General features: G+C 42.9%; 1 long non-coding RNA gene across 1 annotated transcript; it reads left to right on the forward strand.

The window, feature by feature from the left end:
• Nucleotides 1-22,991: 22,991 nt before the first annotated feature.
• LOC122562460 (uncharacterized) lies at nucleotides 22,992-31,126 on the forward strand. Its single transcript, XR_006315311.2, has 3 exons — nucleotides 22,992-23,115; nucleotides 28,755-28,821; nucleotides 30,366-31,126. It is a non-coding gene; the product is annotated as an uncharacterized LOC122562460 (long non-coding RNA).
• The last annotated feature ends 40,963 nt before the right edge of the window (nucleotides 31,127-72,089 follow it).

The raw sequence follows: 72,089 nt of genomic DNA on the forward strand, positions 1-72,089 counted from the left end.
TGTGCTTTTCCAGCACCACTCTAATCTTGAGCATAGTTTCTCATGGAGCAACTGAAAGCTTGTGTTTTTACTTGGGGTGGGTGGGCTGATCTACACCTCTCTCTGCTTGCTAGAAGCTGGGTGTAATGGGTGTCACAATCAAGCACCCCTCTGTTTCCTGGGTGAATGACCACTCTCAGGTTTAATCCCACATTGTGGCTGAGGTTTCTGCTGAGTTCAACACGGACCCTCATTGGCATATGCCAACTGGGTTTCTACAATGTGCATAAATGGCATATCAACGGATGCTCTATCTGGCACTGGTAGTATGCTCAGTCAAAACTGTCTTCAGAGAGATTTAAACTCTCACGCATTTGAAAGAGAGATGCCACCCCTACTCCCACCCATCCCAAATTCCAAACAGACACAAAGAAAGGGCTGGCTGAGACTTTGTTGCCCCAGTCCTTCAGTCCCATGCCTGTTCTACCGACAAAACCACACAGGACCACCACACTGTGTTGGACCTGAATGCTCCCAGTCCCAGCATTTAGTAGAAGAGCCTGTCTATTACTGAATGAGAAGGGACGACACTCTGAGGGATCAAGCCGTGGAGAGGGGCAGAATTAGTTTGAGGACAAAGCAGCGAAACAAGTCAAGATGCCAATGAGTGAAGATGAGCCGAATGGCCTCATTCCGTATCATATTCCTGATCCAATGACTGTGGAAAAATGGATTGATTATTGATAACACTGGAATGGTCTTCACTGGAATGCCCCTTCACTGTGCCATCTCCTGTCACTCACTGCCTGAGGGGGAGCGAAGAGACTGTGCCCAGTGGCCTGGGAGAACACACCAGATGGCCTCCTTCTTTAGAGACCACAATTTCCCTTCCCACGTGGTTAAAGATGCCCTCCAACGCATCTCGTCCACATCCCGCATGTCCGCCCTCAGACCCCACCCCTCCAACTGTAACCAGGACAGAACGCCCTGGTGCTCACCTTCCACCCTACCAATCTTCGCATAAACCAAATCATCCGCCACCTCCAAAAAGACCCCACCACCAGGGATATATTTCCCTCCCCACTCCTTTCCGCCTTCCGCAAAGACCGTTCCCTCTGTGACTATCTGGTCAGGTCCACGCTCCCTCCCATCCTGGCACCTTCCCTTGCCATGGCAGGAATTGCAAAATCTGCGCCCACACCTCCTCCATCCAAGGCCCTAAAGGAGCCTTCCACATCCATCAAAGTTTTACCTGCACATCTACCAATATCATTTATTGTCTCCGTTGCTCCCAATGTGGTCTCCTCTACATTGGGGAGACTGAACGCCTCCTAGCAGAGCGCTTTAGGGAACATCTCCGGCACACCAATCAACCACATTGTCCTGTGGCCCAACATTTCAACTCCCCCCTCCCACTCTGCCGAGGACATGGAGGTCCTGGGCCTCTTTTACCACCGCTCCCTCACCACCAGATGCCTGGAGGAAGAACACCTCATCTTCCGCCTCGGAACACTTCAACCCCAGGGCACCAATGTGAACTTCAACAGTTTCCTCATTTCCCCTTCCCCCACCTCACCCTAGTTCCAAACTTCCAGCTCAGCACTGTCCCCATGACTTGTCCGACCTGCCTATCTTCTTTTCCATCTATCCACTCCACCCTCCTCCCCCGACCTATCACCTTCATCCCCTCCCACACTCACCTATTGCACTCTATGCTACTTTCTCCCCACCCCCACCCTCCTCTAGCTTATCTCTCCACCCTCCAGGCTCTCTACCTTTATTCCTGATCAAGGGCTTTAGCCCGAAACGTCAATTTTACTGCTCCTCGGATGCTGCCTGAACTGCTGTGCTCTTCCAGCATCACTAATCCAGAATCTGGTTTCCAGCATCTGCAGTCATTGTTTTACCTGCTACTGGACCTGTTTACCCCTCACCCCAAGCTGCTGCTTTCCTTGCTTGGGTTCCAGGTGATCCGTGGAGAGCCATTGGAACAGTGCTACTGCTCAGGCTTCACTGCTGTGAGTGGCCTTCTAAAGCCTCTCGATCTGACACCTATCACTCTCATACTCAGTGTGGGATGTGATTCAGGCTGAGACCTGGACTGCACAGAGCAGTGCCATCTTTGGGACAGGCTTCCGGCCCCTTCACAATCACTTCCTCAGGCCTGCACACACTTTGGCATTTGAAACATCCATGGTTCTGAAATAAATGACCTTCATTAAAGTAGTGCACAAACAGCATCACTAACATATTCTATCTGTTCATTCAATGCCATGTCTTAGATATGCATTTGGTAAAATCATTGTCCACCATATGGCAGGTTTGTACTATAATAAAATGTAACAAGGCATCCACTTTTACAAAGTATCAACCTTTTGTGTCTTTGGTGCCTGTCCATTCCCAGAAGGTTAGCATGTGATAATTTGTGCATATCACAAGATATCGGTGTGTGTGTGATAGCCATGAGCATTTTTACACTGTGTAACTTTAACAGGCCCCTCAGAATATCCCGTGTGCCTCTCTGTCCAACTGTAACAGCTCATTACCCCAGAAACTCATGGCACTCCCTGCATCAGTTTCTTGTGTAACTGGTTCAATCAGTAAAATGTGGTTCGAGTACATAGTCCAATCAGTACTTCTATATCAGCTTTCTGAATGGTCAGTGGAAGGCTAAGCAGGACACACACACACACACACACACACACACACACACACACACACACACACACACACACACACACACACACACACACACACACACACACACACACACACACACACACACACACACACACACACACACACACACACACACACACACACAGACCCCACCTGAGGTTATAAATTCACCATACTGCAGCAGCCACAATGTCACATGCAACATTGATTGTCTGTTATATTACATTTATTAAGAAGTGATAACTTGTAATAATTGGATGTTAAATTAAAGAACTCTTTCCTAGTTATTGCCGTCTCAATTCTAATTGTCATTTGCTGGCAGTTATGATGATTTATGAGTGCTGTATTTTATGCAGTAGACCATGACCTGGTGAGTAATATTCCCAGAGCAATAGGGCAGTGATGCGCTGCTAGCTGTTAATGCAATGGCTTGGTTGCTGATTGGAATATTAAGTGTGAGAGAGGCAAGATACAAGGGGACAGAAACCCACTACATCAGCAGGCTGCAGCAGAGACCCCGCAGGCTATTTATTCCTTGCTGGTGTATGTCCAAGTCGTTTAGATTGTGTTTTATGTTCAGGGGAAGTGGGATTATGTAGCTCTTTTCCCTGCAGTGTTTAACTCTTTCATCCACTTAGCCATGTGGTTATGGTTGAAGGAAAGGTTTCTTAAGCCTGTTCTTAAGAAAGAGTTATGTAAATTACTTTGCATAATTGCTTCATGGAGATGGAAGCTGAATAGTGTAAAAAAAAGTCATGTTATTTTTCGTTCCAATGCCTGAGAATGAAAAGGAGTAGGGAAGATTTATAAGAGACTTAACCGCCACAATGACACAAAAGCATGCATTGCATGGCTTAATAGAATATCTACATTTTTTTCTGGAAGAAAACATTTGTTCAGTCATCTTGCCTGCTGTCCTGAAGACCATGACCCTCAGGCATACAGGTAGCTGAAGTCTTTGCTACTTCATCCAGGAGAACATCACTATTAAATCGATCTATCATTGTCCAGTATCCATCACTACGGGAGTTAGATTGCATAGACAAGGAACATCACAATGTAAGCCAAACAATTTGTGAAAAAATGCTAGAAGTCAGCACCTATGATTAGTTTGAATCATACCTCCTTCTGTTTTTGATGATCAGGGCTTCGAGAAATATGCTCGCAGGAATTTCCTAAATATTTGCTGTTAGCTCTACAGACTTTAAACTGAGGACCAGTTGACATGCGTGTGGGAGATCCAGCGATCTGGGAGGAGAAGCTGAACTTTCCAATGCACAAATAGAGAACAGGCCGCAGGATGTGCTGGAATGTGACACGTACCCTGACTGTGAGCCCAGCCTCATATCTTGCCGCTGACGTGCTCTGTTTTGCCTTGTTCTGCAGGATTGCTTTCATGTCACTTCCTTTTGTTTTTATCATTTATTTTAATGCAAGGGGTTGGCGTAGCTAGGAAATAGCAAGAACTGAAAATTGGTTCCCTATGAGCTTGAGGGCTCAGATTTCAGGATTTGGAGATGCCGGTGTTGGACTGGGGTGTACAAAGTTAAAAATCACACACCACCAGATTATAGTCCAACAGGTTTAATTGGAAGCACTAACTTTTTGGACCGCTGCTTCTTCATCAGGTGGTTGTGGAGTATAAGATAATAAAACACAGAATCTATAGCAAAAGTTTACTGTGTGATGTTGCTGAAGTTATATATTGAAAAACTTGGATTGTTTGTTAGTCTCTCATCTTTCAGAATGAACATGTTGGCTTCAGTTCTTTCATATGTAAATCGCAGAACAGTTAAAAGTTACATTCTCAAGTGAACTTTAACAATTGGTGTCATGTCGGCCCAGATAATGCATTGAAAGTGTGAGGTGCCCTGTGTGGGACTGTCTGTGCCATAATGGTCAGACTGATTCTAGTCTAAAAAAATGGATTTACAGAATCTTATATGGATTCATGTAGTTTTTGAGCAAAGTAAAATGCAATTCTGCAAGTACAAATTCACCCCACAAACTTAATGTGTATGTGTGCATGTGGGTGTGTGGGCGGGGGTTATGAGTGTCTGCGAGAGAGTGTGTGTATGTGTGTGAGCGTGAATGTAAAGAGGTATAGGTCTGTGAGTGGGAGTGTATGTGTGGGTATATGAGAGAAGGTGTGCGTGAGTATATGGGTCTATAGGAAAGAAAGTAAGAGAGAGAGAGAGAGAGAGAGAGAGTCTACCTGTGCGTGCGTGTGTCTGTCTGTGTGTGTATAGTGCTCATGTCTGAAACGTCGATTCTCTTGCTCCTTGGATGCTGCTTGACCTGCTACGCTTTTCCAGCAACACATTTTCAGCTCTGATCTCCAGTATCTGCAGTCCTCACTTTCTCCTGTGTGTGTATAGTGCAATGAGGTCAGCTGTAGTGTGACATGAACCCAAGGTCCCAGTTGAGGCCATCCCCATGGGTGGTACCGAACTTGGCTATCAGCCTCAGCTTGGTCACTTTGCTTTGTTGCCTGTCCCGATGTCTGCCTTGGAGGATGGTCCCCAAAGGCCCGAGGTTGAATGTCCTGAACCGCTGAAGTGTTCTCAGACTGGGAGGGAACTCTCCTGTCTGTTGATTGTTGTGCGGTGTCCATTCATCCATTGCTGTAGCCTCTGCTTGGTGTCGCCAATGTACCATGCCTCAGAGCATCTTTGCCTGCAGCGTATGAGATAGACAACATTGGCTGAGTCGTATGAGTACCTACCATGGTGGGAGGTGTCCCCACGTGTAATGGTGGTATCCATGATGACACTCTGACACATCTTGCAGAGTCCACCATGACAAGGTTGTATGGTGTTGTCCTAAAAACTGGGCAGCTTGCTATGGACAATGATCTGTTTGAGGTTTGGTGGTTGTTTAAAGGCAAGAAGTGGAGGTGTGGGGCAGGTCTTGGTGAGGTGCTCATCCTCATTGATAATGTGTTGCAGGCTGCGAAGACCATGGCGTAGTTTCTCGGCCCCTGGGAAGTACTGGGCAATGAAGGGAACCCAGTCGGTTGCAGCTTGTGTCTGTCTCCTGAGAAGATCATTACAGTTTCTCACTGTGGCACATCAGCACTGGCAGTCGATGAGTTGAGCATCGTACCCCATTGTTATGAGGGCATCCTTGAGTACTTCCAGGTGCCCGTCACATTCCTCCTCATCTGAACAGATCCTGTGTATAAGTAGGGCTTGTCCATAGGGGATAATTGTTTTAATATGTTTCGGGTGGCATTGTGAGGTTATCCGTGGGTTTGCGGTAGTGTGAGGTGCTGAGGTCCCCATCCTTGGTGAAGATGCATGTGTCCAAGAATGAGACAGATAGTCGAGAGTAGTCCACGGTGAATTTGATGGTGGGATGAAACTCGTTGATAACACTGTGTCGTTGTTTCAGTGACTCCTCACCATGTGTCCAGAGGAAGAAAATGTTGTCAATATACCTGGTGTATAGTATTGGTTGGAGGTCCTGCGTAAAGAAGAAGTCTTGTTTGAACCTGTGTATCAATATGTTGGCATACTGGGGTGCAGATTTGGTCTCCATGGCTTTTCTGTGTGTCTGGATGAAAAACTTGTTGTTAAAGGTGAAAATGTTGTGGTCGAGGATAAAGCGGATGAGTTGTAGGAAGGTGCTCAGAGATTGGCAGTTGTTGGTGTTGAGTACTGAGGCTGTTGCCGCGATGCCATCATTGTGGGGGATGCTGGTGTAGAGTGCTGAAACATCCATTGTGTCAAGGAATGTCCCCAGTTTGACCGGTCCTTGGGTGTTGAGTTTCTGTAAGAAATCTTTAGTGTTATGATAGAAGCTGGGGGTCCCCTGTACAATGGGTTTCAAGATGTCTTTGACATAGCCAGAGAGGTTCTCACACAGGGTCCCATTGCCTGATACGATGTGATGTCCTGATGTATTGGCTTTGTGTATCTTCGGAAGGCAGTAGAAGTCGCCCACGCGAGAAATACGTGGGGTAAGGGCCCGTTCAGAACTCTGAAGGACTGGGTCCAAAGTCCTGATCAATGTGTTTACTTCATGAGTGTGCTCTTTGGTCGGATCGGCTGGTAGTTGCCTGTAGTGCTCCTGGTTGTTCAGTTGTCGGTACACTTCCTTGCAGTAATCTGTTCTATTTTTAATGATGATGGCTCCTCCTTTATCTGCTGGTTTGATGACAATGTTGTGATTGGTTTTGAGAGCCTGGATGGCATCGCGTTGTGATCGGATGATGTTCTGCTCTACCATGTGGGTACAGCTCATGAAACTGGCGTCTATATATTTCCTGACAGTTTGAGGATACATGTCAAGCCCAGGGCAGCAGGCCTCCCGTGGCCCTCAGATATCAGGAAATTTTCATTTTAAAAGCAGATTCTAATTTGGACAGAAGGGTGGTCAGGTGGTATACAGGCAGTCTTATGACCAGTATGTGATAAAACTGCGACAATGGATAATGGGGAATAGCACAAGGTATCTGCCAATTGTGGTTTACGAAGTAACGTACAAACAGTTTCCAAATCATTTGTGAAAGAAAAAGGGAAAGCAAGGACTTTGTCTATTAGTGTCTTTCCCAGCCTTAGGATGTTTTGTGAGTGTTTTACAGCCAATTATGTATTTTTGAAGTGTAGCCACTTTAGTATTTAGAATTTAGAAACTTAATATTATATTAATGCTGGCTACTATCTTCTGTTTCCAATTGTCAGACTATATCATCCCATTAGTTAAAAGTCTCATATGTAGAATTTGATCAAATGCTGACTGGTAAATCTAAGTTAACAATATTGGGTGGCACAGTGATTAGCACTGCTACCTCACAGTACCAGGGAGCCAGGTTCGATTCCAGCTGTGGGTGACTGCGTGGAGATTGTATGCTCTCCTTGTGTCTGTGTGGGTTTCCTCCTAATGCTCCGGTTTCCTCCCACATTCCAAATATGGGCAGGTTAGGTGAATTAGCCATGGGGGTTGCAGGGACAGGGTAGGGGTGAGTCTGGGTGGGATGCTCTTCAGAGAGTTGATGTGGATTTGTTGGGCTGAATGGCCTGTTTGCATAATGTAGGGATTCTATGAATATTAGTTAATTACCACATTAGTTAACTCCAGCAAACTGGGGCAGGTGTACCTCTATCCTCTGGGTCATTGGCAAAAATAATACACACTATTACTAGTAAAGCAACTGTGAAATTGTTTCTGTCCTGTTTCTTTCCAACCCCTTTTAATTATTTTATGCTCTTTATTTCTTCAAAATATGCATTACTAGCATCTATTTATGTTTAGAAATTCATGCATGGGTCAGTGCTTGAGTCACTTTTTTTGCTGTAAATCACTTGAATTTTGGAACATGGAGTAAAGTTTCAAAATTTGCCTATTATACTAATCTCAGAGGAATGGCGAACTATGAAGATGATGCTAAATGCCTGCAACAGGACACAGGTAGGTGAGAAAAATGGATCTCTATCCAAGTAGGGTGAGGTTAACAGGAGGGGTCTTCTTCAGGCAGGCCCAAACAACAGGGAGAAAGTGCAGACTGCAGATGCTGGAGATCAGCGTCGAAGTGTGTTGCACTGGAAAAGCACAGAAGATCAGGCAGCATCCGAGGAGCAGGACAATCGACGTTTCAGGCATAATTCCTGATGAAGGGCTTATGCCTGAAACATCAATTCGCTTTTTCCTCGGATGTTGCCTGACTGGCTGTGCTTTTCAGGCAGCGCACTCTTTGACTCAAGTCCGAACAACAGCCATATTGAATAGTTTAAGGAAATATCACTCAAATGCACTCCAGCTAAAAATAATGACAAGTTTGAATGAGATAGACAAGGAAAAACTCTTTCCATTAGCTAATGGTACAAGGACTAAGGACACAGATTTAAGATTTTGCATAAGAAGTGAAGGATTATTGTAAGGAAATGTTGTTTAGGCAGCAAGTGATTATGATGAGTGGCCCGCAGCCCATCAGGAGCTGAAAGCAGAAATGATCAATGATTTTAAAGCATATTGGATAACTACCTGAATGAAATAAACTTAGAGCTTAAGCAGTGGAGTGGGACTGACAGGATTACTCTATGGGGGAGCCAGCATTGATTCAATGGGCCAAATGGCTTCCTCTGTGCAGTAAATGACTACATGATCTTTAGGTTAGGTGGAACTGGGAAGAATTATCCTTGAACACTTGAGGCGATAGTAATCACTGTGTTGGAAATGATGTGTCCTGTCACATAAAATGGTCACATAGGACATTCTGATGATGCCAGATTCTTCAAAAAGCCATTTCCCCAAGTGTAGATAAAAGTCATTCTTGACCCAGCAGTTCATTTAAAAAGTGTCAGCACCTGATGAACTAGCCCAAAAACTAACAGGTGTCTCGGATGATAGGAGCAAAATAAAGAGTTAGTCTCTGGTTTACTGTGATGCCTTTCTATGTTTGAATCACATCTGTGTTAGTCCCCTGTCCTAGCCTCAGTTACTGTGGTAACCTGTCCATAGGCTGCAGGATATGGAGGTCTGACCACTGTCACAAGATGCTGTGGCTTCTAGGAGAATCATTCCACAAGATTTAGCTCCATTGGGAAATGACAGTAATTGAATTAGACACTCAGAATGGTGACAAAATTAGTTCGCTTGAAATTTAGATAAATTCCTTGCAAAGTTGCAGCCCATTCAGGTGGGGGCCTCGATTCTAAAGGATTCTTAGGATGCTTGTTAGTTGCTAAATATACATTTGCAAGCCTGTTGATTGAATGTGTTTCTTTCCCTTTCGGTAGCTGGGGGTCATTCGTAGTGATGCTGAGAAGCAATATAAGCCAGGCCCAGCAAAATGATTTTAATGTAATCTTTCATATACATTCCTTTTTGTGTGCTTTCCTGTGTGTATCTTTGACTTTCAATCTTGTTGCATTTGTGTGGATAATATGTCAGCACATGTCTGTATCTCTGTACATGTGTAAGTGTTTTAATACATTTATTTATGTTGACCCATTTGAGTTTGTGTACATACAAATATAATGTTTTATATGTGTGTATCCATGAACATTTCACAGGAACTGCCTTTACTTCTGTGTCTATGAGCATCCATGTTTTGTGTTTCTTGGTCAATCTACTTCAAGAATATGAACTCATTCCTCTCTATCTGCCGATTTGCTACCAGTGGATTTGTATATACAGTACATGAAGTAGCCCCAGAACCATTTTTCTCCCACTAACTGGCAAGTCACACCATATCACATGGTCCTTCATTGCAGAAAGGAAGTTTCCATTATAGTATTATTCGCATTTTTTGTTTTTTCTGTGGGTGGTCTGTTCCTCTATCCCCATGGATAACAATGATTTGGTGTATGTGCATTTCTATGCATCTATATGTCAATATGCCTCTGTGTTAGTGTGAATGGATGTATTTAAGTATTTGTGTGTGGGACACTACAAACACTGACTCAGTCACTTTCCCTGACAAACTGCCTGAAACAGAATCAGTTCACAAATTTGTCCAATTTGACTCTGCAATGAACCTCTGAACATGTATGATCATTACGATTTCACTATTTTCACACTTCTGTAATATCGGTCCCATTTCGTCGCTGTCTCAGCCCATCTAGGCCTTCATTACCAAGCTTCATTTTCCCAACATCTTCTTGGTTGATCTCATAGTTCATCCCCAGTGAACTTGCAACCAATCAAAACTCTGATTCCGGTGTCCAAAAATACAACAAGCTCTATTTGCCCATCAGTTCCGGGTTCTTAGATTAATTCTGGTTAGTTACAGAAATATATTAGGTTGGATCTTACCATTTTTTGTCTTTGGTGCGAGTGGCTTTGAGTTTTTGTGCATATCACTTAAGTATTCAGCTCTGTTTTCAGCTGCTAAACTGTGAACTATCCTCCTTAACTTTATCTGCCCTCTACCTACTGCCTTGAACAAACTAATGAAAACCTACAACTTTGACCAACCCTTTGGTCATTTGCTGTACAGAGCCTTTTATGGTTCTGTGTCAAACTTTGATAATGCTCCTGTCGAAGGCTTTAGAGTATTTTACAAAGTTAAAGGTGTTTTTTACTGGGGTAGTTATTTATGTCTCTATCTCTGTGTACAATAGGTAAGGGTACTTGTGCCGTCACATTACATAATTTTGATAAATATACCATCTATCAAAGGTCCTGTATATTCAGATGAGCCCTTTTAATATTGATTAGTCCCTTGTTAGAAGAAAAGTAATTAAAATTTTGCCAATAATCATTTATGATTTTGGGCATAAAGAGGATTCAATGGCTAGGCTACTTTATTGTCTTTCTAGATGAAGCAGTGATTTACCTGCATTTCACTCAATCTAATCTACTGCTCACAATGTGGTCTCCTCTACACTGGGAAAACAAAGGGCAGATTGGGTGACTGCTTTGCAGAACATCTACGTTCTGTCTGCAAAACAGACCCTGAACTTCCAGTTGCTTTCCACTTCAACTCACCATCCTGGCCAACATCTCTGTCTCACCTTTTGCTGCAGTTCTCCAGTGAAGCTCAGTACAAGCTGGAAGAATAACACCTCATTTTCCACTTGGGAACCCTGAAGCTTTCTGAACTTAATATCGAGCTCAATAATTCTAAGGTTTTAGCACCTTTTCCCAATGCTTTGCCACACCCCCACACACCAGGCCTTGTTACCACGTGTCGATAAGTGCAGCGCTGGAAAAGCACAGCAGGTCAGGCAGCATCCAAGGAGCAGGAGAGTCGACGTTTCAGACATAAGCCCTATATCAGGAGTGTGACATGATCCTGATAAAGGGCTTATGCCCGAAATGTCAACTGTCCAGCTCCTCAGATGCTGCCTGACCGATTGTACTTTTCCAGCGCCTCACTTCTCGACTCTGACAGCCAGCATCCGCTGTCCTCACTTTCTCCTCGTCATCACATGGGCTGCTACCACACACTATCCATTGTCAGCAACTGAGGGGCATGGATAGGATAAATAGACAAAGTGTTTTCTCTGGGGTGGGGGACTCCAGAACTAGAGGGCATAGGTTTAAAGTGAGAGGGGAAAGATATAAAAGAGACCTAAGGGGCAACTTTTTCATGCAGAGGGTGGTACGTGTATGGAATGAGCTGCCAGAGGAAGTGGTGGAGGCTGGTACAATTGCAACATTTAAAAGGCATTTGGATGGGTATTTGAATAGGATGGGTTTAGAGGGATATGGGCCGGGTGCTGACAGATGGGACAAGATTGGGTTAGGATATTTGGTTGGCATGGATGAGTTGGACTGAAAGGTCTGTTTCTGTGCTGTACATCCCTATGACTCTATCACTCTATTAGCAGCTTTCAATCCCCCAGACTAATCCTAACCCATTCATTTGTCTGTCCAACTGTGTTTTGTTTTTCCTTTGGGCTCTATCTCCACTTAATGTTTATTGCAACCTCCCCGCTCCCATCTTCTGTATAAAAACCTTCTGAGGAAGGGTCACTGGACCCGAAATGTTAATGCTGATTTCTCTGCACAGATATTGACAGACCTGCTGACTTTTTCCTGTAATTTCTGTTTCAGATTTCCAACATCCTGAGTTCTTTTGGGGGTTTTTTTTTGGTCTAGTATTAAAGTGCATATTAGCTTCCTCTGGCTGAGGTGGAAAACTCTCTTCTCCCATTCGGTATTATTTGTGTGGAATTTAATTTGTTGCTTGTTCAGCGACGGCTCATGTACCAAGTATTTTATGCCGGGGTGGGGGGGGGGGGGGGGGGGGGGTGGTGGGGGTGACATTCCCCACTGTTCAGCTGGTGTCAGGTTTCGGAGTTTTGTACTTGTGCTGACGAGTGGTCTGTCTGTTGCCAGTGCCCCTGATCTTTTTCACATACCATGAGAGCTTCTGAGAAATAATTTCTTTTTTTGTTTGAAGTGACTGTTTCAATCTCCTGCTAAGTGAAATCAGCAATGATGGAAAAGCTCCTTGGGGAGGACCAGAGTTGAAAAGATGCAGGTTCGAAAGGAAGCATGCAGGATCTGAGAGGAAAAGCCAAGGCCTAAATGTACTGATGCTTCTGATGCTGTCATTTTTCGAACATTTCTGTTGTTGTCAGAAGTAGTTAAGGCCACATAGCAATTGACTTCAAATTGTGAGAGTGAGGCGATCAAAGTTCTGGGCTGTTTCTCTTTTGACCCTATTTCTGTGTTGTCCTCACACGTACTTATGAACTTGAGACAGGGGGAGAATTCCGTGTAGACAGCAAATTGCCTGAATCTTCAATCATTGTTTAAAATCCCACTCACTCTAAAAGGAAAATTTCACTATTCACTGGGTGTGACAGCATCAGGAATGTGTTCAGTCATTTTTCCTCTGCTCAAATGTACTCAAAAAGGACTGACAACTGAAGGAAACGTCAGTAAATATGTAGTGATGCACTGCAGTCACCGAAATTGGGAATTAGAATAGAATTTGGAATTAGGTTTTATCGCCATGTGTACTCAAATACAGGAGGACGCTGGAAAATGAAAAATTTGTCACTCCCAACACCACCACTGGTACAAGGTACAAAATCTAAGGTACAAATCGAAAAATACCAAAATAATTTAAAAGTACAACATTCCATTTCTTCTCAGTACAAAATAGTAAACAAAGAAATAAAGGTAAGTTCAACATCACAATCCTTTAGCCTGCAGTCACTCCATGCTGGGCTTTTCCCATGCGGTCCCCACGCACCCCATGAGGGTGAGATCTCTCACCCATGGCGACCACTATCTGGACTCACCAGACCTCAACCCTGCCTGACCCCACCCACCCACCAGCAGACTACTAGAGTCTGGCTCTGGTACCACGTTGGCGCCCAGCTGCTTCCATGCTCCGGGTCTCAAGGAAACAGTGATGCCACCAACCACCAGAGTTCTGCCCGGTCATGGCAGCTGCGATGTGACCAACCTGCTGCCATGGTCATCAATGTCTCCACAACTGTGCTCCGTCCAGAAGTTGAGAAAAGAAAATCTAAAAAAAAATTTTAAATAAAGGAAAGCAAGAAACGGAGAAAGTGAAGCAGTCACCATCTTGAAAAATTCTAACCCCTCTTCCCAAATGTGGGATTAGAATGGCCGAAGTTTCCTTGTAAATTTAGTGTGCACATTGTGTAGCCCTTCTGCATTTTTTGCACGACTGTGCACATGCTTATCGAGAGCTGGTCTTGTGTGTGGCATTTTGCCAGCTATGTGATCATACACCCGTACGGTTTAGCTAGAGCATTAGCAGTAGGTCAGAATGTAGGATTGGTGCCAGTGAAGTGGGTTATATGGGAATAAGCTGATATTGAGTTTGTCAATATCTCTCCCTCCTGGTAAGTCCCCAGCCTGCACTGCCCTGCTTCCACTATTTGGTGTTACGAGTCGGACAATGCCAGACTAGCTTGCATTTTTAAAGATGTGTGGGGAGAAGACCTCAGGGCTATTTGAGGTCCCGATAACATTAAAACATTTATTAAAAGGAAACAGATTTATTTTGGTATAATTAGAGTTTTAGGAATCATTTTGGAATTGACGTTTACAGGTATACTGAATTTCTGTGCTCCTCATGAGATGTTAGATAACTAGTTCTAGTTTTAACCTTTATAGACAATAGGTGCAGGAGTAGGCCATTCAGCCCTTTGAGCCAGCATCACCATTCATTATGATCATGGCTGATCATCCACAATCAGTATCCTGTTCCTGCCTTATCCCCATAACCCTTGATCCACTATCTTTAAGAGCTCTATCCATCTCTTTCTTGAAAGTATCCAGAGACTTGACCTCCACTGCCTTCTGGGGCAGAGCATTCTATATATCCACTACTCTCTGGGTGAAGAAGTTTCTCCTCAACTCTGTTCTAAGTGGCCTACCCCTTATTTTTAAACTGTGTCCTCTGGTTCTGGACTCACCCATCAGCAGAAACATGCTTCCTCCCTCCAGAGTGTCCAATCTTTAAATAATCTTATACGTTTCAATCAGATCCCCTCTCATCCTTCTAATCTCAAGTGTAAACAAGCCCAATCACTCCAATATTTCAACATATGATAGTCCTACCATTCCGAAAATTTACCTCATGAACCTACGCTGCACTCCCTCAATATCTAGAATGTCCTTCCTCAAATTTGGAGACCAAAACTGCACACAATACTCCAAGTGTGGTCTCACCAGGGCCCTATACAGCTGCAGAAGGACCTCTTTGCTCCTATACTCAATTCCTCTTGTTATGAAGGCCAGCATGCCATTACCTTTCTTCACTGCCTGCTGTACCTGCATGCTTGCTTTTATTGACTGCTGTACAAGGACACCTAGAACTCATTGTACTGCCCCTTTACCAAACTTGACTCCATTTAGATCATAATTTGCCTTCCTGTTCTTGCCACCAAAGTGGATAACCATACATTTATCCACATTAAACTGCATCTGCCATGCATCCGTCCACTAACCTAGCCTGTCCAAGTCATCCTGTATTCTCATAACATCCTCCTCACATTTCACCCTACTGCCCAGCTAGTCAGTATTTTGCCCCTAATACCATGTGCCCTAATTTTGCTCACTAATCTCCTATGTGGGACTTTATCAAAGACTTTCTGAAAGTCCAGGCACACTACATCCATTGGCTCTCCCTTGTCCATCTTTATAGTTACATCCTCAAAAAATTCCAGAAGATTAGTCAAGCACGATTTCCCCTTCGTAAATCCATGCTGACTCTGACCTATCCTGTTACTGCTATCCAGATGTGTCGTAATTTCATCTTTTATAATTGACTCCAGCATCTTTCCCACTACTGACGTCAGGCTAACTGGTCGATAATTCCCTGTTTTCTCTCTCCCTCCTTTCTTGAAAAGTGGGACAACATTAGCCACCCTCCAATCCACAGGAACTGATCCTGAATCTATAGAACATTGGAAAATAATCACCAACGCATCCATGATTTCTAGAGTCACCTCCTTCAGTACCCTGGGATGTAGACCATCAGGCCCCTGGGACTTATCAACCTTCAGACCTAACAGTCTCTCCAACACCATTTCCTGACTAATATAAATTCCCTTCAGTTCACCCATTACCCTAGGTTCTTCAGCCACTGTTACATCTGGGAGATTGTTTGTGTCTTCCCCAGTGAAGACAGATCCAAAGTACCTATTCAACTCTTCTGCCATTTCCTTGTTCCCCATAATAAGAAGGGTGAGAGGCTGGATGGTATTGGAGATGCTTGGAGTGGGTATTTTCCATTGCAATCAGATACGCATGAGTAATAGCCAGAGTGAACATTGTGCTGATGCTGCCAAAAATGTACTCGAGGTAAGCAAGGACATTTCCAGTCCTCCCAATTTCATTTCTTCAACACACAGCCATGAGATCCCTAAAAGCACTGGTGCTATGTAGAACACACTGAGAATATTATTCTTATCTTGTGCACCTGATGATAGATCAATAAGTCAGTACACTGAATTCTGTTTCTCCTGTGTATAACAGGTGCCTCACCTCATATATTGTGCACTCTAGAAACTATCTACAGTGCAGAATAAACTAAATGCTGTTTCCCCATTTATTACCTCAAGCATAAGACGTATGAGGGTATTGCATCTTTATTTCATGCCAATGTGAGCTTTATCTTGTAAAGTTGAAGTTGCTATAGTCTTCCCAAACCATAGAGCGTCTCTCTCTCATTTGAGAGAGAGAGCGAGAGAGAGAGAGAGCGAGAGCGAGAGAGAGCGAGAGAGAGAGAGACAACTGGTAGTGGTTTAACCTGAGGGATACCACATGTCAGGCAAGGAGATAAATTGAGAAAGAGAGTCCTTCACTGTAACCTCAGCTGGTGTGGGATTAAATCCGGATTATTGGTACCACAAGCCAATTGTCCAGCCAACTGAGCTAACTGGTCCCAATATTTAATACACACAAAGTGCTGTATTCTTGCACAGCTTGCACCAGGTGCAACATCTTGTGTGTAAAATGCATTTGCTGGGATTATCCCAGAGGAGGGATCATTTTCATCATCGCTCCTCCCCATCCCTTTCCTTCTAGTTGCTTTATCTTTCTGTTACCACCCCCAATAAAGATTCCATTATCCCTGTGAACCGCTGCTCAATATAAAAGATTCATTTTGATCTTAACCACCAATGGGCCACATTAACAGTAATCAATTAGTTAGACAAGGAAGAACGTTATCGGGGTCTGAACAATGCAGATTTTGGTGAGAAATGGGCTGAACCATACAAGAAGTGCAGTGAAGTCAATCTCAACACTGGGGACAATTTGTCACATCTTGAAAATACATTCTGGGCATTAAGGTGAGGTTTGCGCTTGGAAGCAATAAGGTGCCTATTAAGGGGGATTATCGCTTGTTAATGACCTTATTAATTACATATGTTACCTCATTAAAATGCTGCCTCCCACCCTACCACACACTGCGAGCTAACCAGACACCAGCATTCTCGACATGGGAATCTGACTTCAGCTCACTGGTGGCTCTAAAGAGCCTCCATGTTGTTCTTCCAACATGATCCATGGGAACCAGCCACATCTACCACTCATTCATTGTCATCTGCATATTGTAAACCTATCAAGATCCCATTGTCACCTGTCTGATTCACTTGCAGGATGCTTAGAAAGCATAGGCTTACATTGCAGGGTACATTGGTAACTAGCGTGGACAGACTGCTAAAAGGACACTCTGAACCCAAGGACATGCATCCAACTCCCAGACCAGTCCATCATTGCTCTCTTAGTACTCACTCACCTAGTGCTAAACTGGATGCTTCCTGCATTCCTGCCTTGCCTTGGTTAGACATTGGCACTTCAGCCAGAGCTTAAAGTCTACCAGTACTGCCATATTGATGTGCTCTTTTGGCAGATATACAGACAGGCAGTGTGTCAGTAAGGATCTGTGTAGTGGTGTGCGAGGAGCACTGGCAGCTGGCACATCTGCAGCATGTGCCAGCTGCCAGTGCAACAAACAAACTGTGCATTTCTCCAACCAAATAGCATGTCAGAAAGTGAATAAAGGGCTGATCCTCAATCTGGTCAAAGTGGGAGGCCCACTGTTGGTCAGCTTCATTTGGTTAGATGCTAACTGAGGGACAAAGCCCAGGATGGATGGAGTCAGGTTCAATTTGTTGGGCAAAAGTGCAGGATCCATGTCTACTAGAGACTAGAACATTGAAGGAAGAAATGAATGAACACTATGGGCAATTTAGCATGGCCAATTAACCTAACCTGGTGTTGTGTGATTCTTAACTTGGAATGTACTTCAGGTTCAAATGCTGGCCAAAAGTAATTTGAACCATGCCTGCAACTTGAACGTTGGCATCTCAATAATGCAGAGTTTAATGGCAATGACTTAAAAAGTGCTGGCCAAAAGTGTCCCATCACTTGTGAAACTTACAAGGATGTTGTGGGAAAAAAGGAGCACTGCCTGATCATTTGCCAATTAAGTATGATGATGGATTCTGCTGAATTCAATGAAAATGAGGATGATGGGTGCAGGACTGGGATGTGAAGAGGGTCGGAGCAACTTGCACTTCCTTTTGGATAGCATGTGTTAGTCACTCAGCTGGTGTGGCACCTTCACCAAGCTGGTGGACACGCTGCAATCAGGCGAGGTGAAATAGGTGACAGGGCTCCTAAAGTTGTGATTCTGCTACTTGGACCAGTCTGAGAGGCTCTCCAGTCCAGTCCAAAGAGAGTGTGCCACACCATCATGACATGCTGTACTCTGCCCAATTGGTGCAGGCAGTGATAGATGCTGAGGAACTGGGAAAACCTTGGAGGAGGAGATAGGGACATGAGGGTGGAGGATATCCTCCTTGTCAAAGCTCAGCTGCTTTGGGCACTGCAACAAAGAGAGGACCTGAGTGACTCCCAGTTCCAGTAGATGTGAGCTGAGTACAGCAGACCATTATAGAATATAAAGTAGTCATTGGGCATCAGGCCAGCACTTGATTTGCACTTTGGAAATGAGCTATTGGTTTTGATTGTGTTCACTCTTGTTGGCTGTAAATAAAAGTTCATGTTTAGAATTGTCTAATTGCTTACTTGCATGCGATGTTCCCTGACTGGACAATGGCAAGATGTAGGTGCTCTATGTGCTGTAGGGACTAAATCGCAGTGACTATTGGAAGTTGTTTAGGCAGGATGCAACTAAAGACAGATAAACTTTGGGGTGGCACAGTGGCTCAGTGGTTAGCACTGCTGTCTCACAGCGCCAGGGATCTGGGTTTGATTCCAGTGTCGGGTGACTGTCTATGTGGAGTTTTCACCTTCTCCCCGTGTCTGTGTGGAGTTTTCACCTTCTTCCCGTGTCTGTGTGGAATTTTCACCTTCTCCCCGTGTCTGTGTGGAGTTTTCACCTTCTCCCCGTGTCTGTGTGGAGTTTTCACCTTCTCCCCGTGTCTGTGTGGAGTTTTCACCTTCTCCCCGTGTCTGTGTGGAATTTTCACCTTCTCCCCGTGTCTGTGTGGAGTTTTCACCTTCTCCCTGTGTCTGTGTGGGTGTCCTCCCATGTCCAAAGATGTACAGGTTGTCACAAAGCTGGTTCTTTTTCTAAAAGCTGTTCCTTTTCTCAAGGATACTGTGTCCTTGGTTTTTTTTTCAAGAGGGTCATAAACAGTCCAGGCTCTGAATCAGCTGAAGTGGTACAGAGGATGAAAAGGGTATTGGAAGGCCTTTTTGTTTATACGTAAATAAATGGGTGTTCAGGCCAAAACTTTTGTTTTAGAAGTAACCTATATAATGAAAGGGGAGTGGTCAGTCCTCAAAGCTGAATTCTGGTTCTTAGTTCAGTGCAGCAGTAATATGTGTGAAGAAAGGCGACTGAGGTCAGTCAGTCAGTCTCTCTCCTTCTGCCCTTCTAAACCTCAACCTGTAAGCCTCTGTTTCAGTTTCACCCTGTGTTTAAGGGGTTTGTTTATTGGGACTGTTGTGTATTTTCGGAACAGCAAAATTAAGTCTTTTTTGAATAGGATAGGTTAGGCAGTATTCAGTATTCTGTTCCTTGTGTTTCATTCTGTAATTTTGTGAATAGAGTCTATTTAAAACCTGGTAGTCAACCTAGCTAACTTAGTCCGGGTAATTTTTACTGTACACTTACCGAGACAAATAACAAAGTTACGGTCTAGGCTGCCTGCTTAAAAATGTTTTGAGTGGTCTAGCCTAGTCCATAACAAAGTTATATGAATTGGCCATGCTAAATTGTTCAGGAAAGTGTAGGCTAGGTGAATTAGTCATGGGAATATAGAGTAGGGGAATGGGTCTGGGTGGGATACTCTTTGGAGGGTTGGTGTGGACGTGTTAAGCTAAAAGGCTTGTTTCCACACTGCATGGATTTGATGATTCCATGATAAACTGTGTGGTCTGGTAGTTAGACAGCGACTAGGATGATAAAATAGAGTTGTATGTGCAAGGGAATTTCAGCCATGTGCTGTGGACAGTGTGGAATTGTGGCCGCTATGCCATGCATCACTGGTAACAGAAAATGCAAGATTGCTAGTGCTTGTCTGGACCTTTTAAAGACCAGTGCAAGGGGCGCTAGTCTTTCGATAGATGTTCAGGGAATGGTGTGTTGTTCTGGGTACTGCATGTGGTAGGGAGGGGATAAGATTGGGTGAGACAGGTACTATTAGCATGGGGCAGGTAGTTAATGAGACAAGTTTGGTGAGGTATGTCGAAGGAACTTGCTAGGTTTTGCAGTAGGAAACCCTCCTGAACACTCAATGAAACTGACACAGCCAACAAGATGTAAGATCCAGTCCAAAATATGTACACCTAATGATGCACAGGGGTAACCACAACGAGTTGTTCTTACACAAGATGATGGAAAGAAAAAGCAACAGAGAGGGTAATCTGGGGGTTTGCAGCAGAATTGTTCCTTTTGGTTGGCCTGCCTTTTTAAGGCCATTGCAGAGGTCTTCACTGTGGGAATCAGGCTAATTGTGTCTCTGCATGTGACATGCCATTTTTAATATTAATAGGAAATCTCCTGTGGAGTTAGTGCAGACTCCTGTCTCTGTTTTAAGAAGACGAGCATTTAAACCATGTCATGAGCAAGGTATTTTTTTCTGCTGTAAAGAGCAAGTCTGCGTTATCTTAAAGCTACAAGATAGAATAATCCTCCAGTTTTGATGCAATGATGTGGTCAGTTACAAACTTATCACTGCATACCTTGTCACTGTCCTGTCCCCCTTAGTCCAAGAATTCCCCATCTGTGTTCGGGACACCACCCATGCCGTTTAACTCCTCCAATACTTTTGTTTCCCCGAACTCTAATGCCTCCTCTTCACCATGGACATCCAGTCCCTGTACACATCTATTTGCCATGATGAAAGCCTCCAAGCCCTCCGTTTCTTCCTCTAATGCTGCTCCAACCAGTACCCTTCCACCGACACCCTCATCTGCCTGGCTGAACTGGTCCTCACCCTCAACAACTTCTCCTTTTAATCCTTCCAGTTACTTCAAACCAAAGGGGTAGCCATGGGCACCCACATGGGCTCCAGCTCTGTCTGCCTTTTTGTTGGCTACGTGAAACATTCCATCTTCAGCAGGTACACCGGCACCATGCCTCACCTGTTTCTCTGCTACATCGATGACTTTATTGGCGCTACCTCGTGCTCCCACAAGGAGATCGAATAGTTCATCAACTTCACTAACACCTTTCACCCCGACCTCAAGTTTACCTGGACCATCTCGGACACCTCCCTCCCCTTCTTGGACCTCTCCATCTCCATCTTCGGTGACCGACTAACCATGGATATCTACTACAAACCCATGGACTCCAACAGCTGCCTGGACTACACCTCCTCCCAGCTTGCCTCCTGTAAAAACGCCATCCTCTGTTCCCAATTCCTCTGCCTCCGCCATATCTGTTCCCAGGATGACCAATTCTACCATAGAAAATCCCAGATGGCCTCCTTCTTCATAGATCGCAATTTTCCCTCCCACATTGTCGTCGATGCCCTCCAGTGCTTCTCCTCCATTTCCTACATAACCATCCTTGAAAGCCACCCCTCCCAACGCAACAAGGGCAGAACGCCCCTGCTCCTCACCTTCCACCCCACCAACCTTCGTATACATTGCACCATCCTCCGCCACTTCCGCCACCGCTATGGATATATTTCCCTCCCCACCCCTATCAGTGTTTCAGAAAGACCATACCCTCTGTGACTCCCTAGACAGATCCACGCCCCGCACCCCCCTCCCCCCCCCCCCCCCCCCCCCACCAGCCCACACCCACTCCTGACATCTTCACCTGCCAATGCAAGAAGTGCAAAACCTGTGCCCTCACTTCATCCAAGTCCCCAAAGGATCCTTCCACATCAGACAGAAATTTACGTGTAATTCCACAATTGTCATCTACTGTATCCGTTGCACACAATGTGGTCTCCTCAACATCAAGGAGACAGGATGTCAAGTTGCAGATCATATCAGAGAGCATCTCTGGGACACCTGCACCAACCAATGCCACTGCCACGTGACTGACCAATTTAACATCCTCTCCCACTTCACCAAGGACATGCAGGTCCTGGGTCTCCTCCATCGCCAAACCCTTACCATCTGACACCTTGAGGAAGAACGCCTCATCTTCCACCTTGGGACCCTGCAACCACATGGGATTATTGTGGATTTCGCCAGTTTCCTCGTTTCCCCTCACCTCACATTATCCCTGTCCCAAGCCTCCAAATTGGCACTGTCATCTTGACCGGTCTATTACTGTTCCCACCTATCCATTCCATCCTCGTCTCCAACCTATCACCTTCTCCCCATCCCTTATCTACTTATTACATTCTCAGCTACCTTCCCCCAGCCCCCTCCCCTCCCATTTGTCTCTCAGCAAACCCTCTTCCCCCCACTTCGGCTCACAAGCCTCATTCCTGATGAAGGGCTTATGCCTGAAATGTCAATTCTCCTGCTCCTCAGATGCTGTCTGACCTGCTGTGCTTTTCCAGCACCACACTCTCGACTCTGATCTCCAACTTCTGCAGTCCCTCCTTTCTCACAGGTACAAACAAGAATGACTTTCTTCATCTTTTTTTCTGACTGTTTAACAGAAACAGCTTATATTTATACAGCATCTACAACATCATGAAACCTCCCAAAATATTTCACAGGACCATTACAAAACAAGCCATAAAATTGACCAAAAGCAAGGTTCACTGGATATTAACAAGTGGCTTAAAGGAGAACAGTGAGGTTCAGTGGTTGAGGCAGGAAATTCCACAGATTGAGACCTCGACTACAGAGGGCCCAGACACCAACGGTGGAGCAATTATGTTTGGGAATGCATATAACGCCAGAATTACAGGAGCATAGATATTGTGGGAAGTGTTGAGTTTGAAGGGGAGAGTTGAGATCATGGTGGAATTGTCCCCTTCTCATCATTATTCACTTGCCTCCACAGCTTGCAGTCACACTCAAAAAAACGATTGGATCTGGAAGTGGAACAGACGTAAATGAGTGAAGGTCACAGAGCAGGGGATCGGTCACTGTTTAAAAGTCAGCGATTGCTCATTCAAAACAGAGGTGAGGCCAAAAAGAATTCTCTTGATGTTTGTGAATCTTTCTAGTTCTTTTCCTTAAAAAAGAGTTGTCGGAAGCAGAGCCTTTGAAAATTTGTTTAGCCAGAGTTGCTCGATTGTTATTAAGCAATGAGGTGAAAGATTAACAGGGATAGGCAAGAATGGCGATTTGTGATTACAGTCAGATCAGCCATGTTTTTATTGAGTAGTAAGGGAGCCTGAGGGGTTGGAAGGCCTACAATGGTTTATGGGTTCATGCGTTTGTAAGCCATATTAGAATAGATAACTGTGAGGGCTATAAATTAAAATAAGGGATTTATGGCCAAGTGGAAGAGAATTTTTGGGTTAAAAGTTAAGCATAGACTTATGGGTGTGTAGGAAAAACTAAAAAAGGAGATATAAGAGAGTGTCAATGTTTTTAGGTGTTACTGGGTAATGAAGTCAGGGTCCACCCTGTAAAAGGCAAGGGCCTGTGTAACTGGGGAGGAAGTTAAAAAATCACACAACACCAGGTTATAGTCCAACAGGTTTATTTGGAAGCACTAGCTTTCAGAGTGCCGCTCCTTCATCAGGTAACTATGGAGCAGGACCATAAGACACAGAATTTATAGCAAAACATTATAGTGTCATGCAACTGAAATGATATGTTGAACAAACCGAGATTTCTGTTAAGTCTTTCATCTTTTAGAATGGGTTGCAGGTTTCAGTTCATTAATATGTAAATCCCAGAACTTCTTTGAAGTCATATTCTTGAGATAACTTAAGGTTTTATAGAAAAAAGTGACATCTCAGCTGAGGTGAAGGAGCAGTGCTCCGAAAGCTAGTAGTCATAGAGATGTACAGCATGGAAACAGACCCTTCGGTCCAACAGGTCCATGCTGATCAGATATCCCAACCTAATCTAGTCCCACCTGCCAGCACCCGGCCCATATCCCTCTAAACCCTTCCTATTCATATACCCATCCAAATGCCTCTTAAATGTTGCAATTGTACCAGCCTCCACCACTTCCTCTGGCAGCTCATTCCATACATGTACCACCCTCTGCGTGAAAAGATTGCCCCTTAGGTCTCTTTTATATCTTTCCCCTCTCACCCTAAACCTATGCCCTCTAGTTTTGGACTCCCCGACCCCAGGGAAAAGACTTTGTCTATTTATCCTATCCATGTCCCTCATAATTTTGTAATCCAACGCTCCAGGGAAAACAGCACCAGCCTATTCAGCCTCTCCTTATAGCTCAAATCCTCCAACCCTGACAACATCCTTGTAACTCTTTTCTGAACCCTTTCAAGTTTCACAACATCTTTCCGATAGAAAGGAGACCAGAATTGCATGCAATATTCCAACAGTGCCTAACCAATGTCCTGTACAGCCGCAACATGACCTCCCAACTCCTGTACTCAGTAGTCTGACCAATAAAGGAAAACATACCAAATGCTTCTTCACTATCTTATCTACCTGTGACTCCACTTTCAAGGAGCTATGGACCTGCACTCCGAGGTCTTTTTATTCAGCAACACTCCCTAGAACCTTACCATTAAGTGTATAAGTCCTGCTAAGGTTTGCTTTCCCAAAATGCAGCACCTCGCATTTATCTGAATTAAACTCCATTTGTCACTTCTCAGCCCATTGGCCCATCTGGTCAAGATCCTGTTGTAATCTGAGGTAACCCTCTTCGCTGTCCACTACACCTCCAATTTTGGTGTCATCTGCAAAATTACTAATTGTACCTCTTATGCTCGCATCCAAATCATTTATGTAAATGACAAAAAGTAGAGGACCCAGCACCGATCCTTGTGGCACTCCACTGGTCACAGGCCTCCAGTCTGAAAAGCAACCCTCCACCACCACCCTCTGTCTTCTACCTTTGAGCCAGTTCTGTAACCAAATGGCTAGTTCTCCCTGTATTCCGTGAGATCTAACCTGCTAATCAGTCTCCCATGGGGAATCTTATCAATCGCCTGACTGAAGATCACATCTATTGCTCTGCCCTCATCAATCTTCTTTGTTACTTCTTCAAAAAACTCAATCAAGTTTGTGAGACATGATTTCCCACGCACAAAGCCATGTTGACTATCCCGAATCAGTCCTTGCCTTTCCAAATACATGTACATCCTGTCCCTCAGGATTCCCTCCAACAACTTGCCCACCACCGACATCAGGCTCACCGGTCTATAGTTCCCTGGCTTGTCTTTACCGCCCTTCTTAAACAGTGGCACCACGTTTGCCAATCTCCAGTATCCCTGCACCTCACCTGTGACTATCAATGATACAAAAATATCTCAGCAAGAGGCCAAGCAATCACTTCTCTAGCTTCCCACAGAGTTTTCGGGTACACTTGATCAGGTCCTGGGGATTTATCCACCTTTAACAGTTTCAAGACATCCAGCATTTCCTCCTCTGTAATCTGGACATTTTGCAAGATGTCACCATCTATTTCCCTACAGTCTATATTTTCCATATCCTTTTCCACAGTAAATACTGATGCAAAATATTCATTTAGTATCTCCCTCATTTTCTGTGGCTCCACGCAAAGGCCACCCTGCTGATTTTTGAGGGGCCCTATTCTCTCCCTAGTTACCCTTTTGTCCTTAATATATTTGTAAAATCCCTTTGGATTCTCCTTAATTCTATTTGCCAAAGCTATCTCATGTCCCCTTTTCGCCCTCCTGATTTCCCTCTTAAGTATACTCCTACTTTCTTTATACTCTTCTAAGGGTTCACTGGATCTATCCTGTCTGTACCTGACATATGCTTCCTTCTTTTTCTTAACCAAACCCTCAATTTCTTTAGTCATCCAACAGTCCATATACCTACCAGCCTTTCCTTTCACCCTGACAGGAATATACTTTCTCTGGATTCTTGTTATCTCATTTCCGAAGACTTCCCATTTTCCAGCCGTCCCTTTTACTGCGAGCATCTGCCTCCAATCAGCTTTCGAAAGTTCTTGCCTAATACCGTCAAAATTGGCCTTTCTCCAATTTAGAACTTCAACTTTTAGATCTGGTCTATCCTTTTCCATCACTATTTTAAAACGAATAGAATTATGGTCGTTGGCCCCAAAGTGCTCCCCCATTGACACCTCAGTCACCTGCCCTGCCTTATTTCCTAAGAAATAGGTCAAGTTTTGCACCTTCTCTCAAAGGTACATCCACATACTGAATCAGAAAATTGTCTTGTATGCACTTAAGAAATTCCTCTCCATCTAAACCTTTAACACTATGGCAGTCCCAGTCAATGTTTGGAAAGTTAAAGTTCCCTACCATAACTACCGTATTATTCTTATAGATAGCTGAGATCTCCTTACAGGTTTGTTTCTCAATTTCCCTCTGACTATTGGGGGGTCTATAATACAATCCCAATAAGGTGATCATCCCTTTCTTATTTCTCAGTTCCACCCAAATAACTTCCCTGGATGTCTTTCCGGGAATATCCTCCCTCAGCACAGCTGTAAAGCTATTCCTTATCAAAAAAGCCACTCCCCCTCCTCTCTTGCCTCCCTTTCTATCCTTCCTGTAGCATTTGTATCCTGGAACATTGAGCTGCCAGTCCTGCCCATCCCTGAGCCATGTTTCTGTAATTGCTATGATATCCCAGTCCCATGTTCCTAACCATGCCCTGAGTTCATCTGCCTTCCCTGTTAGGCCCCTTGCACTGAAATAAATGCAATTTAATTGATCAGTCCTACCTTGTCCCTGCCTGCCCTGACTGTTTGACTCACTTCTGTTCTCAACTGCACCAGTCTCAGATTGATCTCTTCCCTCACTATCTCCCTGGGCCCCATCCCTCCACCCCTCCCCTTACTAGTTTAAATCCTCCCGAGCAGTTCTAGCAAATTTCTCTGCCAGTATATTAGTCCCCTTCTAATTTAGGTGCAATCCATCCTTCTTGTACAGGTCACTTCTACCCCAAAAGAGATTCCAATGATCCAAAAATGTGAATCCTTCTCCCATACACCAGTTCCTCAGCCATGCATTCATCTGGTCTATCCTCCTATTCCTGCCCTCACTAGCTCGTAGCACTGGGAGTAATCCAGATATCACTACTCTCAAGGACCTCCTTTTTAAATTCCTGCCTAACTCTCTGTAATCTCCCTTCAGAATCTCAACCCTTTCCCTTCCCTTGGACAATGACCTCTTGCTGGCCCCTCTACCCCGTGAAAACATTCTGTACCCTCTCTGAGATGTCCTTGATCCTGGCATCAGGGAAACAACACACCATTCTGCTTTTTCTCAGCTGGCCACAGAAATACTGTCTGTATCTCTGACTACAGAATTCCCTAACACAATTGATCTCTTGGAAGCCGACGTACCCCTCATTGCATTAGAACCAGTCTCAATACCAGAAACATGGCTGTTTGTGCTAAGTTCCCCTGAGAATCCATCACCCCCTACATTTTCCAAAACATCATACCTGTTTGAAATGGGTATATCCACAAAAGACTCCTGCCCTAGGTACCTACCTCTCTCACCCTTCCTGGAGTTAACTTATCTATGTGACTGTATCTGAGACATTCCCCCCTTCCTATAACTGCCATCCATCATGTACTGTTGCCATTGCAAATTCCTCATTGCTTCTATCTTTCTCTCCAACCAATCCACTCGATCTGATAACATTTGCATCCAACAGCATTTATGGCAGATATAATCCACATTAACCCTTAAACTCTCTTTAAACTCCCACATCTGACAAGAAGTACATCTCACTGCAAAGGCCATTTTTGTTCCTTCACAATCTACAGACCCAGAAAATAACACCATCTTTTTCCTCTAGAAAACACTGCACCAGGTTAAATTAATAGCTATGGCTTATATTTTAAGTTTAACAAGAGACTTATCTCCAAAAACATATAACCAAGAAAGACCCCACTGTACTCACTAATACAGCCTTTCTCTTGGACAGACTTAAAACAACAATTAACTTATCTGATTCTGTGTTGTGAACTTCGCCCAAACTGGTTCCTCCAAGATTAGTTGTGAATTTCGATGTCCAGCGACACATGAATTCAAAAACAGCAAAGGCAGTAACTGTGCAGGTTCTCTCTCTCTCTCTCTCTCCTGCACTGTCCTCACCATGTGCTTCCTTTGTCTGTACTTCTCCCTTTTAAAACTGCTGTTGTTTTGACTTTTTTTTTCAAAGTTCCAAAACTTTCAAATAAATCTGTTGCGCTATAATCTGGTGTTGTGTGATTTTTAACTTTGTCCACCCCAGTCCAATGCCAGCTCCTTCACATCTTCACTGGGGAGAAATGAATGACGTGAGGGGATATGGTGAGGGTTAATCAACAATAAAAGATGGGATAATTGGTAAAGGGATGGGTAAATAGAACTGTTAAGATTGGAAAACAAAACCAGAGGAAGTCAGATAAGAAAACTAAGCCTCCAGTAGCCTTTGCAGTTGTTAGCTATCTCTGTAATATATGTTTTTGTTGTCTAATACAACCTGGTATTTTGCAAAATTAAAACTCGTAGCAGCCTGTAGAAAATGGTGATACTTGATGAGCAGTGTGATGTCCCAATGCAGTTACATTAGAAAGTGAGGAGACTGAAAAAACAGCCAGAATGTAAACAGTGTCTGTAGCTTAGTCTCATTAAGCTAAATCACGAATAAATTATCATATTCAACAGCCTCATTTTTACTCCCAGTTAACAGGTTTTCGAAGAGACTGGCAATTACAGGAATTTGTGCATTGACACTCGATTGTTAGCACACGTAAGTGAGGGGAGGCAGGTGGAGGCAGTGCGTATCTGAATGGATGACAAATCCTGGTCAGTGGGCAACGGGTGGGCATACATAAGCAGTGGCTACATTCAGCTACGTGGTTCCAGAGGCTCCCTCATTCTGAAAAAACAAAAACAACCTTTAATGCAATTTAAATGCAACCTTTGACATGACCCAGCACAGGGCAAACAAACTTCTTTCACTTTTACCTTACAGCCCCTTTGTAATTTCTTGCAGTTATTGTGCTACCTAGGGCAGTTTATCAAGGTTGGGGGTGGCACTACTGAAGAAGGTGTGCAAAGTGAAATGCAGGAAGTACTCTTGCTGCAGGCATGGGAGGGATGCATCATTAAGCTGGAAACTTCTGCCAAAACAATTTACTAATTAATTTCCACTTGATCGACAATTCCTTGTTTGCCGAGGCAGATCCTCTGGATACCAGTGAGCAAGCATCAGCTCCATTAATAGCTGTAGGCAGTTGCTTGAATGAGAGACAGGGGATATATGTAACTGCATCTGAGGGCCCATTCAGATTGTGAAGGCAATGATTGCTTGCAAAAATATTTCCTTCACACAAACCCCTGTTTGATCATTTCATTTTATGTTCTTGGTACAATTTTAATGGTGAGTTCTTAAGTGTCTTTTATACCGACCCCTTCCACAAAATGCTGTTTGTTGCTGTATTCTGGCAGTACATCAAAGTAGGTCATTTATGTATGTTTTTGTTATTAACACAAAGCCTGAAGGGCAGAAAAAGGGACAGGAATGTCTCCTGTTTGCTGATCATGATCATCTCCGCCCAACTCAAGTTACACCTATCTATTGGTGTGCTCCCATAATATATTTATATCTGTAACCAAACTATCTTCTTCCACTTCATTCAGCTCTGTTTATCTACTGATCTTGCCTATGTTACCAGTAAACCTTATCTGAGTTGTACATCAATCTGTTTATTTACCTATTCAAAGTAATTAACCAATCTGACCTACCTGCCTCATGTATTATCCTCCTACCCTTTCTCCTACCCATCTAAATTTTTTTAAGTTCGATCTAAGTTATCACTCAATCTCTTCATATCCTAAATCGTTACTCAGACTTATCTCTCATGCTGTTTTGCATAAGTTATCTATCTCATCTTAATTATCAGTCTGTATGACATTAAATGTCAATCTTATCTGGATCACCGATAGATTATCAAGAAGATGAACTGATATTAACTGAACTAATTATCAGTATCCTGGGAAGATGAGTCAAGAATAGTGGATTGATAATTTAAAATATTGGATATCAGTGCAGACTTAGCAGAGTGATAACCTGGATGTGTCTTATCTAGGTTACTCACCTGTCTGTCCATATTTTGCCTCATCCTCTTGCTGTTAATCTAGGGTGCAATCTGTCTGAATGACAGTTTGTCTATGTATTTATTAGCTGACTGATTTCCTGTTTACGTGGAGGTATATTTGAATTTATTTTGCTGCCTGTCCATCATCTTTCTGCATCTCTATTAATTCATGTTTCATCCATCTATTCAGCAGGAGGCACTGCTCTATAAACAAACACGAAGGGAGTGCTGACAGTGGAAATAAATATTAGGGAGCAACTGATTAGCATTTGATCTCAGCTGGGCTCTGCGAGTGGAGCTGTGGAATGCCTGGCTGTCTTTAACACTGAATAATTTGATTAGATCACAGGCTTGCCTGCTGCTCATGCAGAGATAACCCGAGCAGTGTTACCGAGGCTCTTTCAGATGCTAAAATATATCACTTAATCAACTCCACCATTTCAATTTAACACAGTTGTTGCATTGCATGGATGATAAGGTTTTAAGGACCCCACAGATTGCCAACCTCTCAGCAAAGGTCCACTCTCCATGGTGTAAGCTTTGCCTCCCAGTTTGAGCCAAATCCTGATGTGCCAGTGCCAATGATCGCCAGTAAATGATCCGAGAATATCTCAGCACTGTGACCACTTCACCTCTACCCCCCACCCCATTCCCATCACTGGGAATACTCCAATTTGATTAATCCAATGTATTCTGGTTCACAATGAGAGCACACTGCAAAGGGCATTACTTGTATTAAGTAGCAATGCAAACGACTTGGTGCAGAGAAAGAGACCTTGCCACTTGCACTCCAGGACATTTGCAGGCGATGTCATTTTTGACTACAAACAGCCATTTAACAAATGAAAACAGAGGCAAGATAAAACCAGAGGATGCCAGTTTCTAAGGCCATCCATCAGCTCCAGGCTTCCTGGACTAACTTTACGAAGTAGCTGTGTTACTTGTGCCACATGGAGATGTTGGGACCAATCTTATTCTTCTGGTACAAAACCTTTTCAGAAGTTTGAAAATTGATGTGAATGCAGCCTGAGCCAGCAATGCATGAACAATGCTCACATTTCCTGGGCCCGCTAACTTGCATATGGATCCATGTGCAGATTTGGGTCTGGATATTATGATGCTCTACTGAGGGTTAATGCAGACTAGATGTGCTGAAGGGCCTCTATCTGCTCTGATTAGCCATGGTCATGTTAAATGGCAGAACAGGCTCAAAGGGTTGAATAGCCTACTCCTCCTGTTAGTTTCTATATTTCTACACCTCCACATCATTCTCTCCATGCCTACTGTATGCCAATGCATGCCATCACCACCTCCCATTATCCTTCATACCAAGTCAGTGCCAGCTCATGTCTCCACCCAATGCCAATGAACCTTGATATCTTTTATCCCACTTGCATGCCCTCTCACCCAGTATCTACCATGGGCAGTCCTTAAGTACCTCGTGGCAATGACAACAATTCAACATCAAACACATCTTTCACTCAAATGCGCTCAATTGTGAAAACAATACGTTTCATGAAATCCATTCAGAGCTCTAATGATTGACCTCAAATTTAAAAGAAACCTTCTATTCAGAACACTTACCAATCACAGCTAATCCTTTAAAGGTTTCTTTAAACTGTTATTTAAACCATTTCTTCTGTGTCACCTGCTGAGATATTCATGGATTTTGAAACTCAGCCAAATATTCACAATCATAGTTTTTGGGGAAATGTCAACACAGATATCTATTAAAACTGTGTAATCTGATGTGACTCAGTTTTCTAAAGCTACAGCAGATAATCTGTCAATCAAAACATTTCAGCAGAGGTTATTGTTTCACCCTCAGTGACAGCTGCAGCTATTTTTCAAAGTTTAAATAGCAGTAATTTAAATAAAAAACTTCAGGTCTCAAAAGGATCTTATCTGCCCTTCAAGATCATTTAGTTCTCACATAGCAGTTTAAGATCCTTGTAAAATGATACCTGTTTGAATTAAGTTTAAAAGTTCAAAACATCTCCTCAGGGATCATGCCCTCTCCCCTTTACCCAACTTGCAAAACGTTGGATTTATCGGAAATAAGAGTAAGCTTTCCACATCTGGGTCCCACCTTTCATTTTTAAACATCTGTCAAATCTTTCTATGTTTTCAAACATCCATTCCTGAGTTCCCAGCAGAGCTGTTGGTCAGGAAGATCATTTTGATTTTGGATCTGGCCCATGACCAACCTTTGTAAAACAAGTAAATTTACTTTGAGATTGCTGGTGATTGCTCGGAACTCACATGTTTTTGTGACCTCTTGCACTATAATACCATTAACGTCACACATGAGAATGTCAGCATTCTCTCCTTTTATCTAAGAAGGCTCAGCACACTGCAAAGCCCTTACAGCCTGCAATCGGACCTCCAGGTGAAAGTGAGAGATCTGGAAGCAGTCTTCACATGTCTCCACTCTATTGCTATGATTGTCAAAACCTCAGCCATTCACATTCTGGTAAATCCACATAGATGATTATATAGTCCCTTTAATTATAAATCCTTTGACAGAATTGATGCATCTACAACACCTTCTAATTGGCCAAGTAATGCTGCAGTGGGATGTTAATTCCATGGCTGAGCCAAAGGAATCACAGCTATATCCTCCTGTTAACAAATTGGATCCTTGCTATTCCAGCAGAGACTACGTCCAGGGGATTCTGTACTGAAATTTTAAAATTCTCATCCCTACTTTCAAATCTCTCCATTGCATAGTCTCTCCTTCCATCTGTAATTTTCTACAACCCTGTAACCCTCCGAGATATCTGTGCTCCTCTAATGCTGACATTTCTCAAAGATCTGATTTTCCTCTGACCATCATTAGTATCTTCCAGCCTCTTTACCCTGTTCCCTCTCCTCCTTTAGAGTGTTCCTGAAGCTAATTATCATCTTATGTGGCTCAGAATCAAATTTTATTTGGTAACGCTCATGTGAAGTTCCTTGGGCCACTTGCCTACATTAAAGACACATTGAAAATACTGTTGTAAATTGTGGATTAATTCCAAATCAAAGAAATATGATTTATTGCTATTTACAGAACAGTTTTTATTTATATATTAGCAATTATGACAAATACCAACTTGTTGGGAATATTAATTTAAACTTTATATGTGGCCCAAAGCTCCACAATATGCACAGCTGCCCAACTCACCAAACAAAGAATCTGGAAAGCTCTGCCTTCCTGGATATTTGCAGTCAAGTGTTTAGAATATTTTGGATTACATAAAGTAGCATGATTACTGGAAAATGTATGCTAAATAAAAGCTTCCTCAAAACCTACCAATTCTCCTTCCCTTATTTTTACTACAAATTATGCTTATCGCAAAAATCACAGTGAATACATTTGTCAGTCACCAACACTTTCAGTGTAAGGTAACACACTGCTGTATCAGCATCAAGGACCTTACATGTCACAGTGTTAACTGTCATTCACATCCATTTGTGGGGAAACAGATGACAGAAGGAGAGAGAGTCGATGAGTCTTTCTCTGTGTACCAATTGAGTAATTCCATCAGTGCTTGATTTGCAGTTCCTGCGTTTCATCAGGTGACTCAAACAGGCTCACTTCATTGCAATAAGAAACTTTAAGGCAGTGCCCAGAACTCTATGTACTCCTGCCCCTGAGTCAAAAAGGGTTTGGTTTTCTGTCTACTCCAACACTTAAGCACTTAAAGCAGGCAATCCAGTGCAAGCTTGATGAAGTTTCTATATTGCTGGAAGCATGCTCCATGAGCGGACATGAAGTCCTTTCAGCTTGGGGCAGTGGCTCAGATCAACATTACAGATCCCATGGCACCGTGTGAAGAAAATCACAGAGATGACCCAACACCCTGGTCGCCTGCAGCACTGTGGCCAAAAGGGAGTTGTGTTTCTGACGTCAGAACAACCACCATCCTTCAAATGAATTCACTGCTGATGAAGCAGTTGGAGACATCTCTATGTAATGTGGCAGTGCCATAAAAATTAAAGTCATTTTTTTTCACTACTTCCCTGCAATTTTAACAGATTGCTTCAGCTTTATGGATATAAACAGGACAAAATCACAATGGAAGTTAAAAAAAAATACAACTCGGAAAGAAACATCTCCAGAATATATCACCGCTTAGTGCCTCTGATAAGCAGAATCATTTAATTTGGGGGTAAAAAATTACCTGCTTTATTGATATGTTAAAACTCAGAGCTGTCAAACTCAGCTGTACTACATCTGATCGGTGAGTGCTGGGTGCAGTTGTTTTTAACTTGTTAGACACACACTAGATTGCAATCATAAATAAATGATTTGCTGTCTCTTCATATTCTGGTTTGTTGCTTTTAAAGGAAATATGTCATAAAAAAAATCGCACATCTCCAAAGGCAGAGTAACTGTTAAATTATCATAATCTTACCTTTCCATTCGCTACATAATAGACAGCTAAATTAGATTTTCCATACTGAAGTACACATGTTGGCTGTTCCCCGGGGGCTGCCATGTTTTTTTTAAACAGTGTCTCCACATCCTTACTAGGTTAATCTATAAAAGTAAAAAAGCTTTCCTCATCAATTAGCCACCCCAATTATGCTTCACCCTCCAATTCAACACCCACTCCCTTTTTAATGCATTTTTCATTCAGTTTCCCTTCTTTATGTCTTAAAGGGATTGGCATCTGGTTACTGTATTGTTTCTAGAGATCAGGCTTCTCTCTGATACTGCAGGCAAGGAGCTAGACTTCGTAGGAGTCTACAGCAGGTTTTGGAAGCCACTTGACCATCTAGGATCTCATAAAGCTCAATCTCACCAAATCCCTCTGCAAAAACAGTCTTTAGGGACAATAGCAAGCACCTGTATACTGTAGTAAAACATTCCAAGGTGTTTTGCAGGCGAGAGGAACACATTGACACCAAGATGAAGTGGTCATCGTTCTTTCAAACCAAAAGGCTGAGATACAACTGGTGATGGTTTAACCTGTGGGTTATCACACCTCAGGTGAGGGGAGCGGTTGAGAAGGAGAGTCCTTTGTATTAAGCAGGGGAATTGAATCCATGCTGTTGGTGTTACTCACTCGCTGTCCAGGCAACTGAGCTCACTAACCCCCTGACACCAAACAAAGTGGAGATGATAGAATACTTGTTCAGTTAGAATGGTCATTTTGAGAAATCTTTTGAAGGTTGGCTGTGTGGTTGCAGGCTGTGTGGTTTTGAAGGAGAAAGTGGGACTGCAGATGCTGGAGATCAGAGTTGAAAAATGTGTTGCTGGAAAAGCGCAGCAGGTCAGGCAGCATCCAAGGAGCAGGAGAATCAACGTTTTGGGCATAAGCCCTTCTCCAGGAAGGTTTTGAAGAGGATTTCCAAGTACAGTGTCTTTGTTCCTGAGGCCATTGTCTTGGCATGAACACCAAAGGGCACGTTTTGTAACACTGCTCAGTCACTCATTTTGTTTTGATCAAGTTAATTTTTAAATCTTTGACAGTCATTCAAGCAGGATAGCCTGCAAACTCATTAGGATTAAACAGGACTCTTCCTCTAGGCACAACTGAAGGTGCAGAGATCATTCTCATGTCAGGACCTCAATGATCAGCTAAGGTAATTATTTGACAAGTGCAACGCATAAGGCTTCTCTGATGAGACTTCCCAACAGAGTCTCATTCTTAATGAGCAGTCCACAGTTCAATCCTTTTAGCTGGTTTTGCAGTTTTATACAGGTTGTTGAGGAAACTATTGATCATGTTTTTGAAATCCCCTCGTATGCTACCCAACTGAATGAGAGAGTCCACTCTTTAAAAAAAAAATCATCCATAACATGCTAGGATGATTTCAGAAACCTCACTTAGTTAACATTTTTAACAAAACTGTTTGCAAATGGAATTATCCAGATCAGGAACGAAGCCTGGACTTACCCATAATACATGGCAAAGTTGGACAAATTAAGGAGAAAAGAGTTTGTTTATTAGACATTTCTGTATAATTTTAGTTATGATAATTCAGATAGTTATGATAATTCAGAATATATAGTGAACAGAACTAGGACCTTTCCAGTTCAATGGTAGGGTGTAGTGGAGATGTGTGTGTGTCTATTTGTGTATTTGATTGTCTGTTTGTCTTTGTGTCTGTGTGTGTAGTGCATCTGTGTGTGTGCGTCTTGTAACAGGCTCAGAGACTAAAGATACAGGAAGTTTGAGTTGCAGAGAAGAAATAAAAGGCTGTGAAGAGTTTTATTACTTGAGCTGGGTTGTTTGCTTTAGTACTGGTAAAAATGCATTCAAACTTTGATAACTAGCGACTCCACAACACAAGACAGTAAAGGAAGTGAAACACCTTGGTGCAATTAAGATGTGCATTTTAAAAGCATCCAAACAATCCATTCCCAAACTGACCTTCCAGTCCAAAAGCAGACTGACGACAACACAAACCAAGGTGAAGGAAGGTGTCATTTGATAGCAGTAAATTGCTGAATTCAATGAATTAGTATGACTTAATTTGATGGGTCTCATTTTGTTTAAAATATCTCTTGTGTTCTTTGATTGGGAATGCAGGAAATTGGAAGAAATTTATGATGGTTTCATGAGATGATTTGGAGTCAGGTGTATTGTTTCTTTGCTGAGAAACTACATGATGAAAAGTTGTTCCAACTTCAGTTGGCTCCTTTCTGTTCCACAGTGGAGACAACTTTCCTTTAGTGGATGCTTGATGGTTATAGCCAAGAGGATTCCATTACTCCTAGCATCAAGTGGACATCAGTGAAGTGGCCAGATACACCTAGGTCCCTGGTAATGGAAACAACTCATGTCAAAGCTGCAAATAAAAAAATAATTTAAAAAAAAATCCTAACATTTCAGCTCACTGGGAAAATCTGCTAATATTCAGCCGCAAAACGATTCCAAAGAATTCCCAAATCCAATCGAGACTCTGCTTAGATGTAGAGTAATACGTCCAGGCCCTAATCCGTGAACAATCTTTTTCAAAATTAATGTAGCTGTTACTAGTAAGACTTCCACTTAATGGCCATATCTTGTTGGCCTCACAAGGCAGCAGTGTGTAATCTACTTGACCCCATTCAGTCCTTTTGCTGAATGTGGTTCTTGTAGCAGGAGGCACAATTGAGCATAAAGGTATCCTGTGATGTACTGATAATGTCCCTATATCTGAACCAGAAACTCTGTGTCCAAGTCCCACCTAAGCCCTTGATGTCCAAGGAGGTGCATCATAACGTGGTTCTGAAGGTTGATTTGTAATCTGTAAATTTTCTGATACATTTATGAAAATGGTAAGTGCGAAAGAGCTTCCTGTTGAGCTAGAACCAGGCAGGAGCTGCAGTACAACAGCCTCCCGATATTAAAAGACTCAATGCGCAATTTCTTGCCATGCTCTAAGATCATTCTCATTCTGAAGAACTATCACACAAATACAACTGAGCAACCTCTAGGACACTCCAGAGACCAGTTAAAACTCAATGACATTGGTGTGGAACTGGAGTCAAAATAAACTATGACCGGCAAGGGTATTTTCCCTTTGGGTTATTATAATAGACTGACAACTTCTTAGAAGTGTTAGTTAAGGCTTTGTGCTAGCATCTGAAAGGTTATGTTTTCAAGTTCCATTTGAGAGACTCAAGTATAAAATCAGTGGTCCATTGCAGTAAGAATGGAGTGCATCATTGTCAGCTAAGACATTAAACTGAGGGGCCAATGTCCTCTGGATGTCATAGATCCGACTGCATTACTTCGACAGGTTGTTCTCCTTGGTTATCCCTCAACTAGCATCACTAAAAAATAAATCCCATTCATTATCATTTTGCTTTGATGGGGTTTGCTGTGTGTCACTTGGCTGTCCTGACATTACAGCAGTGATCATGCGTCAATTATAATTCACTGGCTATCAAATGTCCTTCTTCATTGTAAAGACATTAAACCAGCATATAAATTCAAGTCTTCTCTCTCTCACCAGAATTAAAAGTAGAATACAACTCCCTTTCCACTGGCTCATGAAGCACTCGTAGATCAGGAGCAATACAGATAAATGCAAAGGAAAATTCCCTTTGCAGTATACATCAGTAATCCCAGGTCAGATTCAATATAGTTAAGTGCAGAATAACACTCTCTTTACATTCTTAGGTCAAGAGAAGCATGGTTACATACAGAGTAAAACTCTTTCTGCACTGCTGATCAAGCACTCTCAGGTCAGGAGGAGCTCAATTAGATTTAAAGTACAACTCCTTCAATGCTGTTTTAGCCCAGTGCAGGTGAAAGTGTGTCCAGTGCGGGGGAGGAGCGAGCCCTTGTAAGGAAAGCCCAGTGTGGAGCATCTAGATCCATGGCTTAAGAAAGGACTGTAATGTTGGATTTTTAACTTTATTTCTTTAATTTTCTACGTTATACTAAGAACAGCTGCAGTATTGATCTTTTTAACTTATTTCTTTATTTTTCTATTTTTGTACCGAGGTACCTTTGTACCTAAGATGGCGCTGGGAATGGTGACATTGTACAGTTTTCACTGTACTCCTGTACCCTTGTGCTTGAGCACACGTGACAATAAAACCTGAAATTGAATGGGGGAAGATTGTCTCTGTTTGTGAATTTTATCATTCTGGCAAGATTATTTTATCACTTTGTTCAAAGCAACAACCAGCCACAACTTTCAACACTCTGCCTCAGCCCAAACCTCAAAACAACATACTGACATTTCCTTTTCTCACACTGTGATCTTATTAGATCTTCTGACAGAGATGGCTAATTTAATTTCAATTTGAGGTAAGTAATTGTCAGGTTTCACACTGTAGGTCCCAACCAACTGGATTGAGATTACCCTACCCTATTTCTCTGAGGATTGCGTAGCCAAGAGTGAGATGAAGCATTCATCCCATCTGTCTAAAGGCTGAAATCGAGCTTCCAGAGGTGAAAGGCCATCATCTATCATGTTGTTGTGCATCGTACCTCAATCTAACTGTCTTAATCTATAGAAAGATTCTCAACGTTTCTACGATTTGTTTGTAATTAAATGTATTTTGTTTTTCCCTGAGATCCATCAGCATGCTGCAAACTAACTTATGCTGTAGAGTGTGAGGAGAAGGAGGGAGCTGTGGTGTACATTTTTATATTTAGTTTTGAACCTCTCCATAGAAGTGTGAATATTTTGAGTGTGTGAGTGTGTATGTGTTTTTTTTCCCTGCTATGTTAAGGGAGCAAACACTGACAGAGACAAGTGACAGCTCTCTAATTATACCCAGACTGCGCTGGTGTTCTTGTAGTGGATACGTTGCTCATTTTATTCAGCTCTTCTCATTGAATAATGCATGCGGGTCCCTATCAGTATTCCGCCAGTACCTCGGGGAACCTCAAGGATAACTAGCTGATAACTGATCCCATCTAAATCTTTCCACTTTTATCAGGAACAAGCAATAAAAAAAATCCACAGTACACATTAACCCATTCTGAAGAAATCGAAGGTTTATTAGTTCTTAATAAAATGCCTAAAATGGATCTTCCATTGTTTATATTTTTTTTAAATGTAATGATCCCACATGGATTAGCAATTCGAGATTTTGAGAGCCTTGTGTCTACCCTGCTCTGATTCTGGGGTGGTATATTTCAGTGGATACTCTGGGAGTTGATGGTCTATTTATAACACAGTGTGCTATCTGTTAGAGGGTTGACAGTAACGTGCAGATCACATAGAAGCTGTTCACTGTCATATGGTTTTGTCTGAGACATTAGACAAAGGAGTATAGGTTCCTTTGTCACCAAAAAAAAGTGTTATTCTCAGGCACCAGATCTTCCACTCTACTGACCCAGTTTAGAAAATATGGATAAATACTGAGGTAGTATCCCAGCCAGTAGATTTATTGCTTTTATCTTCTGGACTATGCTCCTGTATCCTTTGATGTCAGTTATTATTTTCTAATTTAGAAGCAAAGCCATTAGTTATGCCACACACCCATCCAGGAAGCTGTGTATACACTGCAACGTGTAACTTTCTGTCGCTGTCAAACCCCCAGCAAAATGATGTGAACATTTTGCAATCAGATGCACAATGGTGAGCTGCAGCTGGGACTGTGAAATTCTACCAGGGAATGTAGTACCTTCCACTTTGGGTAACAATGCCAATCATTCGATTTTTCAACATGCAAATGTTTCTCTGCTCTCTTGTCTGTCATTTGATAGCTTTCCCTCACAATATTGGCAGGCTTTGTCTGCATTACTTTCCAATGTTACGATCCATTTTTCAGACTGAAGTTCAAATATCCGATGAATTTTCCAATGACACCTGCCTTTTCAGGATGGTGATGGGTATCTGAATTCCTAATTTAGGGATTCCCAAACCCTCGTCCCCGTTAAGTGCACACAAAATTGCATCTGAAATATATGGTGGCAAATGTAAGATTTCTTCAATAAAACTCTGTATCAAAAAGTCCAATCAATGTGTCAACATCAAAGGAATTTTAAAGCATTGCAAAAGACTCAACATTAACAGGCTTGTTTGTTTTCAGCTTGAACTCAGGATGCCCAAACCATGTCCCTTCTCTATCTAGAAACTCCCCGAATTGTCTAATTATCTACATAGCCTAAATATTCCAATGTCCTCTCTGGCCTCAATTTGACTCAACTTCACATTTCCATCATATTGTTTCTGACCAGCCTTCCTCTGGCTGCTCTGTCTGAGTTCTATCAAAATATTGATCTTGATAGAACACAAATCAAATCAAGTGGTTTCAGAGATGTGAATCAATGTAAATGAATGAGGTTAAACTTGATCTGTGGCTCCTAAGGCTCTGTGCCAGTGCCACAGGAGGCTCACAAATACTCAGAAGCTCTCCACAGAGGTAAAACTTTCTCTCGGTAATTTCTTCTTCAAAATGTTCTCCTTTCACACATCTACATCATTCCCCACTTTCGAGCCAATTGTGGAACCTATTTGTGACCTGCAAGCTTGCTATCTTTCCTCACAAGTTGACCTGCCTCCACAGGAAGGCAGTAAGAACAACAAAACTACATTTCCAACACTGGATTGTGGTCAATGTCTTATCCAGTGCTTATGCTTTTCTAGCATTTTCTCAGAATACCTCCGATCCAAGAAATCACTTCCAGAGGTTGCAGATATTGAATTGTGTATCTGTACTATGTTGACTGGATAGAGTGTGGACTTGCCAGCGTTGACCTAATGTGATGCATTGTTGTGATTCGAATGTGATCAAAATAACCTTCCATCAATTCATGGCCATTGTACAGAGAATGAATCTGCATCGCTTGATCACAGGAGGAGGGTGGATTGTTGACTCTGAGCCAGCACTGAGGCTCAAAACTCAGGAGTGTACACAACCCGACCTATTTCTTCAAAGCATATTATCTTTCCAAACAGGTGCAGCATCCAGTGTAGGTTTCAGCCCTTGCTGGAATTTGGCTTGTTTCCATTCCCTGGGGTGTCTGTTGTTAAAGGCACATCTGAGTGCTGGCAGAGACGAATGCTTTGACTTGATGCATCCATGAAATCTTGGTTAATTCTTTCCCTGCTCCATGGATCAGTGATGTAGAAGTTTAGTCTCGTTGTCATGGTGTTCACTCCAGACTGACCCATACCAGACTTTAGAGCCTGTGTGTGTGTGTGTTTTTTGTGTGCGGGTGAGTGAGAGACAGAGAGAGTGAGTGAGTGTTTTTTTGTGTGCATATATGATTATGTGCAGGCATGTGTTTCTATGGAGATAATGTTTTGGAGATTTTGACCACCAGCTGGAGAGCTGGCAATAGACTTGCAGTAGCCTCTTTGGTGAAGGCAGGCCAATGGGGTCAAAGAACAGGCCAGGAGTGGGCCTTCTATAAGATCCGAGGAAGGGATTAGGGTGGCTGCTTGATGAGAGTTGCTTGTTTTACAAGCAATCCTCATCACCGACCACCTTGTACGAGACTGTCTGCAGTTTTGCTTGTTGTGCAGCTGCCATCATCCTCTCTGAGGTTAGGGATCCAAAGACCCAACTGGTCTGGTTTGGGAGAGAAAACCACTTGATGGTTAAATGTCTCAGATAAGCTGGACATTATTAGATGTTAGCAACAAAGAACAAGTTATATTGATATGATAGGTACTGTTATAGAAGCTCTGAGGAGGACCTGGATGGCCAGTATTACTTCTTTGCAATCCTAAAATGTTTGTCTAATCCCATCATAGTGAGTGATGCTTGAGACTTTCCACAGTATAAACCTTTGCAAAAACTTATACTATTGTACAACATTTACCTCCAAGCTTTTTTTCTTATTATTAATATGATATATTTGTGTATATTATTACATTTACCACTATCACTTTCCCCAGGTGTCTGATTGCACAAGTTCAGGGAATTAAGTGATTTCACTCTTCTCCCAGAATGTGTTCTCCTTAGTCTTGAAAGATGAGAAGATCTCTCGGTTAAATACTGTTACATTTGATTCTGTTTGTGTAGAGCCGCAGAAAATGGGGGAGATACTAAATGAGTATTTTCCATCAGTATTTACTGTGGAAAAGGATATGGAAGATAAAGACTGTAGGGACATAGATGGTGACATCTTGCAAAATGTCCAAATTACAGAGGAGGAATTGCTGGATGTTTTGAAATGCATAAAGGTGGATAAATCCCCAGGACCTGATCAGGTGTACCCTATAACTCTGTGGGAAGCTAGAGAAGTGATTGCTGGGACTTTTGCTGAGATATTTGTATCATCGATATCATAGGTGAGGTGTCGGATGACTGGAGGTTGGCGAACGTGGTGCCACTGTTTAAGAAGGGTGGTAAAGACAAGCCAGGGAACTATAGACCGGTGAGCCTGATGCCGGTAGTGGGCAAGTTGTTGGAGGGAATCTTGAGGGACAGGATCTACATGTATTTGCAAAGGCAAGGACTGATTAGGGATAGGAGAAAGTGAGGACTGCAAATGCTGGAGATCAGAGCTGAAAATGTGTTGCTGGAAAAGGTCAGCAGCATCCAAGGAGCAGGAGAATCGACGTTTCGAGCATGAGCCCTTCTTCAGGAATGAGGAAAGTGTGTCAAGCAGGCTAAGATAAAAGGTAGGGGGGAGGGACTTGGGGGAGGGGGCATTGGAAACGCGATAGGTGGAAGGAGGTTAAGGTGAGGGTGATAGGCCGGAGTGGGGGTGGGGGCGGAGAGGTCAGGAAGAAGATTGCAGGTTAGGAAGGTGGTGCTGAGTTCGAGGGTTGGGACTGAGACAAGGTGGGGGGAGGGGAAATGAGGAAACTGGAGAAATCTGAGTTCATCCCTTGTGGTTGGAGGGTTCCTAGGTGGAAGATGAGGCGCTCTTCCTCCAGCTGTCGTGTTGCTATGGTCTGGCGATGGAAGAGTCCAAGGACCTGCATGTCCTTGGTGGAGTGGGAGGGGGAGTTGAAGTGTTGAGCCACGGGGTGGTTGGGTTGGTTGGTCCAGGTGACCCAGAGGTGTTCTCTGAAATGTTCCGCAAGTAGGCGACCTGTCTCCCCAATATAGAGGAGGCCACATCGGGTGCAGCGGATGCAGTAAATGATGTGTGTGGAGGTGCAGGTGAATTTATGGCGGATATGGAAGGATCTCTTGGGGCCTTGGAGGGAAGTAAGGGGGAAGGTGTGGGGAAGGTGTGACCTGCTGCGCTTTTCCAGCAACACACTTTCAGCACTGATTAGGGATAGTCAACATGGCTTTGTGTGTGGGAAATCATGTCTCACAAGCTTTATTGAGTTTTTTGAAGAAGTAACAAAGAGGATTGATGAGGGCAGACTGGTAGATGTGATCTATGTGGACTTCAGAAAGGTGATTGACAAGGTTCCCCATGGGAGACTGATTAGCAAGGTTAGATCTCACAGAATACAGGGAGAACTAGCCATTTGGATACTGGCTCAAAGGTAGAAGACAGAGGGTGGTGGTGGAGAGTTGTTTTTCAGACTGGAGGCCAGTGACCAGTGGAGTGCCACAAGGATCAGTGCTGGGTCCTCTACTTTTTGTCATTTACATAAATGATTTGGATTCGAGCATAAGAGGTACAGTTAGTAAGTTTGCAGATGACAGCAAAATTGGAGGTGTAATGGACAGCGAAGAGGGTTACCCCTGATTACAACAGGATCTTGACCAGATGGGCCAATAGGCTGAGAAGTGGCAGATGGAGTTTAATTCAGATAAATGCGAGGTGCTGCATTTTGGGAAAGCAAATCTTAGCAGGACTTATACACTTAATAGTAAGGTCCTAGGGAGTGTTGCTGAACAAAGAGACCTTGGAGTACAGGTTCATAGCTCCTTGAAAGTGGAGTTGCAGGTAGATAGGATAGTGAAGAAGGTGTTTGGTATGCTTTCTTTTATTGGTCAGAGTATTGAGTACAGGAGTTGGGAGGTCATGTTGCAGCTGTACAGGACATTGGATGGGCCACAGTTGGAATATTGCATGCAATTCTGGTCTCCTTCCTATCGGAAAGATGTTGTGAAACTTGAAAGGGTTCAGAAAAGAGTTACAAGCATGTTGCCAGTGTTGGAGGATTTGAGCTATTGGGAGAGGCTGAACAGGCTTGGGGCTGTTTTCCCTGGAGCGGAGGCTGAGGGGTGACCTTATAGAGGATTACAAAATTATGAGGAGCATGAATTGGGTAAATGGACAAGATCTTTTCCCAAGGGTTGGGTGTCAAAACTAGAGGGCATAGGTTTAGGGTGAGAGGGGAAAGATATAAAAGAGACCTAAGGGGCAACGTTTTCACACAGAAGGTGGTATGTGTATGGAATGAGTTGCCAGAGGAAGTGGTGGAGGCTGGTACAATTGCAACATTTAAGAGGCATTGGATGGGTATATGAATAGGAGGGGTTTGGAAGGGTATGGCTTAGGTGCTGGCAGGTGGGACTAGATTGATTTGGAACATCTGGTTGGCATGGACGTGTTGGACTGAAGGGTCTGTTTCCATACTGTACATCTTGATGACTCTATGGTCTGATATTCAGTCTTTTAGTTTCTTGGATTTCCTCTTGAAGCGAGGCATTTGCTCTCAAGCAATATCTTGAAGACCTTTAATCTCATATATTTCCTTCACAGAGACAGTAAACCTGCTGAAACAGGCAATTTGCTTTTTGCTGAATGCTGCATCACTGAAACATGCAATTTCTTCAGTATCTTAAGAACTGTTTTTTCCAGGGTGTCCAACTCAGTTTTATTTGGCCCATTTCTGAATTTAAATCATCCTGCCAACAGTTTTTTCTGACACAATTTCTTTCCTGATATGCTTATATATTTTGCCTGCTTAAAAACCTTTAACTTTGCAATAATCGCAATGCTTGTGCTCTGTGCTGTGACTGGAACATTTCCCTGTGCTAAAGGAATGATGCCTTGTTGAAGATGAAGGTTTGAAATATTAAACTAAGAGCTCTCTCAGTCTGATTGGGTGAATATAAAAGACTCCATAGTGCAATCTCGAAGGAGGACAGGGAAATTATCCCTATTGTCTTTGTAAATATTTAGCACTCAATCAGCATCACATTAGTAGATTATCTGGTGATTATTGCATTGCTGTTTGGTGAGACTTTGCCATTCACACTTTGGTTGCTGCGTCACTTACACTGCAACAGTAGCAACATGTCAGAAGTACTTAACGGGCTGTAACATGCTTTTGTGACCCTCTGAGGTGGTGGAAGCTTCTCTTTAATGTACGCCTCTTCAGCAGCTTAGTGCAGAACCTGAATGTGCTGAAAAGAACATCATATTGCTGATGCTTTTTCCTTTGCTCCCATCAGGAAAAATACAAGAGTAACAAATTTCAACTGGTCATAATTATTTACATGAAAAGGAGAAAAGGATGCTAAATGATTGTCAATTTGATTTTGATTGGCCAAAACACTGCCATGGAGAAAGCATGAGGGAAATATGTTTTGCTAAAGCTCCCAAATAATTTTAAAAAGATGAAAGGCTTCAATTTATTCCTATGTGCTAGTAGCTACATGTATGACCAATTTAAGATAATCAGTCGAAGTTGTAACATTTACTCGCACAAGAAGTGACATAACAACATACAGGGACTCTTTTTATAAACAAAAAGTAGTATTTTCATGTTTTGCACTTTTAAAAAAAAATTACCAAGGAGGTTAGGAAGCCTGTAGTTTCATATTGGCTCAGGGTGTTGCCCTTGTAAAGCAACCAAAATCAAAGTCCCAGGCAATGGACATCTTTTTACCGAGTCGTACAGCACAGAAACAGACACTGGTCCAACTCGGACACGTCGGCCAGACATCACAATCTGACCTAGTTCCATTTGCCAGCATTTGGCCGTTATCCCTCTAAACCCTTCCTATTCATATTCCCATCCAGGTACCTTTTAAATGTTGTAAATGTACCAGCCTCTATCACTTTGTCTGGCAGCTCATTCCATACACACACTACCCTCTGCGTGAAAAAGTTACCCCTCAGGTCTGTTTTAAAATCTTTCCCTTCTCACCTTAAACCCACAGCCTCTAATTTTGGCCTCTCCACTTTAGGAAAAGACGTTGTCTATTCACCCTTTCCATTCTCCTCGTGATTTAGTGTATATTGTTATTATCATTTGGTATTCTTGTATTTGACCTGATAAGTGTTAGATGGAAATCTTTGACATGTCACTTTTTTTAAGCAATGCTCAAGTTTCTCTCCCTTTAACATTGGAAAATTAGCATTAAAAAATAGCTTGGAAAGAAATAATTCATAAATAAACTACGTGAAATGCATTCTAAGGCCACCGAATGTTTCAGGTGTGAAATCTTTCTGAAAGTGGAAGAGGTGTTTTCACAATGTGAAAGACTTGAGGGTCATTGTTGAATCTCAGTTTCTACCATTGGAGGGAAAAGATTATTGACACCTGACCCAAGGGGACACAGGCGAAGGTTGTGCAGATTTTGTCACTGGCCTCCTGCATCAGTAACTAGCTTGGTGCTGAGGATGGAACAACATTCCCTCATTGTACTTTGAGAACTGAACGCTCAAGTGGGTAGAAATAATAACAGGAAACCATAAGTCTGCTTCTGCTCCCTTGAGTACAACACGTTTCGGCACAAATTACCCAGTGCTCAGATTTACTCAAAGCCCTACTTTATCCATGCAGCTTCGGTAGAAAGGAGCTAGAGTGAAACAAAAAAAAAATCCCTAACATCTCAGAGGCATCAATCTCGGATTTCTCTCAGCAGAATCCACTCCACTTGGGAAAGTATCCCAACTACTGGGGGGAGAGTTGAGGTGGGTGTGTTTCTCCCTGATGTTGGGTGAACGGCATGGCTTTGAACAGCATTCCAGTTTGTCACAAGATGGACTGCAAAGCTCTCACAGCTCTTTGCAAACAATGACTCCTTCTCGGTCTCACAAACATTGACTGCCTCAACCATGGGGCCCGTCTTCACGTGGCCCAAACAATGTAGGTTATTTGATTCTTAAACAGCCCTCATGGCTGAGCCTGACCCTACTCTTACCTGAAGTAGGAGTTATCACATTGTCATCAGCTGGATCACGCACTGCTCTCTGAAGGGCATCTAGAAATAGGCAACAAATGCAGCATCTGCACTGTGAGCAATTTAAACGTCATTGCAACTTGTTAACTCTTTCTATCTTTTAGTTCTACAACATGGAGGCCTTTGAAATCTGTCTTCATTTGATCATTATAGCAATATCTTACATTTGTATAGCACCTCCAATGATGCACACACCCTGTGCGCGCTCTTGACTGAAAAGTCCATTCTGCATTCTCTCTGCTGAACTCACTGCTGATCAATCCCATTCATGTCCCCGCTCTCAAGCTCTTGACTCAATTCTTCAGCAAAGCACAAGATGCCATGCATTTTCAGTGACGTAGCCTCTGCTCTGTTTGTACTCCTGACCATTCACAAGAGTTTTAAAAAAAACACAGTAAAAGCAACTGCACCCAAATGACCAAACTGTCTGCGTTGGATCAAAGAACCTGACAAATACTGTGCCCCCTGACAATGCCATAGGGGCTCAACATGCCTGCTCCAGAACAGACAAAATAAAGCTTACATTGGATCTCCACTGTCATCCTCAGCATACCCCATCTCCCCTCCAGTACAAGTTGCACTAAACCATATTTTAATGGACCAGATCTCATGCTACTTAACTCTGTTACCCTTTCCTTCCCCTTTTCTGAATTCCCTGCCTTTTTGTTTTTCAACTGTCCATTTATTTTTATTAATTTTACGTGGCTATCCGTTTCGTCTTTTTTTTGCATTCCTCTCTTTCGTTGTCCCCTCCCCCCACTCACTGCCGGGATTTTAATCCCTCTTCCTCACATGGATCGGTTTTCAGACAGACGCAGAGCTGTGCCCTGCAGTCAGGCTATTTAGTCTGGTTTCCGTGACCTCGTCTGACTGAGCTGCGAAAGATCCAGCTGCATGTTCCTTCTCAGCCCTATTCATCGCAAAGGGTTCAGCATTCAACATCGCAGATTCACGGATATCCAATCCCTGCCGAACACAATGGGCCCCTTCACTGCTGCAAATACACAGCCTCGATGGCAGAGAGAGACTCTGACTAGCTATAAACTTGCAGTTCAACTATTAAAGCATGTGATACTCAGCAAGATATGCAGCACATAACTGTGCATCAATACAGAGAAGCTCCTCCACATTGTACACGTGATGAGAGTGGCTACTCATACACATCTAAACCTCAACTGCAACTCATGAACTCATTCTGTCTTTTATTTTTACAACATGCAGGCTTTTGAGATCATAACCTGATACTCACATCAACAACACCTGACATTTACATAGTACTTCCAACCAAATGAAAGTTTTCCAAGTGCTTTTCTGCAGCATTAGAAGACAAAAATATGATGCTTTGTCATGTAAGGAGACATTATGACAAATCAATAGAGGTTTGCTGAAAGATGTAAAATGGTACTGAGTTTCGTACAACTCAAGGTTTTCAGAACTCAACGCATGATCGTGGGAGTGGTGAACATTCAGAATGCACAAGAGGACAGAGTTCCTGGAGGATTATGGGGCTGATGCAATACATACTGGTCAACTTGTCATTTCCTCTGATTTCTCAACATTGATGGTGCTCTGTAATACAAGCCCTTTTCAGCTGTGGTTTTTCAGTAAAATATACATTTGTCTTACTCATAACAGGTACGTGCGTTTGCATTTCCCTCCCTAATTGAAGACCTGGTAAAGAAAGACAGCACACACTGAAGAAATATCTACCCTGCTTCCATTATTGTGGGACAGAAATCGTCCCTTGTTGCTGGGTGGAAAAAAAGGCTGAAATGATAACCTTTTCAAGGCTATGTCAGGTATCCTGAACTACATCCAAACTCATGCTGTCTTCAGGCAACTCTCACGTGACCTTGCTGGTCACCTTAATAATAATAATTAGTCTCCTTAAATATGTTCATGAGACTCTGATCCCTTTCAATGACATTGGTCAGCACTGAACGGTGCAAGTTTCAGCCCTCCTCCCCTCAGCTTTATAGTTTTATATGTGCCCTCACATCAAGCAATATTTTAAATCTATACCTTATGTGACATTGCGCAGAGCCATCATGCTGGTCGCAGTTTCACAGGACACCTGGAATCTGCCGCTAGCCCACTATTACTCCACCTGTCTCCTGTATTCTTTTCCCAGGAATACATGCTGAGGAAGCAGATTCGAGTGTGTGTTGCTGGAAAAGGCAGAGCAGGTTAGGCAGCATCAGAGGAGCAGGAGAATCAACGTTTCAGGCCAGAGCCCTTCATCGATTTTCCTGCTCCTCGGATGCTGCCTGACCTGCTGTGCTTTTCCAGCAACACACTCTCGACTCTGATCTCCCGCATCTGCGGTCCTCACCTTCTCCCTGTGTCAGCTCCATCCTTGTGGAACAATTGAACTGCCTCTGGTTGTCCAAAACTCCCATTGTTCTTGTCTTCACCATTTTGTAAATTTGCTCACCTGTGCAAACCATGTTGTACACCATATTGCCACTACAATATCAGGTTCACTTATCTATACTTTTTAGCGACTAAAAATGTAGCTCAGTAGAGTGTAATCTGACATTTCATGAACAGAGTGAACAATGAAACGGTTTTGAAAAACACACTAAACAACCATACAAAGATGGACAATCCCCTGATGAAGGAGCAGAGCTCCGAAAGCTAGTGCTTCCAAATAAACCTGGTGGACTATATCCTGGTGTTGTGTGGTTTTTAGCTTTGTACAAAGATGGCTGTTGTAATCATGTGACTGAATTTAGCAAAAGGTTTCCAGAAACTTTGCAGAAGTCAACATCAGCCATACAACCAACAGTCCATGTACTTCCTGATGGGACTGGAATTCTAACTATTATGATTTATAAATTGCTACAGAGATGATCTTCTCCAAGAATGCAAATCTTTACATAATAGAATTGCTAGCTACACTCTCCCATAAGATGTATTAATGATGTTTCACTTAATCTCTGGAATGGACTGTCTGCAGTGTAAACTTTAATGTCAGTTGTAACTGCGTGGTTCGGGACACTTGTTCATATGACTCTTACTGTACTGAATCTAACTACTTTTTTAACTACAATGTTAAAATAGCAGTCAGTTTAGGGTCAGCAATGCTCCATATCAATGGAGATCATTACCAGATTAACACTCCTCACTCCACCTACAAAAGTGAAACCTCTAAACTATAAAAAGCAGCCATCAATCTGTATTTGTACTCTCTACAAGTGAATAACTTTCCGTCATAAAAAGAGTAAAGCAGAAATTACATTTCAGCAAATGTTCCTTTGAAGCCTTTCAGTTAGATTTTTAAAGTGGAGGGACTGGCTAGCCAGTAGTTGAAGAGTCATTCACCATACAGGAATTCCAGATCACCAACTCTACTTTTGGAAATATGGACTTTTGGATTCCATCTTAAAAGCAAGGACATTGTAAAACTTAAAAAGGCTGTTTTGTGCTTTTCTTACTATTAACTAAATAATGTCTTTCTCCTGTCTGATTCTGTCTCTTTATGGATTTTTTTAAAGATACACCTTTTGTAAAATATTTCTCACATCGAAGAGTGTGTGAAATAAACATTACTTCTAGTTTAACTTTGCCACAATGTTGGTGTAGTCTTTATAAGTTCAGAGTCTCCAGTCAAAGGTCGTGGAGGAATCACACCCACTGTTCAATAAAAAAGGGGAAATAAACTTAAATCACAGTCTGTTTATGGTTGGGGCAAGAGATTTATTTTAAAACTCACAATCTGACGGCAACAGATAATTCCTAGGTGAAATTGGAACAAGATTGGTCCATAAGTAAGGCTGACAATAATTGCCCTTACTCATTAACTTTGAACTTCTCCAATGCTCTGTGCTGGGGTAGGTGGGTAAATGCAACGATGCATGGTTCCGAAGTTGTATCTGTTATTTTAAATCTTAAGCTGTTAGATATCTGTATGTCTGATGGATTATTTAATCACATCTATAGCCATTTGTTCCATCTTATATGAAAGGAATAAATGGAGGATTCTCAGGCAAGTAATCAGAAAAGGAATTGGAAAAAGCTCTGATTCGGGCAAAAGCAAGGAATGAAAGCCAGATGGTGATGAGGTTTTCGAATGGGTGGGAATAATGGGCTGGTGTTGAAGGAAATGAATTGCTTCAACATTGTAAGTGTATGAGGACTTGATGAGGCTCTGAGGAGACATTTAAAGAGATTATTGACGAGTGTGGCTGACCATACCGGGGATCTGACTCATGAACAGGATAATTAATTCCTCCACTGGAAAATCTTAACATTTAATAAAAATGTTTGACACAGATATCAAACTTTCATTGGTCAGAGCCTATCCCACTGATTCCCATTATAAAATGTGTTTGCAATTTGCAGCAGTCTTCTCAAACATAACTTCTGTGAATGGTGGGACATTACTGTAGCTCCGTGGCACTCTGCTGCTGGGATTCAAAGTCTGTGGTTCAATTTTGGGTTGGTATTATGTCCTCCAGTTTCTCACACGTTCATTTAGCATCTACTTCAAGCACAAAAATGGTCTGAAACAAATTTCTAACCTCGCACCCTCTCCAGGCCATTAATTAAAGCAAAACTAATATTTTCCCAGCCCTAAAAAAAATTTCATTCCTAATATCAATGGTTCATGACACTTCCTCATATCATAATTCAAATTTAGCTGAGGCAGACGATGAACAACTAGTATTTATTTCTTTCCATTTTGAATCAGACTTTGTAGGAAACATCTGGAGATGGTGAGATCAGCAGAAAGGGTCTTATTTAAACAGAACCCCCTCCCCGACTCTTGTCAGAAAATGCTGCACCAAACTCTTTGCAGCTTAAGACTCTCCTCCTGTTATTAATAGTGATGTTAAAAAAGCACTGCATCAGAAGCAGCTCGAGAGATCTGCGATGATAAATGCACGTCCTTCCTCGAGAATGAAATCTGCAATTTCCAAGCCTGTGTTATTAGGATCGTGGCAGTAATTGTTTTTCCAGATGTTTTATGATCAATGTTTCCCCACTTGCCCTCCTGAAGGTGTTGATCCTTTGCTGTGAGAGAATTCTGCAGCTGCCAGCCTTACTACTGTACTCCAGGGATCACTAACCATGTGTGTACCTTCGCAGGCTGACCACAGTTAGGGGGAGGGTGGAGGAGACAGTGTCGTGTGTGTCATGGTGACAGAGTAAGGACAGCGGAGACTATGCTCACAGCCATTTGAGTCCAACAGCAACAATTGCACTGGGCACGACCCCTTAATTCTTCAAGGCTACACACCTCAGGCCTCATAGAACAATGGAGCATCATGTTAATTCTTAGAGATAGGAGTGAGTTTCCTAATTTTATTTTAGTCAGGCCTTATATGACAGCCTTACATGATTTGTCAAGTCTGTACTCATAATGTGAGCTTTACTATGGGACACTGGCAGATTAGTGAAGCATGATGAAAGGACTTTCCAAAACAATAAGGTTATAAATGTCTTGCACTTCTTTCCATTCCAGTGCATCTTTGATTGTAGTTCAGTAAAGTTTGAAAGAAAAAGAACTTAACAATACGGTCTGATCATACTCGTCATCATTCCAGGACCTGCACCTGTACATGCCAAATTAGTGCCCCCCTCCACTTCTTTAGTCAGGCTGCCCAGTGATCAGCACAATTCAAAATTATAGACTGTGCTTCCTCTAAAAATGGATGTTGTCGCAGTGTAAAACCTCTTATCAGAGACAAAAGAGTCACTGATGAAAGCCACATCAACATAACAGCCCAGAAATTCAACAGTGCCCACCTGTGGGCTTGTGGATGACACTTGGAACAGTGCATACACCTGAATGGTGCAGCCATAACCACATCTGATGTTAAACCCCATGCAAGGGGCTCTGTGCTTTGGATGTGGTATCTGGACAAGAAATCCTGGTATTTTACATTCCACATTTGGATAAGTATATTTAGCAAACTTCTTATTAGTTACGTGCTAACAGGAGGCTTCTACAAGAGCTTCCTGTTTGGCTACATGTAGATTTAGTTCTTCCCGAGTGTAACTATCTCACATAGGCAGCAGGCCTTGGAGTTTCATTGGATGCTTGCAGGCATGTCCACTGCACACTCTTCATTGGTTCTACACCAATATGCCAGACTCTTCTGGCTCATAATAAACCTGCCTGATAGCTTAGGAGCTCATGTCACACCTTAGGAAACCACCACTGAAATTCTGTGTTTAGGTTTTCAAATCACTCCTTTTCCAATCACTTCATGACAGGGCCTGTACTCAATTCATACTCAGGATAACTGACTGATGAAAAACAGTCTCGTTCACCTCAGCATCTTCGGCATGAAGTGTTAGCCCACTGTGCTCACATTCAGTAGAGAGCAAGCAGCAATGTGTGTTGCAACTTAATTTTAGTCGTGGTGGAATACAAGTCTTCTCTACATAGATAAGCTAACATGGATTAAAAACCTTTCCCATCTTCAATGTTGTCCAGAAATTAGGGAGACAGAGATTATCTAACCGCCTTCAGCAAGTACATTTATCTGGTGGAAAACTAATTTTGTTGATCTTCAGTTTGTTGTTGATTGTATTATTAATCCCAGATTTCTGAGCCACTCTAATTTGGGAAAAGCAAATCTGAAACACAAGTATATGGGTCCAAGGGTCCGCTAGTCATTGTTCAAGATGAGACTGCAGGAGGGACTGGTGGTGTCAGTTGCATCTCACCGACAGAATGGTCCCCTGTATGTAAAATGAAAACCTATGTGGAGCCTCACCACAGTGAGACCTTGGCTCAAGAGAATGTGCCATGGATTACAGAACACAATTATCGACTTAGTCCCCCCCAAGGAGTAGCGAGTTCCATGGAGTAGGAAAGTGGGAAAATCACACAAAACCATGAGAGAGTAGGTAAAGAAACTTGTAGACACAACAAAGTGAGAAGGAGGAAGAGGAGGGAGAAAGCAAAAAAAGATTCAAAGAAAGGAAGGAACAATTTTAAGAAAAAAAATGCATTCGCATTGTGCCTTTCATGATCTCAGGGCTTCCTAAATCACTTTGCAGCCAATGAAGTGCTTTTGAAGTAATGTCACTGTTATAAACAGGTATAGGAGAATTATTCTGGAGCTGCAGTGGGGGCCAGGATAGCACTCTGCAACCGTGAGACTGCAGAGAGCATCCAGAGAATTGGGAGAGGATAAGTGTGGAACTGTAGAGTGATTGACAAAGAGCCACAGGAACACTGGACCTCTGTTGATGGAGCAGTTGAATTCTTCCCTGACCTGTGGAGATGAGGGGGTGTGAGGGAGGAAGAGATCATTCAGCTGTCGGAACATAAACTGATTAGTTGATAAGAACAAAACACTCATTTACAAACAGTGTGCACCCCTACCACATCCCTTTTTCTGACCCAGTGGTGAGGCTTGCTATCCAACATATCAACATTTTCTCAATATAACACATTATACAACCTTTCTACCTCATGATAAACATTGAAAACAGCTCATTCATGACTCTTATAGATGTTTCTGAGTGCTAAATGTTAAAATGTAAACTACGCTATTGCTATTATATATGGCATCACATGGAAAAATGCCTCTTTTACAATGTGTTTATAAAAATTGATGATTTATGACGAATAGTTTCTATAGCTTTGTGAAAATGGTGCAATTCCAAATCCACGCTCCATTAACAAGTAAATGAGGGCAGGACCCACAAGACATCAAAAGGCTACAAGGGAGAGATGGCTTCTGAAGCTGTTTTGAAATCTCCAACACTCAAACGTTGGTTGGGTGCATTTCTGTCTGCAGTCTCCAATTGTTACAATCAAATCATCAGCTTACCTGCAATTGCAATATTTTTTATAATAAATATGTTCAAAGAAAATTTTAAAAGCACTGAGTAAAGAAAGATTTGCATTTATATAGCATCTTTTACAATCTCAGGATGTTTCAACAGACTTTACAGTAAATGAAGGGAAGTCACTGTGATAATATTCCCATGATTATGCATTCAGATTACTCATGGCAATGTCTAGGAGATTACCTTTTCTTCCTAGTGATTCCAAGACAATGACTGAAGGTTTAGTAAGCCATGGAACAGAGCTTGCCAGTGGACTCCTGTTTGGTTTTTATAAAAGAGTGGAAGTCTAAGGAGAAAGACCAAGGGGATGAAAAAATACAAAGCATCCTGATGAATTCCTGATGAAGAGTTAATGCTCAAAACGTCACTCTCCTGCTCCCTGGATGTTGCCTGACCTGCTGTGTTTTTCCAGCACCACATGTTTTGATTCTGATCTCCAGCAGCTGCAGTCCTCACTGCCTCCCACAATTGGGATCAGGGGTGTTGCATTCATGGTGCAATCGTCTAAAGATGTTACTGCTCAGGGCTTCACAAAAAGAAAGGCTTGCATTCATTTAACGTTCATGATCACCAGGCATCCAAAAGCACCTTAAAACCGTTTAGGTAGTTTTAAAATGTAGTCACTGTTGAAACTTTATACACAATTGGCACACAGTGAACTCACAAATAATAATGTGCAACTGATTAGATTTAGTTTTGCAATGTTGGTTGATGCATAAATATTGAGCTTGGCACCAGGCAGAACTCTCCTGTTCTTCATTAAAAGAGTGTGTTGGGATGTTTTATATCCACCTGTCAGGCAGATGGGGCTGCAGTTTTCTCCCTCATCTGAAAGACAGCACCTCCAACAGCGCAGCACTCCTGAAGTACAGCATTATTTGCCTTTATGTTTCTGGTCAAGCCTTGGAGTGGCTTTTGGAACCAGAATCTTCCGTCTCAGATGCAAGCCTGCTATCGACTGAGGCAGAGCAGACTCATATAAAGAACAGCTATTTGAATAAGTTACCAAAGACCCATGAAATCCCCACAGAATTGGATCCAGCAACAGCTAAATCCATTGAGAGGGGAGCTGAGAAAACAGACATTTGCACATCACAGTGAAAACACAAGACAGCTTTCATTACCCACAGAGACAATTCATTAAAATTCATTTTTGTCAAATGTTGTCACTGGAACCCACTCACAGATTTATCAATCATGGTAACCAGTCATTTGAAATAGTGATTAAACCTCACCACTGTCTGTAATCACTTACAACTTGTATGTCTCCATGATAGTCACCGCAGAGCAACAGTTCCACTGCTCTGAGAGCTTAGTACAAACCATTGAGATATTTAATTACATTATAGAACTATACAACCTCAAAAACAAAACCAGAAACACTCCACAAGACCATAACATGTAGGAACAAAAGTAGCACTTCAGTCCATCGAGGCAAAAGTGAGGAATGCAGATGCTGGAGATTAGGGTCAAGAGAGTGGTGCTGGAACAGCACAGCAGGTCGGGGAGCATCCGAGGAGCTGGAGAATTGATGTTTCAGGCAAAAGCCCTTCATCAGGAATGAGGCTGGGAGCCTCGGGGATGGAGAGATAAATGTGAGGGTGGTGAGGCTGGGGGGAAGGTAGCTGAGAGTGCAATAGGTGGATGGAGGTGGAGGTGGACAGGTCAAGATAGTCAATGTTGAGGTGGCACTTGGAAATAAAGAGGTCTACAGCGGGTAATGGACTGGCACAGGGTGTTCAGGTGGATTGGATGTATTGGAGGCGGGGAGAGGGGTCCTCGGAGGGTGGGAAGGAATCCTGATTGAAAACTTGAGCTCGGACGTGGAGGCAGCGGAAGAAGTGTTCGACAATGTGTATTGAACCTCGCACCCTCATAACGTGCAGCCCTCCACTCCCTCTACTCCAACCCTAACCTCACCATCAAACTAGCAGACAAAGGAGGTACAGTGGTAGTCTGGCACACTGACCTCTACACTGCTGAAGCCAGGTGCCAACTCAAAGATACCTTCTCCTGCCACCCCCTCTACCATGACCTCACTTCCCATCATCAAACCATCATCTCCCAGACCATATCCAACCCATCACCTCAGGGGATCTGCCAGCCACAGATTCCAGCCTCATTGTTCGGGAACCCCGCACCGCCCGATTCTACCTCCTTCCAAAGATCCACAAGCCTGACTATCCTGGCCGACCCATCGTCTCAGCCTGCTCCTGCCCTACTGAATTCATCTCCACGTACCTCAATACTATCTTATCCCCCCTGGTCCAGGAACTCCCCACAGACGTTCAGGAGACCACCCACGCCCTCCACCTCCTCCAAGATTTCCATTTCCCCGGCCCCCAGCGCCTCATCTTCACCATAGACATCCAGTCCCTATACACCTCCATCCGCCATGACCCGGGCCTCCAAGTCCTCCATTTCTTCCTGTCCTGACATCCCCACCAGTAACCTTCCACTGAAACTCTTATTCATTGGACTGAACTTGTCCTCACCCTCAAACATTTCTCCTTCGAATCCTCCCACTTCTTCCAGATGAAAGGGGTAGCCAATGCACCCACATTTGCCCCAGCTATGCCTCTCTCTTTATCGGCTACGTGGAACAGTCCATCTTCCGCAGTTGCACCGGCACCACTCCCTACCTTTACCTCCGCTCCACTGATGGCTGCATTGGCGCTACCTCAAGCTCCCATGAGAAGGTTGAACAGTTCATCAACTTCACCAACACATTCCACCCTGACCTTAAATTCACCTGGACCATCTCAGACACCTCCCTCCCCTTTGTGGACCATCAACGGTGACTGACTAAACATTGACATTTTCTACAAACCCTCCAACTCCCAAAGCTACCTGGACTACACCTCCTCCCACCCTGCTTCCTGTAAAAATGCTATCCCTTATTCCCAATTCCTCCGCCTCTACCGCATCTGTTCCCAGGAGGATCAGTTCCACCACAGAGCACACCAGATGGCCTCTTTCTTTAAAGACCACAATTTCCCTTCCAACGTGGTTGATCATGCCTTCCAGCGCATCTCATTCACATCCTGCACCTCCGCCTTCAAACCCCACTCCTCCAAATGTAACAAGGATAGAACCCCCGGTCCTCATCTTCCACCCCACCAACCTCTGTATATGTCATATCAACCACCGCCATTTCCACCACCTCCAAACGGACCCCACGACCAGAGATATATTTGTCTCCCTTCCCCTATCAACTTCCCGTAATGACCATTCCCTCCACGACTCCCTTGCCAGGTCCATGCCCCCCAAAAACCTAAAATCCCCTCCTGGCACCTTCCCCTGCCACCGCAGGAATTGCAAAACATGCGCCCACACCTCCCCCCACCTCACCTCCATCCCAGGCCCCAAAGGAGACTTCCACACCATCAACATTTCATCTACACTTCCACATGTCATTTACTATATCCATTGCTCCCGATGCAGTGTCCTCTGCACTGGGGAGACAAGACGCCTACTTGCAGAGCGCTTCAGAGAACGTCTCTGGGACACTCGCACCAACCAATCCCACACCCCCGTGGCCGAACATTTCAACTCCCCCTCCTACTCTGCCGTGGACATGCAGGTCCTGGGGCTCCTCCATCGCAACTCTCTGACCACCCAACGCTTGGAGGAAGAATGCCTTATCTTCTGCCTCGGGATCCTTCAACCCCAGAGCACCAATGTGGACTTCATCAGTTTCCTCATTTCCCCTGCCCCCATCTTACCCTAGCCCCAACTTTCCAGCTCAGCACCATCCTCATGGCCTGTCCCACCTGTCCATCTTCCTTCCCATCTATCTGCTCCACCCTCCCCTCTGACCTATCACTTTTATCCCCACCTCCATCCACCTATTGCACTATCAGCTACCTTCCCCCCAGCCCCACCACCCTCCCATTTATCTCTCCAACCCCCAGGCTCCCAGCCTCATTCCTGATGAAGGGCTTTTGCCCGAAAAGTCGATTTTCCTGCTCCATGGAAGCTGCCTGACCTGCTGTTCTTTTCCAGCACTACACTCTCAACTTCAGTCTATCGAGTCTGCTCTACCATTCATTGCTGATCTGATAATCTTCAACTCCAATTTCCTGCCTTTTCCTGATAACCTAATTACAGACTAAAACTCTTCTGTCTTAGCATTGAATATACTTAATAGCTCAATAGCTGTCTGTGGTAAAAAAATTCCACAGATTCCCAAGCCTTCTGTGAGAAGAAATTCTCCTCATCTCTGTCTGAAATGTGCAACCTCTCTGTTCTAAGATTTTCACTTTTTGACAAGGGGAAACAATCTTTCTGTTCTGATTCTGATTCTGTCAAGTCCCCCATGAATCGTGCGTGTTTCTATAGTGTCGTCTCTCACTCTTGTATATTTCAATGAGAACGGGCTCAATCTACCCAACCTTTCCTTGGAAAGTAGCCCTTCCATATCTGGAATTATGTCTTGTATAATTTTAGCAAAATGTCTCTACTCTTTTCCTTCATCCCCTTTGAAATAAAGGCTAACATTCCATTTACTTTTGCTATCATCCACTGAAGGTGGATTCTAGTCATAGATGTACAGCACAGAAACAAACCCTTCCATCCATCCTGTCCACACCGACCAGATATCCCAACCCAATCTAGTCCCACCTGCCAGCACCTGGCCCATATCCCTCCAAACCCTTCCAATTCATATACCCATCCAAGTGCCTCTTAAATGTTGCAATTGTACCAGCCTCCACCACTTCCTCTGGCAGCTTATTCCATACACATACCGTCCTCTGTGTGAAAAGGTTGCCACTTAGGTCTCTTTTATATCTTTCCCCTCACACCCTAAACCTATGCCCTCTAGTTCTGGACTCCCCGACCCCAGGGAAAATACTTTGTCTATTTATCCTATCCATGCCCCTCATAATTTTGTAAACCTCTATAAAGTCACCCTCAGCCTCCAAAGCTCCAGGGAAAACAGCCCCAGCACGTTCAGCCTGTCCCTATAGCTCAAATCCTCCAACCCTGACAACATCCTTGTAAATCTTTTCTGAACCCTTTCAAGTTTCACAACATCTTTCTGATAGGAAAGAGACCAGAACTGCACGCAATATTCCAACAGTGGCCTTACCAATGTCTTGTACAGCTTCAACATGACCTCCCAACTCCTGTACTCAATACTCTGACCAATAAAAGAAAGCATACCAAACGCCTTCTTCACTATCCTATCTACCTGCAACTCCACTTTCAAGGAGCTATGAACCTGCACTCCAAGATCTCTTTGTTAAGCAACACTTCCTAGGACCTTATCATTAAGTGTACAGGTCCTGCTAAGATTTGCTTTCCCAAAATGCAACTCCTCACATTTATCTGAATTAAACTCCATCTGCCACTTCTCAGCCTATTGGCCCATCTGGTCAAGATACTTCGTAATCCGACGTAACCCTCTTTGCTGTCCACTACACCTCCAATTTTGGTGTCATCTGCAAACTTACTAACTATACCTCTTATGCTCACAACCAAACCATTTATGTAAATGACAAAAAGTAGAGGACCCAGCACCAATCCTTGTGGCACTCCACTGGTCACAGACCTCCAGTCTGAAAAACAACCCTCCACCACCATCCTCTGTCTTCTACCTTTGAGCCAGTTCTGTATCCAAATGGCTAGTTCTCCCTGTATTCCATGAGATCTAACCTTGCTAATCAGTCTCCCATGGGGAACCTTGTCGAACGCCTTACTGATGTCCACATAGATCACATCTACTGCTCTGCCCTCATCAATTCTCTTTGTTACTTCTTCAAAAAAACTCAATCAAGTTTGTGAGACGTGATTTCCCACGCACAAAGTCATGTTGCCTTATCAGTCCTTGCCTTTCCAAATACATGTATATTCTGTCCCTCAGGATTCCCTCCAACAACTTGCCCACCACCGAGATCAGGCTCACTGGTCTATAGTTCCCTGGCTTGTCCTTACCACCCTTCTTATACAGTGGCACTACGTTAGCCAACTTCCAGTCATCTGGCACCTCACCTGTGACTATCAATGATACAAATATCTCAGCAAGAGGCCCAGCAATCACTTCTCTAGCTTCCCATCGAGTTCCAGGGTACATCTGATCAGGTCCTGGATATTTATCCACCTTTATGCATTTCAAGTCATTCAGCACTTCCTCCTCTGTAATATGGACATTTGTCAAGGTGTCATCATCTATTTCCCTACAGTCTATATCTTCCATATCCTTTTCCATACTAAATACTGATGCAAAATATTCATTTAGTATCTCTCCCATTTTCTGTGGCTGCACACAAAGGCTGTCTTGCTGATATTGGAGGGGCCCCTATTCTCTCCCTAGTTACCCTTTTGTCCTTAAAATATTTGTCAAAACTCTTTGGATTCTCCTTAATTCTATTTGCCAAAGCTATCTCATGTCCCCGTTTCGCCCTCCTGATTTCCCTCTTAAGTATACTCTTACTGTCTTTATACTCTTCTAAGGATTCACTTGATCTATCCTGTCTGTACCTGACATATGCTTCCTTCTTTTTCTTAACCAAACCCTCAATTTCTTTAGTCATCCAGGATTCCCTACACCTACCAGCCTTCCCTTTCACCCTAACAGGAATATACTTTCTCCGGATTCTTGTTATCTCATTTCTGAAGGCTTCCCATTTTCCAGCCATCCCTTTACCTGCGAACATCTGCCTCCAATCAGCTTTCGAAAGTTCTTGCCTAATACCGTCAAAATTGGCCTTTCTCCAATTTAGAACTTCAACTTTTAGATCTGGTCTATCCTCTTCCATCACTTTTTAAAATCTAATGTAATTATGGTCACTGGCCCCAAAGTGCTCCCCCACTGACACCTCAGTCACCTGCCCTGCCTTATTTCCCAAGAGTAGGTCAAGTTTTGCATCTTCTCAAGTAGGTACATCCACATACTGAATCAGAAAATTTTCTTGGTACACACTTCACAAATGCTTCTCCATCTAAACCCTCAGCACTATGGCAGGCCCAGTCTATGTTCGGAAAGTTAAAATCCCCTACCATAACCACCCTATTATTCTTACAGATAGCTGGGATCTCCTTACAAGTTTGTTTCTCAATTTCCCTCTGACTAATAGGGGGTCTATAATGCAATCCCAATAAGGTGATCATCCTTTGCTTATTTCTCAGTTCCACCCAAATAACTTCCCTGGATGTATTTCCGGGAATATCCTCCCTCAGCACAGCTGTAATGCTATCCCTTATCAAAAACGCCACTCCCCCTCATTTCTTGCCTCCCTTTCTATCCTTCCTGTAACATTTGTATCCTGGAACATTAAGCTGTCAGTCCTGCCCATCCCTGAGCCATGTTTCTGTCCCATGTTCCTAACCATGCCCTGAGTTCATCTGCCTTCCCTGTTAGGCCCCTTGCATTGAAATAAATGCAGTTTAATTTATTAGTCCTACCTTGTCCCTGCCTGCCCTGATCATTTGACTCTCTTCTGTTCTCAACTGTACCAGTCTCAGATTGATCTCTTTCCTCACTATCTCCCTGGGTCCCACCTTACTAGTTTAAATCCTCCCAAGCAGTTCTAGCAAATTTCCTTGCCAGTATATTAGTCCCCTTCCAATTTAGGTGCAATCCATCCTTCTTGTACTGGTCACTTCTACCCCAAAAGAGATTCCAATGATCCAAAAATGTGAATCCTTCTCCCATACACCAGTTCCTCAGCCATGCATTTATCTGCTCTATCCTCTTATTCCTGCCATCACTAGCTCGTAGCACCGGGAGTAATCCAGATATTACTACTCTCAAGGACCTCCTTTTTAAATTCCTGCCTAACTCTCTGTAATCTCCCTTCAGAATCTCAACCCTTTCCCTTCCTATGTCATTGGTTCCAATGTGGACAATGACCTCTTTCTGGCCCCTCTCCCCCCGTGAGAACATTCTGCACCCTCTCTGAGACATCCTTGATCCTGGCACCAGAGATACAACACCATTTCTATTCTTCGCTGCTGGCCATAGAAACATCTGTCTGTAGCTTGGACTAGAGAATCTGACTACACAATTGATCTCTTGCAACCCGACGTACCCCTCGTTGCATTAGAGCCAGTCTCAATGCCAGTAACTTGGCTGTTTGAGCTACGTTCCCCTGAGAATCCATCACTCCCTACATTTTCCAACACAGTATACCTGTTTGAAATGGGTATAGCCACAAAAAACTCTTGCACTAGCTGCCTACCTCTCTTACCTTTCCCGGAGTTAACCCATCTATGTGACTGTATCTGAGACTTGCCCCCTTTCTATAACTGCCATCCATCACATACTGTTGCTGTTGCAAATTCCTCATTGCTTCTAACTGTGTCTAACTGATCCACTCGATCTGATAAGATTCGCAACCAACAGCACTGTATTTTGTGATTTATCAACAAGGCCATCCAGGGGCGAATTGCTTATCTTGGGGTGACAAAGTGCCTCAGTGGTTAGCATTGCAACCTAACGGTGCCAGGGACCCATGTTTGAGTCTAACCTTGGGTGACTGTATGGAGTTTGCATGTTCTCCTTGTGTCTCCCCGGTTTCCTCTCACAGAATAAAAATGTGCAGATTAGGTGGATTGACCATGCCAAATTGTCCCTGGTGTGCAGGGATGTGCAGGCTAGTTGGATTAGTTATGGTGAAAATGGGGTTACAAGGATAGGGTAGGGGGCTGAGTTTGGGTGGGAAGCTCTGCAGAGGACTGGTGCAGACTGGATGGGCCGAATAGGCTCTTTCTGCATTGTAGGGATTCAATGATTCTAAGAAATCCCTCTGTTCCTCAGCTTTCTGTAGTCTTTCTCCATTGAAATATTACTCTTTCTGTCAAAGTGCATAACCTCATATTTCCCCACATTATATGCGTAGAATAATTATATTTGATCTGCCAAGTTTTTGCTCACTCACTTTATCTATATTCCTCTGCAAAATCTTTATGCCATCCTCACTCAACAATGAGCAGAAATGTCAGATAGATGAATGTTTTAGATTTAACCCTTTGTTAGAAGTCTCTGCTCATTCACGAACAAAGCAAAGTTTTGAGTGAAAGTTAGATTTCAGATGAGAAATGTCGATTTTGAAGTGAATGTAGATGAATGAGATGGGGTGAGATGGTATTGTGTCTGACAGAGGCCATTAAATACATAAGAAGGAAAAGACTTGAATTTTTGTAGTTCCTTTCACAAACACAAGACATCACAAAGTGATTTGCGGTGAATAAACATTTTAAACTGCCTATGGAATGGTAGGGAAAATAATAGGTTTTTTTCCTCACAGTAGTGTCTCACAAACAGCAATCTAATAGTATGTCACTGAACTATTTTATATGTTGGTTGAGGGATGACTGTTGGCTCGGACATCAGAGAAAATGTCACTAATCTACTTTGAGTTGTGCCTGCCATCTTCTAGATCGACCTGAGAAAGAGATGGAATCCATAGTCAAAGTCTCATTAAGAAATATGAAGTTATGTATGTGGACAAGGCCAACAGCAAACCTATATGCAACATGTAGAACTGCAGCTCAAACCTAATTGAATGGGAGAAATGGCTAGAATAATGATTCCCAAATTGTTTCCCCATATGGCGGATTCCATCTGAAGACTTGAAAAGTATTGTGACTCCTTGTTGAGAAATGTGAGAGGGTGAGAAAGATTTGTGAGAGTGAGGAGGGGGTGGTGTAAATGTGGGATATTGTCTGTTAAAACTCAGTTAGAGCACCACGGCAGCCAGTTCTGTCTTGAAACTGAAGCCTCCAAAATTTCAGCTTGTGTGATCTTGATGGCTACTTTGCAAATCTCTGGACTTGACAGTCTGAAGATTTACTACCTCAAGGCTCAAGATAGTTTCAAAAGCAAGTACAATGCTAGAACAAATTGCTTGTACAATCAGATATGAGTCAAAAAATACACAACACTGTCATCATGTAAGAACTGTATCCAGTTCTGTTCCCTTCCTATGGTGAGTGACATAGAGGCCTTCATGAATGTTCAGAGGGGTACTGTTAGATTAGATTATAAAGGCTCTAACTTGCCACAAAGACTTAGAAAACATCTTTTTTTTTTACTGTGGAATAGGATAGCCTTCAGAGAGATTTACAAACATACATAAACAAGCAGATGAGCTCAAAGAATTAGGCCATTTGATGTTTCAAGCTTGTTCCATTGGCCACTAAGATCATTGTTGATCTGTTTATGTTCTGAACTCCACATTCTCATCTATCACGGGTAGCCTTTGATTCCTCTGTCTAACAAGAATCTATCTACATCTGCCTTAAAAGGATCCAATGGTACCACATCAGACAGAGAGTTCGAAAGTTGCACAACCCTCTGAAATAAAAATATTCCTTCAACTTGGCTAGAAAGGGTGACCTTTAATTTTAAGGACTCGTCGCCTAAATCTGCACTCATCCACAAGAAGAAACATCTTTGCCACATCCAGCATGTCAAGACCATTCAGAATCTTTCAATCAAACCACTCTTCTGAACTCCAGTCTAAACAAGGCTCGCCTTTCATCATCAGATAACCTGCTCTATCCAGGTATCAATCTAATAAACTTATTCTGAATCACTTCTAATTTGCTTATGCCCTTCCCAAAATAAACATAGTAAAACTATACACAGTATTTGAGATGTGGTTCCATCAATGCCCTGTATAACAGAAGTATAAACTCCTTACTTTTATTCAGCCCTTTGGTCCCACTCTGTCATTTAACATGACCATGATTGATCATATCCTGGCCTCAACCCCAATTTCCTGCCTGCTCCCCATAGTCTTTTATCCCATTTATTAAAAGAAACATATCTATTTCTTTTCTTGAATCTGTTGATTGACCCTCCTTCACTGCATTCTGGGCAGTGAGTTCCCAGGAATCACAACCCTCAGCGAACTTCATTGAGTTTTTTGAAGAAGTAATGAAGAGGATTGATGAGAGCAGAGCAGCCGATGTTGTCCATATGGACTTCAATAAGGTTTCTCATGGTAGGCTGATTAGCAAGGTTAAATCTCATGGAATACAGGGAAAACTAGCCATTTGGATACAGAACTGGCTCAAAGAAGGGAGAGGGTGGTGGTGGAGGATTGTTTTTCAGACTGGAGGCCTGTGACTAGCGGTGTGCCAAAGGATCGGTGCTGGATCCACTACTTTTCATCATTTATATAAATGATTTGATTCTGAACATAGAAGGTATGATAGTTAGTTTGCAGACCATACCAAAATTGGTGGTGTAATAGACAGCGAAGACTACCTCAGAATACAATGGGATCTTGATCAGATAGGACAATGGGCTGAGGAGTGGCAGATGGAGTTTAATTTAGATAGATGTGAGGTGCTGCATTTTGGAAAGGCAAACGAGGGAAGGTTGTATACATTTAATGGTAAGGTCCAGGGGAGTGTTTTGAACAAAGAGACCTTGGAGTGCAGGTTCATAGTTCCTTGAAAGTGGAGTCGCGGATAGATAGGATAGCGAAGAAGGTGTTTGGTATACTTTCCTTGATTGGTCAGTGCATTGAGTATAGGAGTTGGAAGGTCATGTTGTGGCTGTGCAGGATATTGGTTAGGCTACGTTTTGAATACTGTGTGCAATTCTGGTCTCCTTTCTATTGGAAGGATGTTGTGAAATTGAAAGGGTTCAGAAAAAATTTGCAAGGATGTGGCTAGGGTTAGAGATTTTGAGCAATAGCGAGAGGCTGAGTAGCTGTGACTATTTTCCTGTAGAATCAGAGGCTTTGTGGTGATCTGATAGTGGTTTATAAAATCATGAGGGGCATGGATTGGGTAAACAGACAAAGTCATTTCTCTGGAATGGGGGAGTCCAAAATTAGAGCGCATAGGTTTAAGGTGAGAGGGGAAAGATTTAAAAGGGAGCAAAGAGGCAACGTTTTCATGCAGAGGGTGGTGCGTGTATGGAATGAGGTGCCAGAGGAAGTGGTGGAGACTGGTACAATTCCAATGTTTAAAAGGCACCTGGGTGAGTATATGAATAAGAAGGATTTAGAGGGGTATGGGCCAAATGCTGGCAAATAGGAATAGATGTATCTAGGATATCTGGTCAGCATGAACGAGTTGGACCGAAGAGTTTGTTTCTGTGCTACACATCTCTATGTCTGTAAGTAGTTTCTCCTCATCTCAGTTTTAAATCTAGCTCTTCTCACTCTATATTTGTTCTAGATTGTCCCTTAAGTGGGAACATCTGTTCAACGTCCATGTTATCAATCCCTCTTAGCATTTTATATACCTCAGTCAGATCTCCCTGGGAATCAGAGTTAACATTTCAGGTCAACATGACTTTATTGTTTTGATTTGAAACGTCTACTCTGCTTCTCTTTCCACAGGTGCCTCAGGACCTGCTGAGTATTTTCAGTACTTTCTGCTTTTATTTCAGATTTCTGGCATTCGCTATATTTTGCTTTTATTTTCGATCTCCCCAATTTTTCGCTGAGAATCAATGGCCTGCATCACAGTTTATCTCAAAGCCTTTGAGATTTTAGTCACAGTACCATTCTTTCCACAGAAAGCAAGCATGAGATATTTCAATAACAACTGTTAATTTGAAAGAAAATGCTTCAGTCTAGGTCTAAACCTCAGTGGAATGATTGGGAGGAGGCAACATTGTTTCATGGCCTCTAATAAGTCGAGACTTATTCTATAAAAGAAGTGATTCGGTGACATCTGTGCAGGGAAGAGTACTTAAAAGCACACCGTCTCCCCAAACTCTCAAACCTGGAGACAGCCAAAAGCAAAAACAATAAACACCTCAGCCTCAGACCTGCAGCTCATTAGCATATCACTTGCTTAATTTCAGCCAAGTATGTAAATATATGCAAAATGCACCTCATATCATAATGACACGAGGCGATTAAACAATTTTTATGCTTAAATATTCTGTTTAATGAAATCAAACAGACTTGTGTGCATGACAAATTTACCTCGGCATGAAGAAATTAGTTTGTATCAGAAGCTGACACATCAGTGCAGAGCGAAACGATCAGGTATTTAAACAGGCGTTTCAATCCTGCTTTTGTACCATCACACACTTTTACTAAATCTGTTTTCATGACATGACAAGAAATTGGTGGGAATGGTGAGGGGATTTGTATTAACCCAATGGATGCTGAGCTTTCCTTTCAGTGTGTGTGGCCACTCCATAACTGCACGAGTGAGTCTTTAGGAAGCTAAAATGCTGGCCAGATCCTCATTGAACCTCGGGTACTGTCTGTCACTAGAGAAGAAAGTGCTAATTCTGTGATTAATTACAACCCCAGTGTAAAGATAGGAGACTGGAAGAAAGTTGATTGATTGCACAGGAACTGTTATTATGAGTTTAAAAGATTCATCACAACTCATCAATGCTACCATGAATGAAATGGCTCCTTCCTAATGCCCTCCCAACCTGAATTACTTTACTCTTCTCTCTGCACCGTGTTTTGAAGCCTTTAAGAATGGAGCTCTTGGATTTCGCAACAGAGGGATTTTCTGCCCTGTGCAGTACTGATCGATCTCTCACCAAGTCCCATAATGGGCCAGTATCTCACTCATAAAATAAAACAAAGATATGCAGATGCCCAACATCTGAAAACAAAAACAGAAATTGTTGAAGAAACTCAGCAGACATGGCAGCATTGGTGGAGAGAAAGCAGAGTTAACGTTTCAGGTCCAGTGAGCCTTCCTTCAGAACCCTTTAAACTCTTCTTCACCTTGCTGATGAAGAAAAATTAGTACGGGGCAGTTTTTTTGGGAGGTAAATCATTGAAGTTATTTGAGAGCTGTTTTCACATACATCACCCCATTTATTTCGATCTGGGACTGTCAAGTGTAGGCCCAAACTTTAGACAGGATGAAGAAAACCGGGAGGAGAAAAGCCCTTTTCAGGGCAGACATAGAGGAGCCCAGATCTACACAGTCCCTACTTCCTCATGGCACACAGCACATAAGAGGGGTTGTAGCAAATGCGATCTAAAAATGGAAATATTCAGCAGTTAAATAGTTAAATGGTACTTGTGTAAAACAATAAGGCATCATTTATTTGTTTAAAAGCATTGTAAATTAGAGCAAGACTCCTTTACCAAAAGCTCAGCTCCAGGGGAAGAAAAATAAACAGTCTGCTGGAGTGATAACTCCTGCTTTCTCGGAGTTGTGTACTCTTGCAGATGGATCCGCTTGAGATCCTTTGAATGAGAAAGATTCAGTTTCAGAGAGTTTTGGAATGTGTTGAGTTCTGCAGCACAGGGGGTGGGGGTTGGTGAAGCAGGCTGACCTTAGCTCTGTTAAAGGGCACCACATACCAAAACTCAGAACTGAAGCCTTGTGTAACCATTCTGATTTCTTTGGAACTTGTTCCTTTCCCTCCCTTTTTTCAGAATTTTTCATAGCCTTGCAGCCAGGAGAAATTGATTATAATATTACCATTTCTGGCCATACCTGCTATGAGTCATTCTGCTCGTCCTTCCTATCCTCAGAGTGCCTTCTCCTGGAGTTTGTTTGTTGTACATTAGACTCCCTCCAGTTCACGTCCCCATAATGTTGTTCATAAATTTACAGAATAAGAGGATCGCCACCTAAAGCCAACAAAAGTAAAGTCGAGTTTCTCTAGGGTGTAGAATGGTCTGATCTCCTCAGCTTCCTAGTAGGGCTGTTGATGCTCTTGTTTTCCGTTGCCTCCTGCTGCTCCAACCTTGAAGGCTGGAAAACCTCAAACTGACCATTTAGCTTCAAGCACTGGGCTGGCTATCCTTAATGAGACAAGCAACCTGCTCTCTTGCAAAACTGGGGAAAATCACAGTGAGTGACTGTTTCTCATACAGTGCAAGTTCCAGGCTCCGAATCACAAACTCTTTAATTGTACAGAACTCAGCTCACCATGCCCAAATCAGTTCCATTGCCTACAGCTCATCTCCTGGCTTTTCCTTAAAGTGTTGTGCACCATTTCTATCCAAATAATCATCCAATACCCTTTTGAATGCCTCAGTTGAACCTAACTCTGCCACATTTCCAGGCAGTGCTTTCCATACTCTAACTATTCACTGTGTGAAAAGATTTTTTCTCACATCACCCCTATTTCACTTGCACATCACTTTAAGTGTATGCCTTCTTGTCCTATTTTCTTAAGGGAGCAGGAAGAGCTTTTCCCTATCAACTGTGTCTGGCCCACTCATGATTTTGAAAACTTCAATAAAATATCCCCTCGGCCTTCCTCACTCCAAGGAGAACTTTTTCAATCTGTCCTCGCAGTCGAAGTTTTTGATCCCTGGAGAACATTCTTGTAAATTTCTTCTGCACTCTCTCCAATGCATTCATATCTTTTCTATACCGTGGCTCACACAAGTATACAAAGTACTCCAGCTGTGGTCTAGCAAATGTCTTGTACTACTTCAACATTACCTCCTTGCTCTTGTATTCTATGCACCCTACTAGTAAAGCCAAGAACACTGTATGCTCTATAAATTGTTCCACCCGTCAATGATCTCTGCACACGTACACTCAGGACCCATTTCAAATGTGCGTCCAGATGCCCCCAGGCATAATCCAACTCCAGGTTCTTTCAGGATATTCAGTTGAATAGCGTAACAGCATTGCCTATCAAAAAGCATTAGAGAAAAGTCTACTTGGATGCAATAAAGTTGAGCAACTGACACACATAAGACCATCAACCCCAACATGATGTTAATACTTTTGGGATGATCAGGGAGGAAAGAAAATAAAGGTGGTAAGAAAACAAATTAATTCCTGGGAAAGTAAAATGTTCACATGACAATCACTTACTCCTGTTTTTTTCTCAAGGAAATATTAAGAAGCATGAGTAAAGTAAGCTTACTTATTGAATGGTGCCCATTACTTAAATGAAAAACTCTTCTGTGCTATGGATGTATTTTACAATGACATTTAATGTAGTTTTCAAATGACATCTTGACAAAGCTTCCTGAGTATTCACTTTACTTGCTAAAGCTGAAGCTCTTCAAAATGGATGTCTCTGAGGGAGTTGCATAGATAGAGAAAAGGATGGAGGAATGAAACATTTAAGTGAAAGTGAGGACTGCAGTTGCTGGAAATCAGAGTCAAGATTAGAGTGGTGCTGGAAAAGCACAGCAGGTCAGGCAGCATCTGAGGAGCAGGAAAATAGATGTTTCGGACAAAAGTCCTTCCTATTCACCTTATCTATACCTCTCATGATTTTATAAACCTTTATAAGGTCACCCCTCAGCCTCCAATACTTCAGGGAGAAAAGTCCCAGCCTACCGATCTTCTCCCTATAGCTCAAAATCTCCTATTTCGGTAACATCCTTGTAAGTCTTTTCCACACCCTTTCCAGTTTAATAACATCCTTCCTATAGCAGGATGAACAGAATTGTATGCAATATACCAAAAGTGGCCTCTCCAATGTCTTGTACAGCTACATGAAGTCCCAACACGTATACTTAGTGCCCTGACTGATGAAGTTAAACGGGTCAAATGCCTTCTTCACCACCCTGTTTACCTGCGATTCCACTTTCAAGGAACTATGTACCTGGGCCCTTAGCTCTCTCTATTTGACAGCACTCCTGTATACCTTTACTTCGAAGGTTCCTGTGCTATGGCTCTGGCATGTCTGGAAGCAGAGTTAAATGTTTCATTCAAGATCAGAATGGTGCTGGAAAAGCACAGCAGGTTTTCCTGAGGGTAGGTGAGTTCAAATCTAGAGGGCATAGTTTTATG

The sequence above is a fragment of the Chiloscyllium plagiosum genome, unplaced genomic scaffold (assembly GCF_037043375.1).
Source record: "Chiloscyllium plagiosum isolate Xiang-an unplaced genomic scaffold, Cpla_swu_hap1 HiC_scaffold_24, whole genome shotgun sequence".
NCBI classification, from domain to species: Eukaryota; Metazoa; Chordata; class Chondrichthyes; order Orectolobiformes; family Hemiscylliidae; genus Chiloscyllium; species Chiloscyllium plagiosum.